We start from the raw sequence: 72,089 nt of genomic DNA on the forward strand, positions 1-72,089 counted from the left end.
CCGTAAAAGTCAATCATTGTATATTTACAATTCAGTGTTTTTAAATAAATTTAAAAATTATGCAATTATAACCACAATCCAGTTTTATAAAATGCTCATCAGCCAAAAGAGATCTCTTATGCTTTATCTAAGCATATCTGGTTCCCATTCCCAGCTCCTGACAAACAATAATCTACTTTTGTCTCTATAGATTTGTATATTCTGGACATTTTATATAAATGATTCATAAAATATATGTTCTTTTGCATTAAGCTTTTTTCACTTAGCATAGCATATTTGAGGTTCATTCATGTGCTAGCTTTTTTTTTTTATTTCTGAATAAAATTCCCTTGTAAAAACATATGACGTTTTGTTTAATCACTTGTCAGTTGATGGATATTTGGGTTGTTTCCACTTTTGGTAACATGAATAATACTGTTACAAACATCACGTACCAGTTTCTGTATGGACATGTGTTTTCAATTATGGTAGCCAGATTTCTACAATCAGAATGGCAGAGTTGTATAACAAAATATTGCTTAACATTTTTAAAATCCCTCAAACTATTTTCCAGTGTGACTGAACCATTTTAGATTCCCACCAGAAATATATGAGTTGTCCAATTTCTCCACACCCTCTCCAATACTTGTTATTATCTATGTCATAGCCATTCTAGTGGATGTATAGTGATATTTCATTATAGTTTTAATTTTGATTTCCCAAATTCATTATAATGTTGAATGTTTTTTATTGTTTCTTAAATTATTCATCTATCTCCTTCAGGAAAATTTCTGTTCAAATCATTTACCACTTTAAAAAATCAAGTATTTACATTTTTATTACTGAGCTGCAAGTGTTCTTTACCTTTCGAATTCTGGTTACAAATCATTTTTCAGAAACATTTTTTTACTGTTAAAGACATTTTTTATTATGGAAATGTTTACACACACACAAAGTAGAGTGAATGGTGTATACCTACCACCCAGCTTCAACAATTATCAACATTTGGCCAGTATCTGTTCATCTCTTCCTCCCTCATGATCCACCCACACACACATACACCTTCCACAGATGAGTTATTTTAAATCAGATCCAGGAGTCAGAACAACTTATTCATAAACATGAAACATTTATATCTTTAAGAGATATCTCCAAGAGATAAGGTCTTTTTTTAACGTAACTGCCATTATCACACCAAAAATAATAATAATAACAATTCCTTATGATCATCAAAAACATAGTCAATGTTCAAGTTTCCCTAGTTATCTCTCTCTTTTTTAATGGTTTTTCTATTACAGTTGTCCCATTTTTCCCCTATTGCTCCCCTCTATCCCTCCCACCTCCTCTCCCATATTGAATCCCCATGTCCATGGGTTATTTATACTAATTTCTGGACTAGACCATTCCCCTCTTTTCCTCCATTTCCCCCCCTGGTCACTGTCAGTCTGTTCCTTTTTAACTTGCCTCTGGTTCTATTTTACTTGCTTGTTTGCGTTGTTCATTAGTTTCCTGTATGACAGGTAATCCAATTAAAAAATGGGCAAAGGATCTGAATAAACACTTCTCCAAGGAGGGCATACAGAGGGTCCATAAACATATGAAAGAATGCTCAACATCACTAGCCTCAGAGAGATGCAAATAAAAACCACAATGAGATACCACTTTGCACTGATCAAAATAGCCATCATCAACAAATCAACAAACAACAAGTGCTGGCGAGGATGTGGGGAAAAGGAAAACCTAGTGCACTGTTGGTGGGAATGCAGACTGGTGCAGCCACTATGAAAAAGAGTATGGAATTTCCTCAAAAAACTAAAAAAGGAACTGCCTTTTGATCCAGGGATTCCATTGATAGGATTATACCCTAAGAATCTTTAAACACCAATTCAAAAGAACCTATGCACCCCTATGTTCATAGCAGCACTATTTACAATAGCCAAGTACTGGAAATAGCCTGAATGCCCATAAGTGGATGAGTGGATCAAAAAACTGTGGTACATTTACACAGTGGAATATTACACAGCAGAAAGAAAGAAGGAACTCCTGCCTTTTGCGACAACATGGATGGAACTGGAGAGTATCATGCTTAGTGAAATAAGCCAGGCAGCAAAAGATAAATACTATATGATATCAGATATATATTTTGCAAGTATGTTCTGTGTGTAGTGTGGCTTGTCTTTTCATTTTCTTAGTTGTGACTTTTGAAATACAAAGTACTTAATTTTGAGGATGTCCAACTTGCTAATTTTTCTTATGAATCTTGTTTTTTTTTTATTATACTTAATCAAAGGTATGAATATTGTCTCTTATGTTGTCTACCAAAAGTTTACAATCTTAGCTAAGTATTTTTCAATTTAGGTCTGTATTCTATTTTGAGTTAATATGTGTATATGGTGTGAGGTAAGGATCTAAGTTCATCATTTTAAGTGTGGATATCCAATTGTCTCAGCACAATAAATTGAAAAGGTTATACATCCCTCATAGAATTATTTTGATACCTTCATCAAAAATCAATTGATCATAAATGTGTTATTTTTATACTCTCAAGTCTGTTCCATTAGTCTTTCTTATGTCAATAACACATTGTCTTGGTTAATGTAGCAAATATAACATACTTTTAAGTTGGAAAATATTAGTCCTCCAAATATGATTTTTTCAAAATGCTTTGGCCATTTTGACCCTTTGCATTTTCATATAAATTTTGATCAGCACAAGAACCTGCTGAGATTTTGGTAATTATTGCACTGAATCTGCTGATCAGTTTGGGAAGAATTGTTATCTTAATGCTATTGAGTCTTACAATTAATGAACATAGAAGACCATTTTATTTATTTAGATCCTCTTTGATTTCTCTCAGCTTTGTTTTATAGTTTTCAGTGTACAAGCCTTGATTTTTTATATCTTAAATTTAATCTCATGTATTTAATTTTTGCTGCTATTTCAAATTAATTTTATTATTGCTATTATAAATACAATATATATTTTTAATATTTAGCTCATATTCTGCATCCTTACTGAACTTGTTTTTTTCTTGAAAGAGAGATTCATTATAATTTTCTCAGTACAAGGTTATATCATCTGTGAAGACAGTTATATATATATATATATTTTTTTTCTTTCTTTCTTCTTTTTCTGATCTTGTTGCATTATATTGCCTGAGTGCATTGGCTGGATTGTCTAGGAAATTGAAGTCCTTGCCATGTTACTGATTTGGGGAAAATATTCAATTTTGACCATTAAATATAGTTTTAGCAGTAGAGTTTTGTGAATGTCTTTCTTATTAGGTTGATGTTTTTTTTTTTTCTATTCCTAGTTTGTTGAGAATTTTTATTATTGATTGTTAAATTTTTTCAAATTCTTTTTCCACATCTATTGAAATGATCATGTAGATCTTATGTTTTATTCTACTTCAATGTCATGAACATGGAGTGGGTATGGGAGAATTCCCAGGCTAAAATACAGCAGATCTCTTTTACTAAACTCCAAGAGTTTTCCTTAAATAAAGGCTTTCAGATTCACTGTTTGCCCTGTGTCAGTGTCCAGAGTCCAGAAGTTGTTGTTTTGACTATTACTTTTTCAGGTTTATCATTGCATTTTAGAGAAAAGATTTGCTATGTTCATCATCCAGCAATTTCAGAAATCATTCTCTACCATCTGTAGGTATGATTCTTGATTCAATTATTTAATTTTAGCCTTAACATTTTCTCTTCTGTAAAATAGGATTACTAACTCTCCATTGGGCTTTTGGGAAGATTAAATATGCAATATATCCAAAAGTGCTCATTGAAGCATGTTATACATAGTATATTCAATAAATATTAATTGCATTTGAAGTTCAGGTGGATATAATAGGATCATTAAGAGGTAATTGGAAAGTGTTTGTGGGATTTCAGTATAACTTGGAAAGCTTTATGGACTCAGTTATACGAAGTGAGTAAAGATTCAAATCAATATCTGCTATTGCATCTTATATCTTTATTCTCTTAGAAACTTTTAAATCCTCTTACTTTCTACTTCCTTATTAAATTAGGACTACATTGTAACAATCTGCCTTTCTTCTCTTAGGACATTTTACTTCCAGCTGCTTCTTAGTAAATAAGTATAGGGATAATTTTAGTATTTATCTGTTTTATTGAGGCCCCTTGGAAAGGCCATTGGCAATATCCTAGGTACCAACTTACCATGATAACACAAATCCATATAATAAAAAAATGTTATTGTTTATGGGAAGATTCTGTATATCACAAATGTATAATATCAATAAGCAGGAGCTAAAGATGCTGATAAGTTCAGATAAAATAAAACTTCCTGTCTTCAAGTTTGTTATTGCCTCTTTCCCTTAAGATTTTGGTTGCTTGCTGTAGGATATGTGTTATGGTATAGTGTATTGGAATACTGTTAAACTTGTAGGAAATTAGATACCAAGGAAGGAAATAAACCTCTATATGAAATTTTTATATGAATCAATGTAGGATTCGGCCCTATCTAGCGAGATTCTACAATTTTTACTGACCCTTGGGGATCAACACAATATTTGGGAATTCTTTAAAATAGTAGACCGTTCTCTGCCTTTGTCACTTAAATTATTCACTAGTAAAATTCATTACCCATTAGAAATGACTTCTAGTGGGAAAGAGGTTATCCTGGTAATGATACTACATTTTTTTTAGTATCTTCCCTTGCACTCATTTCTCTCTTTCTTTTCCACAAAATGCCTCATTTACACTTGTTTCTCTTTGTCTTTTCTATATCATTCCAAATATGTCTAAGCATAAGTTGGAAGCAGTTTACATTCCCAAAATAATCCACTTGAGGAAACCGTTAATGTTATCTTTCTAATAAACAATTCCAATCGCCATAGCCATAAATATCTCAAAGATGATTCTCTTTGCATTTTCATTAAAGCCAGGGCTTTGTTTGGTGTTTTGGTTTTAAACAAACACTTGTCCCAGCAGTGCAGCTCACCAATATAGAACAAAATTACAATGTACTTCCAGCCAAATTCAGTTTATTGTCAATTTCAGTAGTGTTTCTTATGGTAGCAATTATTCTCTGTAAGCCTGCAAGCAAGCAGCAGAAAACTGAAATCATCAAAGAGTTTTTATCTGCAGCAATTCCAGAAATGGCAGGTAGCTGATAGTTTAAACTTTAGTTCTCTGCAGTGGAATAGTGCAAATAAGAGCATGCCATCTGCCCGCTCCTGGAGGCTTTCTGAATAATATACCCAAGTTAATAAAGTTTTGGGGTGATAGTCAGTGACTTTGGTTACTATTGCACTGAATGCTGTGGCATATCTATGACCCTTTGCTGCTGTCTTAGATATTCCTGAGACTGTAGTGGCATTGCTTTTTAAAAGATATGAGTTAGGTACTTGGATATTTATCTTAATTTTTTAATTACCTGAAGTGACATGTTCTATATGTAATTTTCTTTATTTAACCTGGAAAATTGGATTATTGCTGAGAGACACATGAGCAGGAGCAAATATATAAATGAGCAACAGACTTTGGATTTATTCTTAAGAGAATTCTTAGAAGATTAAATCAAGGAATGATTGTAAAATTGAACCCAGTCACTTCTTCCTGTTGATGATGATTTCTTTACTGTATACTACACGGCAAGGTAGACTGACAGTTTCTATACATGTCTAAAAGAAGATTTTTTTTCTTATTTCTTTCATCATTAACTCAACAAATATATATAAAATCTTATTTGCCATACTTTGGGAACACAGGGGTAGGAAAAGTCCTGAGGTAAAAACAGTGAACAAGATAGAAATGCTCTCTTGTAGCTTTTATTCTAGTATAGAAGAGTATTAATAGCACAATTGCTTAAATAAAATTGCAATAAATAGACAAAGGAGTTAAGCAGAGAGTGCTATGAGAACATAAAACAAGGTAATATGGCCTGAATATTTGTGTTCCCTTCAAAATTCATATGTTGGAATCCTAATGAGCAAAGCGATGGTTTTAGGAGATGGAGACTTTGTCAGATACTAGGTCACAAAGGCAGAGCCCTCATAAGTGAGAGTAGCACCTTTATAAAGGAGGCCCATGGGGAATCTTTGCCCTTCCATCATGTGAGGGCACATGTAAGCATTTCCCAGAACCTCACCATGCTGGCACCCTCGTCTGTGACTTCCAACCTCCAGAACTGTGAAAAATCAACAGTTGTTGTTTATAAGCTACACAGTCTGTAGTATTTTGTTACCACAGCTGAAGTGGACTAATACACCCAGGAATCTGCTCTTGTCTTTAGAAGCTTCCTTAAGGAATTTGGTGAATCATAAAAGATGATGTAGGATTAATTCAGTAAACCAGAGGACTGTGGAAGATCAGTAGTACAGGCAGAGTGGACAGAGTAAGCCAAGGTCCGAAAGTGGAAAAGAACGCAGTACTTGAAGACCAGGAAGAAAGCTAAGTAGTTAGAGCACAGAGAGTAATAGAAGAGCTGTGCAAGATGGGGTTGGTGAGATCAGCAGGCTTAGACTGTGCAGAGATTTGTAAGTCAGGTCAAATATTTGGATCTGTATTTTAAGAACAATGAACATTTACTTTAGGGTTTTAATCAGGGTGTGGTTATGTTTCGCTTTTTCAAAATAGCTCAATCTGCAATGTAGAGGGTCAATCTTTGAGGCCAAGGGTGGGTGTGAGGAGTCCAGGGTTAACCCAAAGTGGCAGTAGAGAGGAGAAGATGTGGGCATTTTTGAGAGTATTTTAGGTGGCAAAGTGAATGAACTAGTGAGTAGAAAAGGCCAAGACTGATTCCCATAAATCTGACATATCATTAGACATAGCCAGGTTCAGAATTAGTAGAGATATTAAAGAAACATCTGCAATATGTAAATTTCAAATGGTAAAGTTTCCTAGGCTGATGCAAATATTGAAGATGATTGGAACATGTGTGGCTATTGAGGCTACTGTTGAAATCACCTAAGGAGAGAATATGAAGTACAAAGATGGGACCTAGGTTCTAGTCTATTAAGACTCCAATATTTAAAGTTTGGTTAGAGAATGATGAACAGCAAAGGCTATATTGTCAGAGATATATAGAGGAAGGAAAGGAAAACTTGATTGCCAGGAAATCAAGAAACACACTGATCTGTGAACAAGGAGAGGATTCATATGCTACCAAGAAGTTAAATCACTTTCCTGTGTGAAGTGTATTTGATTCTAATCAATCTCTTTTCATTACCCAAGCCTGGAAATAAAGGGGATGTAGAAACATCTCACTTTCATTATTAGCTATGGGCATCTTATCTCCTTTACATTATAAATGGAATCAGAGTACTGTCTGACTATGAGGAAAACCCCTCCTTTATACAAAATAGAATCTTTAAGTTTAAAATATAGTGTTCAGGTGGGTAGGAGCAGTGTGGCTGGACCCAGATCCTCAACTCTGCCTGTCTTTTATTACATATCACTTATAATTTTTTCCTTGTAAATATGCAAAAAATAAAGATCACATTAATCAGCATGGATCTTATTGGCAATGTTCCTATAAAATAATTCTTAGAGTTCTTAGGGATCAACACTTTGTCTTAATAAGAAATTTTTAGTAAGGTAAATAGGATTATTATAATGTGTTATTATTAATGAAATATGTGTGGTATAGCCTAGCACTGACAGTGCTTATACCAGTACTATTTTCTCTTGGAGGAATATGTTAATCTGAAATGCTTACCCTCATTACATAATTTTGATTGCAGTGGTGTTTACCTTGATTATATATGTAACTTCTGATCTGCAAGAATTCTTTTGGGTTAAAATGATTTCATGTTGATAAAATTGTATTTATTATAATAATGAAAATAATTGTAGTAATTTGATTCTTGTAGATTTTATTAAATAACTTAATGTGTGTTTACCATATACACAATGACAAAGAGAAAAATATATAATTTATATATTTTTATATTATATGAATTATATATTACAATTTAAAAACTATATGAATTAAATATTCAGTGAGGTCTGTCCAGAAAAAGTCCAACCATTGTTAATATAATGAGAATGGTTTGCATGATATTGATGTAACCAGGCAGCCAAGGAAAATGGACTGCAGTGCATATGTGTGAAAAATGACAACTTCACTGTGCTAGTCAGTGGGGGTTTTAGATGCCATTGAGTGAGCATTTGTACTGTGTGGACATCACATTCAAAATGACTGAGTGAGTGGAGCAATGAATCTGCATCAAATTTTGCATTAAGCTTGAACATTCATACACGGAAAATATTTGGATGATTCAGAAGGCTGTAGCTATGGGCAACTGATGATTGGCAGCTTCATCACTACAACTCATCTACTCATGCATCATGGGCCCCCATAACTTCTGGCTTTTCCCAAACTAAAATCACCTTTGAAAGGTAAGAGGTTTCAGACTGTCATTGAGATTCAGTAAAATACGATGGGGCAGAGAACTGTGTGAAGTCCCAAGGTGCCCACTTTGAAGGGGACTGAGGTGTCATTGTTCTACATAAAATGTTTCTTGAGTCTTCTATCTTCTTCAATAAACGTCTTTATTTTTTTATATTTCATGGCTGGATAACTTCTGGAAAGACTTCAATTATTAATATATAAATAAAATGTTTAATTGATACAACATAAAATTTACCATTTAAAAACATACATTAAAATGTTTTTATGAAGAGATTTTAACTAATAAATAATAAATGTCAAATCTTTCACTAGAGATTCAATAAAATACTTTTATAAATGTAACTAACAGAAATGTTTGTATCTTGGTCTCAAAATCATTTGTTGCCCTGTTTCTAATCTTCTTTACTCTCTTTTATGGTTAACATCCTTAACATGTCTAAATGGTTTTAAGAAATGCTTATACAGATTCTCAGTTCTCTCTTTGTGATTACTGAAAATTCATGCTTCACATTTTCATCACTTTTCCCACAAGCACTATCTATAGCTGCACCAATATAGTATGAGGCATCTAGTCATTTGTATAATCTGAGGGAGTTAATTCTCTGTAAAGTTGTGATAACAATTGTGATCAGATATTGAAATTATCTTCCTGATCTATGTGGAAAGAAAAGCCTTTCATATTTTCTAACAATAATACAATTGGGAAGAAGAAAAAGCGATCTATGTCTGTGCAGAAGACATTCTGTGTCACTCTATCAAACTTTTACATGTTACTAAAGATACTGGGGATGTTTACTATATAAATTTTCTTATCTATCATATGTAAACTTATGAGTGTTTGAGTTTATATTCCCTGCTTTAGACTAGATAGACATTAATAGAAAGTAAACAATGGCTATCTTTAATAAAAGTGTAACAGAATTTCCCATTCTACTAATTATTATATTTCAGAATATAGAAACTTTACAACATAATTAGAATTTTAAACCTTAGAAACATCTTTGCTATGACAGTATTGGTTGATTTTTTTTAAATGTGTTTTATTGATTATAATATTACATTTGTGCCAATTTCCCTTCCCTCTGGTCCCCTCCACCCGGTGGCCCCCCTCCCTCCAGTTGTCCCCCCCTTTTAGATCATGTCCATTAGTTGTGCATACAGTTCTTCTCAACCTCTCTCTGTCTATTCCATTCCCTCCTACCATGATCCTTAATTCCTATGTCATCTCCCTCCCTCTCCCCATTCCCCCTCCCTGTTGACCTCCCCCCAATATGTTCCCTGTACCTAAAGTTCTTTTTCCACTCTCGTTGCCTGTTTAGTTTGCCTTTGTTTCAATTCCCTAGCTTCTGTTGTTTCTTGTGATGCAGTTTTCATTTTAGATTTCATTGTCTTGATCCTCCTTTTTCTAAACCAGTCCCTTTAACATCTCATATAACAGTGGTTTGGATCTAATGAACTCTTTCAGTTTTATTTTGTCCTGGAAACACTTTCTCTGTCCTTCTATTCTGAATGACAATTTCGCTGGATAGAGTATTCGTGGTTATAGGTTTTGGATTTTCATTACTTTGAATATTTGTTGACAGTCCCTTCTTGCCTGCAGGGTCTCCCTTGAGAAGTCAGCTGATAGTCTAATTGGGACCCCTTTGTACATAATTCTTTTCTTCTCTCTTGCTGCTTTTAAGATTCTCTCTTTATCTTTAATTTTTGACATTTTGATTATAATGTGTCGTGGAGTGGTTCTCCCTGGGTCCAGTTTTTTTGGAACTCTCTGTGCTTCCTGGACCTGTAAGTCTATTTCCTTCCCCAAGTCTGGGAAGTTCTCCTTTATTATATTTTCACTCAATTTTTCAAGTTCTAGTTCATCTTCCTCGCTCTCTGGCAAACCAATGATTCTTATGTTGGGCCTTTTATAGCTGTCCCAGAGGTTTCTGATCCTCTCATCGTTGCTTCCCATTTCCTCTTGCTGCATTGGTTGACTGCTTGTTCCTTCTCCATATTCCGGTTTGTTGAAATGAACTCTGGATTTTATTTCCTCACCATCTGTCTCATATGTGGTTTTGTTCCTTTCGTTATGAGTGTTTTTCGCTTCTTTCTCATCTTTTTCCAGATCTTTTGTGAATTCTGTAAGCCACCTGATAACAATGGCCCAGAACTGAGCCTCTGACAGGTTTCTTATCTCTTCATCTGTCAGGTTCTCCATCTGTTGCCTGGTGAGCTGCGCCACCGGGATTTCTATAGTTGTCTGCCTCATTTTGACAGATGCGTTTTGTTTTCTTGGGCCGGCTGTAGGGGGCAGTGCCTGTGTACTCGTCACAACCCAGCGACCGGCGCCCTTTGGCAGCCTTTCTTGCTGTGCCGTGGTGCTTTGTCGTCACAAGCCAGCGACCGGTGCCTGTCCGCGACCTATTTCGCAACCCTGTGGTGCTTTCTGTGGGGGCGGGGGTCCAAGATGGATTCACACAGTTATTCCGCTAGGAGACCGGGATCCGTCCTCCCGCCCCCCTGCACCTCACTGTTCAAGGTGATGTAGTGGCTGCTTTCCCCAGCGTTGGGGTCGCGAGCTGCCGGGAGTTCGACTGCAGCCGGGGTTGTTCTCCCCGCCGCTGTCCCAGGTGCGACCGCAAACAGCACCGCCCCCTTTTGCTTTTACCTGCCCAAAGAGCGCCGCTGGTTTATAACTTCATATGTTGGGCTTCCGTGTAGTTTTATTTTCTGGAATTTCTAGTTATCCTTTGTTTTGAAGTAGTTGTATTCCTCCCTAGTTGTAGAGGGAGACCTAGCGCGTCCGTCTAAGCCTCCATCTTGGCCGGAAGTCTCTTGGTTGATTTTTTTGACAGGTGATTTATGGGTACACTTTCATGAAGGATGCAAAAGTAGATTCATTTATGCTCATAAATTTCTCCTTGATCTTCAGGATCTTTTAAGGCATGAAAGTATATCTAAGTCCATTTTGAATGGACTTCTACTAAACAATTTCTCATTAGTCACTGAAAAACATATCCTGCTTTCTGTTGCACATTCCACCATGTATGATGATTTGAAAGAGACTCATGTAATGTGGCTTCTTCTACAGAAATGACAAATGACATTTTATATTCAATTCTTTAAAATTTTATGGTGTTTAGTTTCAAATATTTTAAAAGCTATTTGGCTATGAATGAAATAGTCACTTCTGATAGTTTCTAGCTTTTTTCCCACTGATAATTTTCAATGTATCTTTTCAGGTTTTTTTTTTTTTATTCCCCTTTAATAATGTTTCCTTTTTCTTTTTGTCACTACTACCATGAGTGCCTCTATTCTTAATCTCTCACCTATTTATAGCACTTTATAATTACAATTTTTTTATAATAAGTGTGGCTTTTGATTCTCACTGAAGTCCTGTGAAATACCCAAAGTGTCTTCGATTCCAATTTAATTAACAGATAAGGCGACTGAGATGCAAAAAAAGTGAGGCAGAGTTCTGAAGCTGTCTTTGAGCTGTTATCAGAACCTGGAGCCCAAAGTTTTTGGATCTCCAACCTCTGATCATTGCATGTTTCTCCTCTCTGGCATCATAAACCTCATTCCCAGGACTAATCTGTTGGGATGTTTGAGCAGATACTGTATGTTTAGTGTTGGTCTGAGAAAGGTTGGTACAGAGAACACAGGCTTCAACTGAACAAATGTATAAACTAAGTAGGAGCCATACAATCTCTATAAAACATCTAGAGCAAATTACATAGAATGTTCTTTGGGAGGCTTACTGGAAATGGTGATTCTTATTTAGGTTTATTGGAAATAAGGAATGTGGATTTGCAAGTGACACTATTGAAACATATCACATGGGAAATGGCTTCATATAGACTTTTAGGTCAATGAACAAAACCTTTGATTTTCAGTCTTCTTGTTCAACTCAGTGTCTCTGTATTCCTTATCGAGCAATTCTTCCAGTCCTATGGAAACATTGAGGAAGACCTGTGGAAATAGAAAGTTCTGTGGAATCATAAAGGAAGAATAAACATAAATTTTACATTTAAAGAGTGCATATATATATATATATATATATATATATATATATATATATATTTCAGTATGTCTATATTTTATAGCTACAAAAACCCAATAATAAGTCTTTTTCTCTGTCCTAGCTAAATTAATGTTTGAGACTTGATGCAATCATAGTCCAAAGGTAATGTGTTTTTATAATAACAGGGCTGATTGGCTTTCCTCCCAACCCAGAATGATTCTCTTTTTCATTTACTAACAATCTGGGTAAGTGTTGAGACCAAATGTGCCACCCGCCTAATAGTAACAAGACAATAAAACCCCATTTATAATATTGTTGTTTTCCTTCCACACTGCTGGCAGCCAAAGTGAAGAGAGAGATCCGGTCCAAACCGGTTTTCTGTACATTATGACTTTGAAACATCTTTCTTGTATAATAAGTAACAGTGGCTTGCAAACCGTTCTTCTCCTGAAAATAAGGGGTGATCTGCTCTGCTACAGTAAGGATGAAGAGAGAGATCACTCAGCTGTTTTAGCCACGAAGTGCCCACAAAAGAAAGCTACAAAGTTGGATTTGTGAATATCTTGATGCAGTTAAAACAATTTAAATTCAAATTTATCTCTGCTCTCCAATTTTTTCTCCCTTTTCCTCTTCTTTCCTCTTCTCTTTTCTCCTCACCTTTCTGTGTCTTTTTTCTATTAACACAGTTCTGGTTATGGAATAGGCATTATACTATGGTTAAGAGAGGTATAATTAATTGTCCCTATCCTTAAATTAAAATTACTGGGATTAGGGTGGAGCTATGAAGAGGGAGACCAGATTTGCAGAATTGAAGAATGGAAAACAGAAAAAGTTTAACCAATTAATAAAAATGAGTTCTGATTTTGCAGATTTTTGAATATATATGACTTTTTTCACTTATCTCTCATGTCTTGATAAAACTTATTTCTAGGCTGTAAGAGATTTGCAGATATCCCCCAGTGAATTCACCAGGACTTGTTACCTCTCAATAATAATCATTTTCTGTCTTTGTCTCCAAGATTTTATTTTCCAGTGATTCTGAAATACAGTTAAAAACATAGCTTTAAAGACATTTTTCCCAGAATTGTTTGTGTTTGTTTGAGAAAGTTTTCTAGCATATCTATTTTACCACATTGTTAACTAAACCTGATGCAATTTTTGGACTATTAAATCAAATGACGCATATAAATTGCTTAGACCAACATTATCTAATTGATAATCATTAATACCAGCATTAATTTCAAACTAGTGCATTGGATAATGTGAGAATAAAATTTATCAATCCATAGTTTAGTGGTGTGGTAGCCACAACCAGTTATTAACAAAATTTTAGGTCTCTTCTTCCAAGTATATCTCTCCTTGACTTCAGTAATGGCGATATGACTTACTTTGGTAAATAAATATGAGCATAAGTGACATCTGTTATTTCTGGGGAAAAGCATTTCAGAGGCAGTGTGCCGTTATCTATATTTTTCTCCCCTTAATCTGGAAAGATGTGTTAATGTGAAGATACCAGAGGATTGAAACAACATAGCATGTGCATGCATCACAAGAAGTTCATCTGCCTTTGGGAACTGCCTAGTCCCTCAGTGAATATTGGCAGAGTAAGAATTCAACTTCTATAATTATAAACCACTGATATAGAGATGATATATAGTATCAGTATTTATAGATCTATATGGACCTCTCTATATGTACAACAGTATATATACAACTATATAGAGATCTACATAGATATAGATCACTACATAACATAGCTTAGGCTGACACGGGTATATTATTTGCTCTGCTTTATGCTCGTGATATGCTTGTTTGTACCTCTTTAATATTTATTGCATTATTTCTACTACTTCATATGTCCTACTTATTTCTCTCTAATTAGAAACATCTCTTCTTGGATTCTAGGGTATTTTTAACCCTTTTCTTCTTCACTTAACTATATGAAGTAACTTATCTTTTCTCACCATATAATTTGTGCATTCTTGGGGATATTGATGATGTATTAAAATACTTTTATTTCATTAAGTCACCCAGTCCAGTCTGGTACCTACATTCTATTTTCAATTTATGTCTAAAGTAAAATGTGTTTTAAATTAAAAGAATAAATTTAGAACTTTCTTTATACCATGTTCAAAAACAGGCCAATCAGTGAAATACTAGAAATATTATAATATAATGCATACATTTTTCTATTCCATAGAATAATATAGAAATATGTTAAACAGCAGCAGTGGTAATATATTTTTTAAATGTGCAGTTTACAGGAAAAATAAATTATTTGGATTGAATGGTCCTTTAAAATAATAATAATAAAAAAACAGGTTGTGCTCATTTATTTGGCCATTTGTTCTCTGACTTCAAAAAAAAAAAAAAATACTGACTGGTTTCAGTCCATACCCCAAAGCTATAGCACATGTTTTATAACAGATGTTTTATTGCCTGGTACTTCGCAAAACTCATCCATCCAAAATACTATAATATGCCCCCAACCCCAACCACTACTGAAAATAAAACAGCAAGAATTGTGAAGCAGCCCCAAAACAAACCCCAAAAAGTCACTCTAGAGCTTAGGAACTCTTTTGTTCTTAAGTTTCTCCACATGATGTGCTTTTTCTTTCTTAATTAAACTTTGTTCTTAAAAAACTGAGTATTGTGAGGTTTTCTTCTTCTGCTTTTCCTTTGCACCAGTGCATCCTGCTCATAGGAAATCATGACTATGGGTAATGTTCCTAAAACAGTATCACTTCTTTGACCTTTATAAAGAGTTCGATTAAGACTTATCCAAAAATCTCTCCTATAAGTCTTAACGTAGTTGCTGAAAGTGGACACCAGGGATCAAAATCTATTCTACTTTATTATACAGTTTTGTTACGATTAATTCTGACTCCACATCTGCCTGCCTGCTAGTGTTAGCCCATGTTTTCTAAGTATAAAAGCTTTAAGTGTCCAGACAAACAAGGTAGCCAGTCTATGTAAAGTGGAATGCTGCTTAGGAATGCAGTAACAATAGAGTGGATTACAAGTAAAAACATTCAAATAACACTCTGCTTGAAGAAAATTCAGGCTTTGGCTTACCAGTTTGCATCCTCTGTTTACCTAGTTCAAAAAAGATTTTGCTTGTATCTAATTTATAGAAAGATTCATACTGGGAAGAATAGTTTTCCCTAATAGCTTTTGGTTTGTGGTACTTCTGTAAACTTAGAAGAATGTACTGAAATGTACCAATACTTAATTCCAAAGCCTCTATCCTTGCATCTGTTCATTCATGTCCCTTGCTTCAACCACATGTGATATCTAATGAACCCACAAACAGTAGCTTTTTCCTTTTCTCAATTTCTGTCACTACTACCTCTCTATATTAGTCTCTATTCCAAAATTTTGCACATGGAAGGAAACTCTAAGTTTCTGTGATCCTCCTTCTACATCCTGTGGAGATTATTGTCATCTAAAAACAATTGGAAGATACACTATGAGCAATAATTCATTGCATATTTTCTTTTAAGAAAGATTAAGACAGAAAATCAAATTTATTATCTTGGAGAAGGTCAAATGAGGCCAATCTATTTTTAAAAATAGTGACTGTATTTTTTCTTGATATTTGCCCCACTTTTCAAAGCAAGAGATTAGAAATGAAGAGAGAAAGCAGCATAGTAGCCCACTGTTTTGTTTTCAAATAGTAGGCAGGGCAGGGAGAAATAATAGTTTTATGTTTAAGTTCCAAGAGTCTTAATCTCTATTCTAAAGTTGTGGATATTATATTCTAGGATCAAATGGTCTCACAAGAAATGTACAAATAGTGCCCATTGGTCTGAAGATTGTTCCCATAAATTAGAAATGTTTAGAGTATTTGAAGTTGTCCTTGTCTAAATGTGTGCTTTATGTTCACCTATAACCCCCAGTGGAAACTTCTGATATGATGCATTATCTCCAATCAATAACAGTGTCCTCAGGGTTAACCTACATGAGGAAACCTGATAATTCTTTGTTTACTCCGGAGTTATTAAACAGAGTACTTACTTAATCATATCAGATCATTGAGATGGAACCCCCTCGTTTTGAAATATATGAGAGTTGCTAAACTTGAGTCGATGGTAGAAGCCCTTTGGAAATTAGTTTCTTGTGAATATCTGGAGGTATAAGAGTAGCTACAGTGGGTGGGTAGGCAGGGGAATGCTGATAATAAAGTACCTAATTTCCTTTGAAGAAGACATTAAACATTAGAATTGGGGTCCTCACACTATATATAATGAATGATCATCCACAAAGCACTCCTGTAAAAGATTTGGAGTAGAAAAGAGATCTTATAATTCCTTCTTTGGGACCTTTTGTGAGTCTGGAAATTTCCCACTATGGTCCAACTCTACCAGATCATAAAATTTCCCCAATTTGCATGTGATTTTATGGATGAGTTAAAATTTGAGAAGTACCCATAGGAAATATGAGACTATGAGAAATCCATCATTAATCATATTTGCTTAATTTTAAGTTCAGATATAACAGAGTAATGAGGCCCTCTAAAAGTGAGAGTCTTCCTCATTTCTCCTGCCTTAGTCTTCCTCAGCTCCCCTAAACTGAGACTATTCACATTCTCCACATTAGAGTACAATCATGTTAGATGCACCCTAACTATACCCTGAGTTCATGAAATCACAAATGCTAGCACCCCTGAAATTCCCTCTACCTTAATTAATTCTCCAATAATCTTACTGGATCTAGTTAGTTCTAAGAGAGAGGATAGTTTTCTGGAGGACTCTAAGATTCCAGTTTATTTATCTTCCCCCACTGACAAAGAGACCAAAATAATGATGCAGTTGTAAAAGCTATTCTGTGGTATTGCCTAATGAGAAGCCAGAAAAACAATGCTAGTTTTAGGAGGTGTTGTTAATATAAAGACATGAAAATGGCGTATGGGGCTGGGCCAGGGCTGAATCACTGAGACACACTCAGAAAATGGCTTTGTTTGTAAAGCTTACTAATTATGGGGTGGCACGGTTGTACCAAATACAAGGTTAAGTGAGAATCTAGATGGAGGGTGGGGGTGAGGGCAGGGTTGGTGGAATATACAGGCACTCCTAATTGTTCAAAGAATCCATATTTGTGTATTCTGAGTTGATAAATTTGCCTACTCACTAAAATACATTTGCTACCCCCAAATCAATACATGCTGCACTTTGTTGCCATTTGTGGACATGTTCGGAGTGGCAAAAAATTTGGGTCACTCTATCAGCACATTCCCAGGGAAGGTGGAACAGGGAAAGGCTCTGCTTTTTTCTTTCAGCTCATATGCTTTAAACAAATGTCCTTTTCATGGTGTAATTAGTAATACATTTTTTTTTTTTTGCATTTTTGTATCTTTTGTGCGTGATTTCTATGTTTAAAAGGGCCCTGAAGTGTAGTGCTGAAGTGCTGTTCAGAGCTCTAAAGTGCAAGAAGGCTATGACATGCCTGACAAAGAAAATACATGTGTCAGATCACCCTCACTCAGGTGAGTTCTAGTGCAGGTGGTGCTGAATTCAGTGGTAATTATATATATATATATATATATATATATATATATATATATATATATATATAATAAAGACAATTTCTTTAACATACATTTTGTGTTTCTCTGTAAATATAAATTTATTTAATATATAATATTGATGATAAAGACACTTTTATATAAGAAACTGTCTTTACCCAGAAACACACAGAAGACACAGAAGACAAAGTTATATATGGATTGATTGATGAGAAAAATGTTGGGACCAAAGGCTCACAGGATCCTTACCATGGATGGTTCCATATTCAGTGTTTGAGGAAAGTTTATGGAACACAAGTCTCACTAATAATGGGGATGAGCTCTAAATGTTGTCTAACATCGGCATTCAGCTTGTGTATGTGTGTGTGTGCTCAGCATAGAATTTTCTACAAGCAGATATCAGGGCTCTGCGCCTGCTCTAAATGCCTCACCCATAAGAATACCCAGCCCCACCTGCGAACCAAGTGTCGCTGGTTCAATTCCCAATCAGGGCAAATGACTAGGTTGCACATCAGGACCCCAGCTGGGTGCGCAAGTGAGAGGCAACCACACAGTGATGTTTCGCTCCCTTTCTTTCTCCTTTCCTCTCTCTCTAAAAATAAATAAACAAACAAACAGATAAATAAATAATTATTTTTTAAAATACCCAGCCCCTTGATTGTGATGTGTGTCCAGCCACTCCCTACCTCTTTGCAGAACACGACTTTGGGTTTTGCACAGAGGAAAATGTGCAGTGTAGTACCTGCCACTTTTTACCTCGGTGGTGAGAAACTCTGTGGCCCACCAGCTTTAGAGATATACTTAAACACTGCAGGCATGAAGCCAGCGCAAAAAGCAAGGAAATTCTTACTCTTTTCTTTTTTTAAGTTTCTTTTCTTTTCTGTCCTTTAAGGAAGAGTTAAGATACTCTCAAGGTGAGGTTCTTCCTGTGTTTAACAAACCTGAGCTACAGGGTAACCACGACAGTCACAGGTATCTGCACGTCATCACTTCCCTTTTTTTTCTGGAAGTTGTAAGACTTTTTGTGAAAAGAACCAACAACTCACCATAGTTTTTGCTTACTTCAAACTTGGTCTGATTTCAGCAGAGAGAGAAATGTGGAGTTAGTACAAAGCTTAATAAGAATAGGTTTGAAAATCCATCTATGTACGTAATCACCAGTCCTTCCAGAGGCCCTGGCTAGCCAGAGTTCTGACACAAAGCCTTGTAATAAAGCTGCAGAATATCCACTTGGAATCTTGGAGTTACTGATTCATTGTTATAACATGGCTCCCATAAAATTATGTAAAAACCTCATTTTACGGTTGTCAGGGGAAATAACTACCCAGATAAATAGGCATGAAAGTACCATAACTACAGCACAGAGAGCCAATTTGAAATTGGGCCCCATCCCCAATCTCCTAATTGGCCTATTTTAGTGTCTCAGGAATGAAAAGTTCTGTTAGCGATAGTTTTAGGTCTAGTCCATTGTTCTGTAAAAGAGTGCCCTATATGCATTATTGCTTAGAAATTTTCCTGTGCTCTGCTATTTTTGGCATTGATTCCTATGTGAGTTTGAAGTTTTTAGGCAAAATGGCAAGAATTTCTGTGGTCTAATCTAATAAGTAGTACTAGCACGTATTTTCTATAATAAACACATTTCATTAATTAAGCAAGTATCACGCTTTAGAATATTTTTAAATGTAAGTTTTTGCTTTGCCAGGGCTTCTTGCATTTGATACTATATTCTCAAATAAATTATTCTAAAGAGAAAAAAAGATAGCAGAACTGGGTTCTCAGAGTCTGAAAAGTATCTGAGTGCATGTGAGCAATTACCTTTAGGATATAAATTATTGTATTAAATATTATATGCTTTAATAAACATCTCCATGTATCTATAAGACTATATACACATAAATGACAAAAAAGAAATATAATGTTGAAGTTAGAATGAAGACAAATTATTATGTATATTGGTGTGCATATATGAGGGAGGACCCCCTGAAACAAAAGGGAATTATTTTTGAAGTGTGGGTCTCTTGCAGAACAGGCTTCACATGCTAGGTGAGTGTTCTAGGACCCCATCTGTATCAGCGTACCAGCTGGTGCTGTGAGAGGCTGTGTTCGGCTTCAGTAAAGTGGTTTACAAGTGCACCTGCCCACACTGCGCTGAGTGTTCAGCAGTTTTTGACCAAAAACATCATGGCCCCTGTACCTATTTACCCTATCTTGCCTTGAACAACTTTTTTGTTTGTTTGTTTCACTGGATGAAAAAGTCCTCAAAGGGAAATGTCTTGCCAACATGGAAGAGGTGAAACAAAAAAATGGCAAAAACACTAAAAGCATCAAAATTGACGAGTTCAAAAACTGTTTTGAGCAGCAGGAAATATGTCTCAGTATGTGTATTGCGTCAAATGGAGAGCCCTTTGAAGTTGACTGAAGTTTAAACATGTAAGAATAAATACACAGTTCTTTATAAATGAAGTCCAGTTTTGGAGGGGATCCCCCCTCATATACGTACACCAATTAACACAAACAATGGAGCCTTAAGTATGATGTCATAAATCAGCATTTTCTCAGGGAATTACCCTCACATCTTCTTTCTCTGGGACATAAGGGTATATTTCCTGTTTCCGTGGAATTCTAAGACCTAGAGAGAATGTTCTGGCTTCTTTTCTCCTCAAGAATATTCATATGACAAATCTTTAAATAAAAGATTTATTGGTTTAAGGCAGTGATTTTTAATGTTTTTTTTTTTTTTTTTTTTTTTTTTTTTTTTTTTATCATGGCACAAATAAACTAATTGCTAAAATTCTGCAGAACACCAAAAAATATTTTGTTTTTTCTCTATCTGGCAAAAAAAAAAAAAAAAAAAAAAAAGGAAAGGTATAATTTTGATTCATTAACTCTGGATGGCTGTTGTCTTTTTTTTTTTTTTTTTTTTGAGAATCTAAAGGAACAAAGTTCTGTGCCCTGGAGTAAATAGTCAGGTGTTGCATGTAAAATTTCTTGTGGCACACCCATTGAAAATCATTGGCCTAAGGAGATGTTGATGAAGATTTAAAATAAGGCAGAAAAAAATATAAATTTCTGTGTCTATTTATTTGCCTGATCCACAATAAAGAGGTGGGACTCACCGGTAACTGGTGGGATTGGAAATCTGTGTTTTAAATTATGTAGATGTGAAAGAATATTCCTAAACCAAAAAAAAAAAAAAAAAGGCATGATGATTGTGGAATGACTTTATGTTGATGCCTGTACGATGCTAAATCTCTTTGTCATTCAGCTGATCTTGTTTATGTCTAATGTGGAAAATGAGGAAAAAATTATAACACATCATTAATATTTTCAAGTATTTAATATCATAGTGAATTCCCAGCATGGACTCAGCAGTGTAGGTAACACATTCTGTGCTCTCTTTCCTCAGAAGAAATTTGAGGTGCATGAATAAGGAGAGAATGGGGACTGGGAGCTGATGGAACCACAGCTCAGTCAGGACAGCTCATCTGAGGACAATAGATTCAGCCAGAGCCTTTATTTATTTATTTTAATTACTTTTCTCTTCCTCCTGTTAAATGTCTTCTCCTTTGTTCTTAATTTGAAAGCTTCCTGTCCCCATTTAATTACTGTGCTTTTGATTGACAAGAGCGGAGGACTGGAAAAAAAGAAAGCTGTCTCCTTCAGGTCCTATTTGACACAATATAATGAATGTGTGATGGCTAGTTTATTTTTTTCTTCACAAGTTAAATATTTGAAGATGAAATGTGGAATTTAAAAGCATAATGCCAGAGAGCAGAGGGAGAGAAGAAGAAAAAGGAAAAAAAAAAAAAAAAGGGGGAATTTAATTGGACCGGGAACATAATACAATACTCATTTGTGCCTTTGCCTAATAGTTTAATAACTGCCAATTTGGTGCAGGAATCCTGTGCAACTGTAATAAGAATTTCATCTTCAGCTATTCCCAGGCAAAGAAGCGTCAGTAAATAGACTGTGTCCACTGGATGCCCTGGTTCTGTGTTTTATTATGTTTACTTTATAATCCCATCATCCCCACGCCACCAGCATGCTTGAGGGGTAGTGAAGGCAGCAGCGGCTGCTCCCTCTCGGCCCCCTGTCTTTCAGAGTTACCCTAAGGTACTTAAGAATGACAGTATAAAGAATATCTGTGCAGATGAGCCTGTAGATTTGGGGAATTGGCTGCTTATGGACAGGGATTCTTTTGGTAGACTTAATTCCTTTAGCAAGGGTGAAGTACCATCTGTGGGGATTCCTGTCATGTATAAAGAAGTTAGTCATGCTCTCTATGGAGTTGAGTTTCTTGAATTTTAATGAAACCCATGTCAATCTGTCTCCTCTATACCCTAGTGTTAAAATCAGTGGTCAGCTACTCAACAATCACAACAGTGAATCACAGTAGATAAACCAACCAGGACAGCTCTGAAGAATTTAAGTTCGTGTACCCACCTTACCACCTCCCCCCACTTTACAACTAGGACACTAAGCGAATACATAATACACTGGTGGGATTTCTGTTTTAAAGGGACAGCCTTGCATTCAAACCAGAAATATAGATTTTTTTTAAATGTCCTTCTTTCTTCATCAGGAAGTTTTCCTTCTTTGTTACTGTTTGTATTTATTTTAATAGATCAGTCATGGATTCTGGGGCTTTTGTATAGGTTATATATGGTAAAGCTGTACTTCTACAAAATACTCAGAGAGAAATGCTGATTCTAACCAAAGAAAATGAGCTGTTATGCAGAAATTAAGAGAAAATGATGTGTGTGCCACCTGAATATAAATTAACTGTGAATGATGTCACTTAGGGAAGCAGGTGGAAGTTCTATATGAGATATTTACAATTAGCTATATGTATCACTCTGAGAGCACAGCATAGGACATAGCTCACCCAGATTGGATTGGCTCCCCACTGGTTATAATAGCATTACAGACCGCAGTGTAACTTGCTAATTCTTCTACCATCTCAAAGACAAGGTCACTGGAACATAACTTTCATAGTCACTTGGTTTGCATGTGTAAGCCAAAAATGTTTCTATGGGGAGGACTGACAGAGCAAGTTGGAACTGAAAGTTCTTTTTGGCAGTATTGTTCTGGCACAAAATGGAACTCTAACTGGTTTCTTAATGGTAAAAACTACAACCTCCATTTATCTTCTTATTTGAGCTAGTGGTTGGAGTTACTGGCTGGCTATATTCACTGATTTATTTGTCTCTATCCAGTGTCATATTTCTCTTTGTTTTGTTATTCTTCTTGTTGGTGAGAGTATGTGCCATTATAGCAGGCTGGCAGCTTTTATATTGTGGATCAAAATGGACATTCACTCTGCCATTTAAATTAATGCTTATTTCCTTCTTAACTACTTATTTGATTTAAAGGCATTAATATGTCAATGCACGTGTTACCCCATATGATATTTCCATTTAAAATATCACCTACCTTATTTTTAAATTAACATATGGGTGTGTGTGAAGTTTTCTTCGTCATTTTTCATGGTTTTGTCCATTAACTACCATTTGACATTTAAATGTGTCGCCAATTACATTGATGCAAAGTCATTACATATAGAAAAAAAACAATATTGAGAGAAATATTTTATTCTCAAGAAATAAAAAGAGACATCTCTGAGTTTTTTTAAGGAAAAAAATCATCTCCTATTTAGCCCTTAGTATTTGTTGCTTGACCGTGTCTTACACCATTTTAATTTACTAATTGGAGGGCATATAGTGGTACTCAACAAAGGTATTGGACTAATAATTAGATAATATGTTAGCTAGTGTACAAAAATCTAATCCTTTATTTTTATTTCTTTGCAAACTTAGTTCTATGGAACTCCTTTAGTTTCTGCCCTGGAACATGGAAGCCAGCAGTTCACAAATACTATACATTCATTAGCCATTTGTTTCTTGATTAATTTAGTCATTTATTTTAATAAATACTTAGTGAAAGTCCACTGTGTGCCATTTATGGATCTAAGTCCTGGCAGGATGTTGGAGAACAAAAGAGATATGTCTTTCCTCTCTTGAGGAGTTAGCGTCTAGGAAGTGTGAGTGTTTCATTCCATTGAGTTGGCTCCGACTTCTGGCTACCTTCTGAATGAGTGACGTCCACATTGTCCTTTCCGCAACAGCCCTGCTTAGCTCTTATAAACTCATACCTGTGGCTTCTTTCATGGAACTTATCCAGCTCATATTTGTTCTTCTCCTTTTTATGATGCCTTCTATTTTTCCTAGCATTGTTGTCTTTTCCAAAGAACCCTGCCTTCTCATGGTGTGCCCAAATTAGGACAGTTTCAGCTTTGTTATTTTTGCTTCCAGAGATGTTTCAGGCTTAATTTGCTCTGGGACCCACTTGTCCATCTTTCTAGCACTCCAGGATATTTATAGAGCTCTCCTCCTATACTATATTTCAACTGAATCAATTTTTCTTTCCTATCAGCTTTCCTCACTGTCCAACTTTCTCATCCATACATAGTAATTGGGAATCTGAGAAAAATACCATCTATAAATAATCTAAATGGTTCAGTGCCCTTCATGTAGATGTCAATAATCCATCCAACTTTTATCCATATCTCCCCTTTGACATTTATCCCTCCAGGTATCAGAAATGTTAGCAATGATTATTCGAATTTGTATTCTTTCCTGAAATCATCCACCATTAAAGTGAGCTTCCTTCATTTTCACATTTCTTCCTTGAGACATTCATTATCCATTGAATGGTGGGATTCAAAGACCAGGAATTTTTTCCCCAGTGGGATACTTCTTAAGGGCCAACCATTTCCAGGGCTCCCATGAGATTAGCTGAGGACTTTGTTGCTACAGGCATCACAGCTCAATTTGTCTCTCTGCCTAGTCCTACTTCCTTTACTCCAGTAAAAGAGAAATTCTCATACAGTACTCCCCCAACAAACCTTGTGGATGTAAATTTACTTCTCAAATTGTGTTTCTTGTGGAATCCAAGCTAAGTTAAGGCCTTGGCAGCTACCAATGATAAGGTGTGGTAAATGAGTTCCTAAGAGTAATGTAATTTTGATTGGCAGTTTGAAGGTTGAATTTAAACAAGTGGCATTTGAAATGTGAAAAGAGGTATGAAAAGTCCTAAATTTGGTCCCCTCTTATTCTCAAATCAGAGGAAATGCACCTCAGTTTTCTCCTTTAAAAATATTTTCTTTTAAAATGCCCACACTAAGGATTAACGTGGATTTTAAACTGAATTTGCAAAGAATGTTCTCTCCTTAACTTCTATTGCTTATTCAAATATTTCCTAATCCTTAGTAATTTAAACTATTTTTAAAATCATGAAACATAATATCTGGCGATTAGTCTTTGATTTTATATTCTATTGTATGGTGTTCCTATTTTACATGCAGATGCTTATCTTGTTTTCCAATTCAGATTTTTTGCAACCTCTGTGAGAAAGATGCTATATTTCAACTTCCATATCTCTCTTCACTACCCACTACTTCCAGCTGTGAAGTGTTGGAAACCGCAAAAACAGTACCAGGTGTTAGAGGGGTAGAGTCAGACTGGACCTTGGTTCAGCAACTTTGGTACTTGAGTTCTGGCTAAGAAAGAATTCAGAGTTAAGACTCAAGCTATAAGAGAAAGTTTATTTAGAAAGTCTCAGAGGTAGAAGAAATAAGTGGTAGAAGAAATGGGCTCAGGAAACAAATTACAGGCAAAAGAAGGGGCTCTTGGAAATTAGAAGGGAGAAAAGTAAAGGTAATTGTGTCTGGGGGCAAGAGGAAGGAGCTAGTAAAGATGCAGGCATGCTCCCAAAAAGGACAGCACACTGGGTCTTCCATCTTAAGGGATTTTAAGGGTGTGGATTTTAGGAGAGGTCTCAGGAGAGGATCTCAGGAGAGGATCTCAATAGTATATTCATCAGCTTTCAGGTGTGTCCTTTCAAGGTCATGGTCTCCATTGATTGGTGGGTACCAGGAAGGGGTCCTTAGTTATCGCAGGTGGTCCTGATGTCAGCCATGATGTCCCTTGTCTGCTTTTGCTGCTCTTCTGGGCCTGGAGCTGAAACACAACTGAGGTCTAGATGTCATCCCTAGCGGTTAATGCGTAAGGGAGTGGTTGTGCAAGGGCCCACATGGGAGTATCATGAGAGGTCTCTCTTTGGTCCCTTGTTCCTCCTCTAAGGGGGTCTACCACATGATCAGTGACATTCCAGGGGAGGAAAGTCAGGGGAGGGTCTGAACCACATGACCAGTGATCTGAAAGGTCAGGAGGTTTAAACCACATGTCCAGCAAAATGCTAAGGGAGTGAAAGTTAACTCTGGGAGCGAGGTCCTTGTTTTCCCAGCTTTGCCTATTGCTAAACACCCATGGCTTTCCACCCTGATGACCTTCTGTACCTGGCCTATCAGCCTTGTTCTGGCTCATGTCTGTCTAGTCTGTCTAACTGCCTACCACTATAGCATACAGGACTGTCTTAACACTTGAAGGTATTAAAGGAGAGAAACAAATGTAATTCATTCCCTTTTAGAAGATTGAAAATTACTTGGAAAATTGAAAACAACAAGTCTATTAAAGATTGAACACGATCTGTTCCTCTATTCCTGCTTTACATTTGGCTGTATATACTTTCATAATGCAGCCTTGCAATTATGAGTTATGAATCTGAGTTCTAATACTATCTATTAATAACTATTGAAATATTAAAAATAAAAATATAAAATCAAAGATGAATCAAAGCCATAGAAGAGCATGGTACCTAGTTTATTAGTGTAGTATAATAGAGAGTACAATTGCTTATAAAACAAAAATAATCCAAACATTTCATTGCCTTTATAAAACAGGACAAATACTATCTACTTGAAGTTGATAATAACATCTAAAGCAATATTTCTTATGGATATTCTTCTCATTGCAGCTTCTGGTTTTTCAAAATGTAGGTTTCTGTGCCTTGTCTTCTCCATCCATACTGCCTTTGTCATTACTGTTGTTGTTTTGTCTGTTGCTGTGGTATTCTTTATTTATTATTATTACTATTATGGTTTTATTGTTTTTACCAGTAGTGTAAGGAGGCTAGACCTATGCAATTTGAGATGCTTAAATTGTCCTTACTTTCAGAATATAAAATCATTTTATATGAAAAACCCATTTCTGGAGTTGGCTGGCATGTCATTTGATCAGTTGGATGCAGTCAAATATTATCAAGATCTCTTTTTCCTCTCTGACATAATGAATGGGGTGATTTTTTCCCCCATTTTATATTGGAAATCTCAGTAAAAATTAATCAAGCATGCTTTACTAAACCCCAGTTGTTAAGCCTCACAATTGATATTTTCATTGCCTCTGCTTAGAAGGATGGCTAGGGATAGTATTCATTCCTTCTCATGAACACACATAAATAGATTGTAAGAATTTCAATTATGATATTTGCATCCATGTCTTCATTTTTCAGATCAAATTTGGTGTCCATTGAGTGCTTATTAATTACTTATCAGGTATATGTTTGATTTTAGACATTAATGGTCTTCTCAGCAGCAAAGATATCACATCCAAACCACTTTATCTTTTATTACTGACATCCTTGAGAGAATACTTTAGGATGTTTTAGGTTTTAAAAAATTTTTAAAAACCATAGTGTCGAGCCAAAAGAATAAAAATATTATTTTACTAAAAATATGGGAAAAATCAATGTTACTTCATTGATTAGAATATTTGCATATGAAATATTACAAAGAAAAGGAATATAACACAGCTAAAAAGAACCTGGCGATATATATTAAAATACATTGGTGTAATTCACAAAGTCAACATATATATGCACACATATACATATATTTTCTATATATATGTATATATACTAAACATTACATATATATTCTCTGTTTTAAATAATAGCTTTATTATTTTTCCACCAAGATCCAGTTAAAATCTTACTGTTTTTTATGGTTCTAGTTCAAATTAATAACCATTATTCTTTCCTCAGGGTAGACAATTAAACTCAATTTTCTATTTTTTTTACATCTTCAGGATCTACTTACTATAGTACTGAAGCTTCAGGAAGCACTCTATAAATCACAATTATTAATAAGCAAGTGATGCAAATTTTTTTAAATTTTATTTTTTGTTATTCAATTACAGTTGTCCCATTTTTCCCCCATTGCTCCCCCCTCCCAGCCCATCCCTTCTCCCACAGTTATATCCCTCCCCGTTGTCCATGTCCATGAGTCATTCATATACGTTCCTTGACTAAACCCTTCCCTTACTTATCCCCCTTCTCTCCCTCCCCCCTCCCCCCTACTGACTACTATTCTAGTCTTTGCCTATTTAGTTTGTTTGTTTGTGTTGCTCTTTAGTTTCCTGTATTAGGTGATATCATATGGTATTTTGCTTTCTTTGCCTGGCTTATTTCACTAAGCACAATTCTCTCTAGTTCCATCCATGTTGTTGCAAATGGCAGGAGTTCCTTCTTTCTTTCTGCTACATAGTACTCCACTGTGTAAATGTACCACAGTTTTTTGATCCACTCATCCACAGACAGGCACCTAGGCTGTTTCCAGCACTTAGCTATTGTAAACAGGGCTGCTATGAACATAGGGGTGCATAAGTTCTCTTGAATTAGGGTTTCAGGATTTTTCGGGTATAATCCTAGCAGTGGAATCATTGGTTCAAAAGGCAGTTCCATTTTTAGCTTTTTGAGGGAATTCCATACTGTTCTCCATAGTGGCTGCACCAGTCTGCATTCCCACCAACAGTGCAGTAGGGTTCCCGTTTCTCCACATCCTCGCCAGCACTTGTTGCTTGTTGATTTGTTGATGATGGCCATTCTGACAGGTGTAAGGTGGTATCTCATTGTGGTTTTTACTTGCATCTCTCTGATGGCCAATGATGTTGAGCATTTTTTCATGTGTCTATGGACCTTCTGTATGTCCTCTTTGGAGAAGTATTTGTTCAGGTCCTTTGCCCATTTTTTAATTGGGTTGTTTGTTTTCTTGATGTTGAGTCGTATAAGCTCTTTATATATTTTGGAAATCAGTCCCCTGTCTGTGATGTCATTGGCAAATATGTTTTCCCATATGGTTGGTTTCCTTTTCATCTTGCTGATGTTTTCTTTTGCTGAGCAGAAACTTTTTAGTTTGATGTAGTCCCATTTGTTTATTTTTTCCTTTATTTCTCTTGCCTTGGGAGATGTATCCGTGAAGATATTGTTACGTGTGATATCTGAAATTTTCCTGCCTATGTTTTCCTCTAGGACTTCTATGGTGTCACGGCTTACATTTAAGTCTTTGATCCATCTTGAGTTTATTCTCGTGTGTGGTGTAAGTTGGTGGTCTAGTTTCATTTTTTTGCACGTCCCTGTCCAGTTCTCCCAGCACCATTTGTTAAAGAGGCTCTTCTCACTCCATTTTATGTTCCTTCCTCCTTTATCAAATATTAGTTGACCATAGAGGTCTGGGTTTATTTCTGGACTCTCTAGTCTGTTCCACCGATCTATATGTCTGTTCTTATGCCAGTACCAGACTGTTCTGATCACAGTGGCTTTGTAGTATTGTTTGATGTCTGGTGAGTGATGCAAATATTAAATGGTATTATGATATAATAAAAATGGAAAGAATATAGATTAACTTTTTTACAACGTTCTCTTGTTTTCCTCCAAGTTTCTCCCTTTCTTCTTTGCAGTTCCAGTTTTCTATTCAATCCTGAATAAGAAATATGAACCAATATGTTCAGATGATCCAGTGATGTCAATTGAGAATCATGTGGAAAGAAAAGTATAATAACAATATGTATAAACTTCTCACTCAACCAAAACCAAATGCAGAATAAGACACAATGACTACTGCTGTGGGACAACATAGAAATGAGAAGTCAGGCTTCCTGATTCCAAAGGTTTTTCATCTCAACGGGAGATAGCCTTCTAATTCTAATATGTGCTAAGATGCAGATGTCAGGTTTTGTATGCTATTGCCTAATAAAGGAGTGTTTAAATTTCATTTTAAAGGAGTAGCGATTATTTTAGAATTTATAATCCAGGATAGAAGATTGCTTCCATAAAATATCCTACAAATCTGTCATATGCTGTCTAATGTAAACTGAAAGTTTTCTGCCTTAATTATTTTCCTCACCAAATGAGCAGTATAAGGTCAACAGTTCACTGAGTACTTCTTCCTGATGAGACCGTGGAGATATAAACTTACTTTTTTGCACTAAAAAAAAATGTTCAAGTCAACAACCCATATTAAACAAATGAACAGTTTGCCATATCCTTCACTATATCTCAGAAAGAAAATAGAAACTTAAGTACCATCAGACATGTTAACATTCTTCTAACACTTCTGTACAAAATAGGTTATTGACAGTGCTTTGTGAAGTCTTACCTTAATCACAACAGTGTTTCAGCCTCAAAGCTCTGTTTTTGATTACAATGTAATAAATAAGGAAGTCAGCTTTCACTTCAAGAGGTTATGCTAGGGGAAACAATATCACCTGCGCTAAATTGGAGTAATTTCTCTTCAAGTTTTTTTCTCTTTTAAAAGTTCTCTTTATTAACTTCTCAACAAATCAAAAAAATACATATCCTTCTTAAAGCCTCAGGGTAGATTATCACACTCAGTTCTCTATTCTGTTTAGATCTGCTTCAAGATCTACAGTGCTAGGCTCATAGAGGACAATCTGTGAATCTTAGTTAGATGTAATTGGGTTAATAATCACTCAGTAGTTATCTGAAACACAAATGGGGAGGTGAAAGACAGAGAGGTAAACATCTTAATGAAGATTTTGTGTCATTACATTCAATCACCAAGGCCAGAATGGCTGAAATTTAACAACTCTCATTACCAACATTGACTTTGTTTCCTTTTTACTGAAGAGGTTAATGACCTTGTTTTGCCTTCATCAAAACCTCCCTGAACTTCTGATTTTCTTAATTTTAATTTCAAGAAAAAGAAGCTCACAAAATAAAACTTCTCCTTGGCTATCAGACCAAGTTAAACACAAGCCAAATAAAACTACCAAAAACAAAACAAAGCCATAAAGTGCCAAAGAGCAATGTTTATAAGTTTTCAAACAGAAGCTGAAAAATGCCAATAAAGTTTGGATTTAGCTCAATTGTACCATCAACCTCCGGCAGCTCGCTCCCGCTTCTCCTCTCTTTTAATGGTCCATTTGTCTAGTCCCCCTGGAAGATCTATAGAGAAAATTACCAGGGCAGAATGTAGATCCAATTGCACATCCTGCTACAGGAGAAACGATTCCTGTTCTCATCATTGGGATCAATAATTTGCTAACACAGTATTAGCAAGAGCAACAACTCCACCAGGTTAAAGGAGTTTTACACTGAATAATGACAGCCTAGGAAAGGGAAAAGCTGAGCGAGTAAATTCCAGCAGCCTTTTACTATTGAGAGAGCACATGCCAGTGAATCAATAGTAGCTCTGGTGAGTCTCGGCTGTAAAGATGCTTTATTGTTCTGTCTAAGTACATTGGCACAGAGGCTCCTCTTAATATCTGTACACAGGAGCCACTGGGGTCCAGGACTGCCCTATTAATGAAAGTGTTTCCTCTTAGAAGAATGGAATTTCCTTCCAGGAACCGAGAACATGGCTGCATCTTACCTCTAGAGAAAATTCAAGGGAAAGAAAGGGTTGGGGGATGATAAGGGAAGCCCTAAGACAGGGTGGAAAGGGACCTGGAGCTAGAAGATGCAACTTCACCTCAAAAGATTTCAAAAACCAGTCAAGTCCATTTCTCCTATATATCTTTCTCGGTATTTTTAGAAGCACAGACTATTAAAATAAATGAGTTTCTTGGTTTTCCTCTGGGACACATAAGTGATCTCTTGATAAGAAAACAAAAATTTGGAACGGTGACTTGATTTGACCCAAAGTCATCAAAGATGGAAGACTTGAGACACGACGGAATACTGTACCAATCAATCACAAGGCTGGAGTGGTCTTCCCACTACCTCTAGTGGTAATCTAGAATTTATGTCCCATGGGATACTCTTAATAGTCTTCTCTTGCCAAACATTTAAGGAAGAAAATCTATTCAACAAATATTTCTGGCTTTCTACTTTTTCAGGTACATGGGGAAATTATACTTTCTGTCCCCATTGTGTCTGGACAGGCCAGGGGACAGTTTCTGCTAATGAAGTGTGAGCAGGTATCCTTCCTATACTGGGGGACTTTCTTGTCCATTAACTATTTGAAGTAAACAACATGGCTAAGGGAAAGGAGACATGGAAGCCAGACAGGTTTAGCATATCCCACATAAAAATACTGTTAGAAGGGATTATTATTTTACCTACTTATTCCTTCAGAAGTATTATAGATATTTTCAACCAACCACCAAAATGGTTTCTATAACATGCATTGGGCTGTAAAGAGCACTAACTACTAGCTATAAATATTCCCATATAGCTCATCATATCCTTTGAATGATATTCTTAAGAAGTATTTCCTCAGATTGCCTTCTCTAATTTTAGATGCACGTTTATAAACTGGTATCCAGACCTCGGGCACTTGAAATGCTTCAAGGCATGTGTATTTGATTCTTTCCTCAATGCAGGGATCAGATTTACAGGGTCTTTATTTTACATAGATATTTAGACTTTATTTCATGACTAAAGGACTATGTTTGGAGATCTACCACCAGCATTGAATACTAAGGGCTAGTGCTTTCTGGAAAAAGGAACTACAGTTATAAAGGTAATGACCCTTCATATAGGTAGCCAGATAAGAATTATGTAAAGTCCTTCTCCTATCTGTTCTAGTATGCCTGTATTATGCCATTACCTGAGAAAAGTGGTTATTTGGAACCGTATTTTCCAAAGTAATCTAGTTTCATCAGAACACACCACCTGCACCATTCAGAAACATTAAGAGGAACATTAACTATATTCAATAGTACATAGCTCTTTAGAGTCCAGCCAAATGAAGTAAGTGTCTGGCAAAAATAGCTCTGTTCTCCAATGAAACTCAGGGCAGCATTCAACACTCAGGTTAATTATTACTGAAGAAAACTTCATGGGGAAGGGGCTGATTTCTCTTATCAATTCTTTGTTCCTTATCTACGGGAATAACATTATAAGTGAAGTTGCAAAATGCTACAAACTGTTCCTGAAATCCCCCTAAACAAGCAGAACCTCATCGTTATCATCGTGTCAACAAATAAAACAGAGTTAATTTCCCAAGCAAAGGTATATCCAGCTTGATGGAATGAGAGAATAGAGAACATTCCAAGTACCATTCCATCATTTTAGAGCAGAGGAAACTGAGATCCAATTACGCAAAGTACTTCTCAATTCACAGAGATAGTTAGCAGAAGAGGCACAGTTGGTACCAATGCATATTGACTCCCTCTCTAATATGTCACTCATCAAAAAGGCCAGACCACTGACATTCCATGTCTAAAGCACTCATTAAACATCATACAATTTTTATGACTTGGCTCAACAAATCTCTCTATTAGAAGTATGCAAAATGCTAAAATAAATAAATCCAATTCATAATTATGTCATTGCCTTAGCTCAATGGTTTTCCATATGACTCTTTAAACTCCAAGATTAAGATATCTCATAGGGATGATGGCCATATAATTTATTGTCCAAAATAGGTCACTGTTGAGTGAAATAAGTCACAATCGATATATTTATGATGGCCGCAAGTATACAAACCAGAACCAGAGTGGGAAATTGGTTTTCCCACTTTCACTTGACTCATTGTCTGTCAGAGCAAAGGAGACCGACCCTGAGCACAGGGTTGGCAGCAGAGGGACTGTGTGTCTCTCTCCTCAAAGAGGGATCTGCTTTTCCAGCTTATAGAGCTGCAGTGCATGATTTCATTTGAAAAAAGACTCCATAATTACAACAAAAAGATTTAACAATCACTGCTTTGAATGAAGCATAATCATTTGCATACCCCAAACAGCTATAAAATTAATGAACACACATCTTATGAATTTCTAATAAACGATGTTTTTTTTTTTTTGTATGAAATAGCAAATTAAAAATTAATAATTTCCTGGCATCTATCCACTCACCTCAGGACTTAAACTCTGCATGTCCTTTTCATGCTCCAAGATTGACACTACCCCAGACCTACATAGTTAGTCTTATAAGGGATGCAAAGTGAGAGATCAGGACAGGGAAAGGTCAACCTCCTCCTCATTTCCTCCATAGTCACATTTAAACTGGCATAACCAAAAATATGAGCAAAATCAAAGAATAGGAGACAGAAATTGGAATTGACCTAAAAGTAACAGGTTTCCTATTTTTAATCATGTAAACAATACTTCTTTTAAATGCCAAAAAGTACATGTTATTGTTTGTGCCCAAAATGACTACCTCAAAGGTCCTACTTTCTTTGTGAACTCAGAGGAGGCTGCATTTTCCTGAAGGGCTAAAAGAAGAGAAGAGGAGATATACTGTTATGTTTTACTTTTCAATCTCCCGAGTGAAGGTCAAGACCAACAAAGGACATAATAAAGATCAGGGTAGAAATAAATGAGATAGAATCTAAAAACAACAAAACAAACAAACAAACAAACAAAAAATCAATATGAAAGATCAATGGAACCAAGAGTTGGCTCTTTGAAAAAGATAAACAAGATTGACAAACCTTTAACCAGACTCATCAAGAAAAAAAGAGAGAGGAACTAAATAAATCACATGAGAAATGAAAGAGGAAAAGTAACAACTGACTCCACAGAAATACAATGGATTTTAAGAAAATATTATGAACAAATATATGCCAACAAATTGGACAATATGGACAAAATGGGTGAATTCCTAGAAATATACAACCTTCTAAAATTAAATATGGAAGATTCAGAAAATCTCAACAGACCCATTACATCTAATGAAATTAAAGCAGTAATCAAAAACCTACAGAGAAACAAAAGTCCTAGATTGGAGGCCTCACAAGTGAATTTTACCAAACATTCAAAGAAGAACTAACACCTATCCTTCTTAAACTATTCCAAAAATTCCAAGGGAAGACTCTCAAAGTTCATTTTATGGGGCCGGCACTATGCTAATCCCAAAACCAGATTAAGACATTACAAGGAAATAAAATTATAGGACAATATCCCTGATGAAAAGAAATATTAAAGTCTTCAACAAAATATTAGTAAAACAGATCCAGAGATACATTTAAAAGATTATACACCACAATCAAATGGGCTTCATTCCTAGGATACGAAGTTGGTATATAGAATATTTGCAAACAATAAACATGATACACCATATAAACAAAATAAAGGATAAAAAAATTACATAATCATATCAATGGATGCAGAACAAACATTTTATAAAATCCAGTACTCATTCTATGAATCTAGAATCTATGGTGAGTGCACCCATAATGTTACATTTCACCTAATTTATCTTAGAGTTTCATCATCCTTGGTCATATACCTTCAGGATCAATTCCCACATATATCTGTCAAGGTTCTACCAATATAAATACAAATAAATCTTTTAGTTCTTTTCACATGGGACATGCTTCTTTGTGGGTCAAACCTTGTATGTATTTTAATACCTAAAGATTTACACACCCATTGAAAGAGCTGAGGGATTGAACATCAAGTAAGGTGCTCAAATTATACAAGTTTTCAACACCAGAGTTATTACAACTTTGTCCCGAAGCCAAAGGCCTATGTAGCTGATTCTCCTAGGAACTGAGTCAAGTTAGCAGTATGATAGAAATAAGATCAGAAGGGCCTTGAGAGGAATTGACACATCATTGGAAGGCAGTTTTTTCAGCTCTGGGTAATAAATAGCTTCAGGCAAAGGATTACCTCAAACAGGGAAGGAGAGGCTGAGTTGCTGGCAAAATATGCAGCCCCATGCAATTTGGGGTTTTTAAGTACATGAACTCAGTGGAATCTCTCCAAATTCCGTATTTCAATTCTCAGTATCCTACAACTTCTTTATTAGTGACGTACTTTTAACAAGATATGTTATAGCTTTAACTTCAACATATGCTGTAAATAAGAAAAAACATTGAGAATGATGTTCAGAAACATTACCCTTGAAATTTCAAGAAATAGGGGATCTTTTCAGATTAGAGAAAAAAATCTCTTCACCCTTTGACCAGGCTTCGGCCTGATCATTTCAATACCACTACTATCACATTTTTTCTGCAACCTTCCCAATGCAGTCTGTTCCACAGTCCTTGTACTCACAGCCATATTTCCACTCCATTGTTCTATTTCAATAGGCATTGTTACCCAGTCTCTATTGCTATTTAATTCCAGATACCTGTAAACAATCACAGAAATTGACTCCTCATTGTCTTTAGTTGTCCACAGTGTCACCTTTTACACAGGCCAATTGGCACCTCTGATTTCAAATCTAGTCTAATCAGTGCATTTATCCATGATTTTCATATTCTAGATTCTTTTTCACAGAAAAGGTTCGCATTTGACATACTGTGTCCAAAGGTATTCAATTTTTGCAGTTATTTTTTTGATGCAGATCATTAGAGTTTGTAAACACTCTTTTTAATGAGTTAGGGGATATAAGGAAAGTTGTTACCAATAATATAAATCTGCAGCATCCAGAAAACATCCCCAAAGGTTCGGTGGGAAGCCATAGGTAAATATAAAAACTCTAGGAAGCCTCTGCCTAGTTACATATAGGGGGTCAGATTATGTTCATTTGAAATTATATTAGATGCTACCAATTTTCACTTCACAAATGATTTTCCAATATATATCCTCCCAATATCCATGTGAGTTTCCATTTTCCTACAGTTTTCTCAAAAATATTAACCTTTTCAATATGTGCCAATATTATAGGAGAAAAATAGTGTCTCAATATTAAAACCCACTCTCCAACAATTTGAATAAATTGCTGTTTTCTAACCAAGAAAAATCTGCAATGCTAGTTGCATTTTTCTATCAATTTAGACACTTTCAGAATCCTTCATATCAGCCTTTGCGGTGGATAACTTTCTCCTGGGTTTAGGATCTAATCTCAGACAGCCTCTGAGAAAGCAGATAGAAAATGGAGAGAGACATATGCATTTTCGTTTGTGATGATTGATTTGGTGCCAACTCCATGAGTTGAACATCATCCACCACCACCGTTGCCAGTTACATACATAAAATATCATGCAGGCAATGGATCTGAAAGAATCTGCCAAGTACGGTGTTGAAAACCCTAGAGATATTGATTTTACAGTTTCTCCAGTGATTCTACATCATGCTCCTTTACTTTCTGGCAATCTTTATAACTTTTACACTGACATAAATTGCCATAAAATAAGCATCCAGTACACCCCTCCCCTTCCTCCTCTATAAATGGTTAAGGATGCTCCGTTATTCTATTAACATGTTTAACCATTAATTTAGCTGATCTCCCTGGGAATGACGAGGTAACTTTAAACTCAGAGGGCAATTTGTATTGCCCAGCAGATTTATTATTATCCTCTTTAGTGAAAAGCAGATGAATTCATCTAAACATTTATTTTCTTCAGTGTGTGCACTGTTATTTTTCTCTTTATGTTTTTTAAAGTAGATTTAGTGGCAGGATGTTAGCAGCTGTTGATTCCAGAGTTGTTGTCTGTGTAGCAAGGCAGGCAGTTCAGTCCTCTGAACATGGCCTCAGACACCAAGACTTTCTCTTAGCTGTAGTGAGGCAAAGTCATGTGGAAAACAGGGAGGGCAGGGCAGTGTTCCTTATTTGGTTGGAAATCAGTGAGTCTTTACCTAAACTAAAGAGTTCTAAGTCATAAAGACAACCACACAGAGAAGACACCTACTCAGCCTAAAATACTGCTATATTAGTTTTCTAATCTTTCAATTAAAAATTACCACAAACTTCATATATTAAAACAGCACAAGTTTATCTGTAAGTGAAAAGTTTCCACACAGGTCTCAGTTAAAATCAAAGTGTTAACAGAGCTGTGATTCATTCTCGAAATTCTAAAGGAAAATCCACTTCCTTTCCTTTCCCAGCTTCTAGAGCCATTATAGTCCTTGGCTTGTGGCCCCTTCCTCCATCTTCAGTGATGATGGTGGCTTGAGTCCTTCTCACATTGCATTTCTTTGATCCTCTTTTCTGCCTCCTCTTCTACTTTGAAGCCTCATGTGGTTAGATTGAGCCTGCTTGTTTAATCCAGGATAATTTCTCCATTTTAGGGTCAGCTGATTAGCAACCTTAACTGAACCTACAATTTGAATTCTCTTTTGCCATGTAAAATAGAATATTCACAGTTTCTGGGGGTTAGGATATGGACATTTTTGGCAGGGGGATCACTATTCTGTCTACCATATCTGATATGATGCTGGTTTTCAACTGATTGTAAATATATATAAACTGAGTACTTTACACTTAAAAGGATACATATAAGTCACCCTAGCCTTCACAAATCTAAAGGAAATAGAACAGCATCCTGAGAATGCTTCATTAGGATATTTTTTTAAATACTAGGATATGGGCAAAATTGATCAAATTATTTTTACAAGTATGACAAAAAGAATTAGTAGGTTTAAGAATAATCTTTCCAGAAAATTATTCTTTAACTTGATATCCACATGCAAAAGAAGTTGAACTCCTTCCTTAGATCACAGACACACACACACACACATGTACACTTATGCACACACAATGAATCATAGACCTCAATGTAAGAGTTAAAACTATAAAGGTTATTAGAAGACAACAAAAGGATATTCATGAGTTAAGTAATGTCTTCTTAGAATACTAAAAATACACAAAATAACAGGAAAAATATGTTAATTATACTATATGAAAAAGTACATAAATTGTACTATACCAAAATTATGATATTTTGTGCTGGAAATAATACCATCAATAAAGAGCAAGACAACCAATAGAATTGAAGAAAATATTTGCAAATATATTTGCTAAGGGACTTATATCAAGAATATATTTAAAAAACTCATACCACTCAATTATAAACATATAAAAATGCAATTAAAAAATGGGCCAAGGACCTGAATATCTGAATAGACATTACTCTAAAAAAGATAGCCTGATGAGCACACAAAAAATGTTCAACATCAGTCATCATGAGAAAAATACAAATCACAACCACAGTAAGTTATGACATTACACTCACTAGAGTAACTATAAACTTTTTAATGGACAATAAAAAGTGTTAGTAAGAATGTAGAGGTATTGGAGTCCTCGTGTATTGCTGATGGTATTGTAAAGTAGTGCATCTATTTACAAAACATGTTTGCAGTTCCTCAAAAGTTTAAACATAGAATTACCATATGACCAAGAAATTCCACTTCTACCTATATAGCTGAGACAAATGAAAATATATGTCCCCACAAAAATTTGTACATGGATGCTCATAGCATTTTTTCATGACAGCCAAAAATTAGAAACAGCTTTAATGTTCACGAAATGCTAAATATAAAATCCAGTAAAGCCATACAATGAAATATTATTTGCCTATAAAACAGAATGAAGTTTTGATACACATTACTACACCAATTAACCTTGAAACCATTATGCTAAGTGGAAGAAGTCAACCACAAAGAAAATATATAATTATGTTTACATAAAATGTGTGATTGTATGATTCATATGAAAGGCCCAGAATACGCAAAGGTAGATTAGATTAAAGAATAGCAGCAAGAGGAATTGAAAGAAATGGCTAATGGATTTGGAATTTGGGGAGGGGGAGTGATAAAAACATGGAATTAGATTGGGTTGACAGTTATACAACTCTGTGAATGTACTAAAATTAATTGAACTCTGCATTATATATGGATAGTGTTTATGGTATTTGAATTATATTTCTATAAAGCTGCTAAAAACCAAAAATATAAGTGACATGGCTAATTGTGGAATTGTGGTATGTAGATATCTAAGAGGTCATTGTAGCTGTGCTGTGATGACCAATTAAAGGTGATTCCTGACAGTCACATAAGAAGCAGAAATTATTTCAGAATACATCAAGTCATCTAATATTTTTTAAAATCATTTTTAATTTTTCTATAATAATTTACATAGAATATTTTATTAGTTCCAGGTGTACTCTCCAGTAATTAGACATTATATAACTTACTGAGTGATTATCCTGATAAATTTTGTAGCCATCTGACACCATACATAGTTATTAGAATATTATTGACTGGGCTGGTTTAGCTCAGTGGATTGAGCGTCGGCCTGCGAGCTAAGTGTCGCTGGTTCGATCTTCCAGTCAGGGTACATCAGAGAAGGAAAACTCTGACTCCAAAAAACCTCCGCTGCCTTGCGGCATACCTCTTCAGGGGAAAGGCTAAGGGAGTAAACCCCGACAGAAAATCCGGAGCCGGAGTCCCTAAGGCGGTTTGACGTTGTAGTCAACACCGGCAACTCCTGCGGCGCACCTGAACCCAAGCTGTATCGACTCCGTCTTTCCCTTGGACCCTTCAGCTGCGAAGAGAGGGGGGGTCTGCTGCATGGGCAACAGCAGACCCTCCATATTACCCTGCCCAGGCTCTGTAGCTTCAGCGTCATCGCATGATGTCGATTCAACACGGGAGGAGACAGACACCATGTCACTCCCGAGTCGGACTGCACAGCCATTCTCGGCGGTGCAGATAGACTCTTAAGAAGCTACACCATCGTCTCTCGAGACGGACGGCTGCCGACGACGACGACGACGATTCCCTATGTTGTACTTTATAGCCCCACAGCTATTCTGTAACTACTAATTTATACTTCTTAACCCCTTCACCCTTTTCAACCAACCCTCCAACACTCCTCCCAAATGACAACTGTCAAAATGTTCTCTGAATCTATGAGTCTATTTTTGTTCTTGTTCACTTATTTTGTTTCTTAAATATAATTTTTGGTAGATATATATTTATTGCCATTTTATTTATATGTTTATCTTTTCTTATTTTTCTTAAAAAAGGTGCTTTAACACTTCATGTAATACTGATTTGGCAGTAGGAAAAGCTCTTTAAATGTCCTTTGATTCTAAATGAAAGCTTTGCTGGATAAAGTAGTTTTGGTTGTAGGTCCTTGCTTTTCATCACTTTTAATATTTCTCACCAAACTCTTCTTTTGAGAAATCAGCTAACAGTCTTATGGGAGCTCCCTTGTAGGTAACTAATTGCTTTTCTCTTCCTGCTCATCTACTAACGTTAATGCTCATCATGAAACATAACCTTCACTCTCACATATATTTGATTACAATGAGAAGAATCTGGCTTTAATATCATTTTGACACATCAGACTGCCTGTGATAAGCTATGAACAACAGGACTGGTCACTTTTAAAAATTACATGTGCATTTTCTCATATTTAAATTGAGTATGATGACATTTTTTAAGGTTTTAGGTTGAGGGAAATTGCATTTAAGTGCTTCGCACAGTGCCTGGCACCTGATGGTTGCTCTGTAACCCAGAAGGTACCATAAAAGCAGAGGTTAGGTCTTGAACCTGCTGCTGCCTGCTGTCTCTTACTTTATTTGTTTCTGGGACATTTCATCTGGTTATCCTGAATGCATTTCAAACTCAGTGTGTCCCAAACATACCTCCTTTTTCCCAAGATCATTCCTCAGTTATCCCAGGTCTCTCCCCATTTCCCCTACTCCCACCCCACCCCAGCCTTGACTAAACTAGCCACTGGGTTTTAGTGATTCTGCTTCCTAAGTGACTCTTGATTCTTTGGTTAGGCTCTTATCATTGCTCACCTACATTAAATTCTATACATCTCTGACTGATCTTGCTTTTTAAATCTTTTGTGTAGTCCACATCCCAACACACTCTAAGCAATGCTTGTTCATGGTTCAAAAAATATATGTTATAAAACAGTATATCTGGAACTTTCATTTCTACTACCCTTTCATTTCTCCTGCCGAGTTATTAGATTGAACATTTCCACAAACAGGAAGACATCATTATTACTTTGTGTGGATATCCTCTTAGAAAATACATATGTAAACACAACAGTAATACAAATATATCTATATGTAGATATATATGCATATATGTAATTATATATATACATATACATAAATATGTCCACACATATGTTTGTATAATATCTATATGTGCATACATATTTTTAAATTTGTATACAAATGATAACACATCTTACACATTGGTCAGCACTTTCTTATTTTCCATTAATCTATCCTTGATATATTTTCCTACTAGAACTTCTTTATTTTTTTCCATTAAAAAAAAATAACTCCATGTTGTTTCATTTTAGGGATGGGACATTGTTTATTTCACCAGTCTAATACTGATGGTCATTTAGGTTTTTACAAGTCTTTTGGCAGGATTTCTTATCAAGAGTACAGAGAAAAATTGGGAGGAAACCACAAACTTCCTGAAATATTGCAAAACCTATGTTTATGGATACATTTCTTTTCTGCAGCACAATTCTGTAGTTTTCATGACATTCTCAATGATATCTCTTAATTTAAAAAAAAAAGTGTAAAAACCTTGCATTTTTTACAGTAATTATCATAATTAACTGGGAAGCTTTTTGCAAAATGGTTAAGGTACAATTTATGAACAATAAAAGGTACGCACAGTTCAATGACTCTTGATGGAAAAAACTTTTATATGTGTGTATATATATATATATATATATATATATATATATATATATATTCAACACCTAAATCAAAATATAAAACAATTCCATCAGTCAGAGAAGCCCTTTTAAAAGTAAAGCCTCCCATGTCCCACCTTTGGAAATCCAAATTCATTAAAATTTAGGCTTGGGATTGTGGAGACAGATTTTGAAATCTGAAGTGGAAAATGATTTACAGTAACCCATGCATATGAGGATGCAAAACTGGATTGGTGTCCATGGGAATCTCAAAAAAAAAAAAAAAAAAAAAATAGAGTAGATAAATAAAATAAGAAAACTGGTGGGATTTTGTGAATTGAAGATAAATAAACAGATGAGAGAAGGGAAGTCCATGGGAAACCGATGGACGCATTTCCTGAAGTAAATGATTTTTAAGGACAGCCTCTAAATTTCCTCTGTGTATTTCCAGAGCCTAGCATAGTACATGAGTTCTGCCAAAATAGCTAATTTCCAAAATGGTTGAGACTTGAGTGAATGAATGATTGAAAATCAGGGTGTATAAGGTTTTATTAGTTTTAATGCTTTGATTATCACTTAATCTAGTACTCAGATCCAAAATCATATCACCAATGTGACCAGGAAGATGAATTAAACCTCCAGAGTTATAGGAGTGTGATTTTAAAACAGGGACAAAGGAGTTCAAATGATTTAGCAACGTCTCTGACTCTATCCTACACTGACCTTGAGAGGGAAAAGTGTTCCTCTGGAGGCTTCACAATGAATGGTCAGACAATTGATATCAATGTGATGGAGAAAGAAAATAACAGAGCTTCCCATGCTTGAACAAAATCCATAGCCCCTGTAATGAAAGGCAGGCTTGGCGAGGACACCCCTGGCAAAACGAGATCCCTCCTCTGAGATAAATGAAAGAGTGCAACTGAGAGAATTGTGGAGCTGGGCGCAAAGCACTTGCCTAGCATCTGGTACTAAAGTGACTGTATTTAGGAATAAGGCAACCTTGAACATTATATCAGAAGGAGAACTTTCCCAGGGTTGTGTCCACTGAGAATGAATGTGCAGCTAGGAGAAATGGGACTGCTGAGAAGACCCCAGCGTAAGAAAGCACACCAGCAGTTTAAAAGCATGTGGGAATTTTGAGACGCTGTGAAAGTTGAGACCAGATCCTGGTTCTGGTCTGGTCTCTGCCATTATTTAGTTTTATTACCATAAATGAATCATTTAAATAATAAGAACCTCAGTTTTCTTGTCTGCAAAATATGCTTATGGCTGATGATATCTTTTGAGATTCCTTCATATTTTAGAATTCTATGAATCAAGTAGAAAATCAATAAGCATCTTATTCATGTGGCTGCATTTAATATTGTATTTATCTATGACTCTAAATGAAGAAGGGCTAAAATTATCCTTAAACCAATGACTCAAACAAGGGAAACACCAAATCCAAAGGTCTATACTAAAGATTAGTATTAGTCATACACACACACACAAAAAAAAAAAACTAATTAAAAAAAATATATACTACCTAACTTGAAATTTTTACACATTTTTAAATGAGACAGGAAAAAGAACTATTTCCTGATCAATTTTCTTCTCAAGCATTCATGTAACTTAGTAAGGGATTGTTACCTGATCTGAATAATTTCGTTCTAAAGAAAAATAAATATTTCCCATATCTTGTTTTATGTGTAACTATTCTTATTACATATTTACTCAAACTGTATTTAAAACTGTTGTATTATACAAATTTATAAGAATTTTTATGATCCTGTATTTCTTTTTTTTTGCATTTGTTTACCAGTGTTTAAAATATTTAGAAATAAAAACTACCTCTTGAGTACAAGAACTACCTCTACATTACCCCATATAATGAAACTGCATGATTCGGATTAGGAGGTAATTCTATGGGGAGCATGTGTTCAACAAAAATAATGTCAGATAAAAAGAAATCATGAATCTATTTGAGAAAAGAAGTCTTGTAAATTGTATTTTCCCCAGCTTTTAAAAGATATTAAATCTTGGAATAGAAAAACTATAGGCTCAGCCTCTACCCAATTCTTCATTCATTTTTCAGTTAATCAAGCAACAAACATTGACTATTTTGTGGAAGTGATTGCCATGTTCATCATTGTTTCTCAGCTGTAGTTCCTTCCATAGGATAAGTACTTTGGTATGAATCAGGACTTGTTTCTCAGTGGTGACATACGAGGTCTGTCCTGAAAAAGTCCTGCCATTGTTAATATAACAAGAACAGTTTGTGGACATCGATGTAACTTGACAGCCAAGGAGAGTGGACTAGAATGCACATATGTGAACAATGATTTTACTGTACTCATCAGTGAAGGCAGTAGATGCTGTTAAGTGAGCATGTGTGCTGTGTGGCCATTGCATTCAAAACAGTTAAGCCAGTAGAGCAATGAATCTGCATCAAATTTTGTGTTAAGCTTGAACATTCCTCTGCAGAAACTATTCAGATGATTCAGAAGGCTGCAGCTATGGGCAGTTGGTGATTGGTATCTTCATCGTGATGAGGCACCCACTCTTGCATCACATTTAGTGTAGAGTTTTCTTGCAAAACATCCAGTCACCCAGGTGACATGCCCCCCTACAGCCCAGATTTGGCGCCCTGTGACTTCTGGCTTTTCCCCAAACTAAAATCACCTTCGAAAGGGAAGAGATTTCAGGTCTCCAATGAGATTCAGGAAAATACAATGGAGCAGCTGATGGCAATTGGGAGAGCTGTGTGAGGTCCCAAGGTGCCTACTGTGAAGGGAACTGAGGCGTCATTGTCCTATGTACAAGGTTTCTTGTATCTTCTTCATTAAATGTCTCTATTTTTCATATCATATGGCTGGATCCTTTCTGGACACATCTTGTATGATCTGTTTATAAAAGATTTAGCAAGAGTTTGTAAAGTGGAGAGAAAGGGGTCAAAATATTCTAGGCAGGAGGAATCACAAGGGAAATGGTATTCAATAGTAATAGGGTGTAGACATCTGAAAAATGCCTGCAGTTTTGTATGACTTCAGTTAGACTGAGTGGTAGAATGCTCCGTGGGAGAGGTATGCTGGGACAGTGTGAGAGTACACACCTGTGTCCTACACTAACAGGTGGTATTGTCTTACCTTCCAGGGTTTCAGTTCTCACGGATCTTATCTGCCAATAGCCAGCCTGTCCCCACCTTGTGTGGAGGGAAACTTAACATGCCAAGTTGTGTATGCACTTGTCATTCTTTTTATTATAAGGACATTTAGTACCAACAATGCTTTCATTCTCACACACCTTCTTCTAAGTCCCTCCATCATTATTGTATTCTTCCTCTATTACTGCACTAACACCTGAAGCCACACACACTCTTAGGGTTAGTTAGTTTCAGCAGTTGACAGGAATTGATATGCTAAACTTCTCACCCCCAGAATGGATTCTTATAAAGGTACAAATGAGTCACACAGCTCCAAATCATCTGATGGCAGGAGGAATCTCTGACAGCTTCCTTTGAAGTTCCAAAGTTCCTGCTTGATGGCTTGCTTAATGTTTGGTAAAAGATAGGCTTTTTAAACTAGAGAAATCTTGTGGTGGAATATATTGTCTCATGGTGAGTGGCAAGCTTTTCCAAAGACACTTTCAAAAAAAGAAAAATGTACTCAATTTTGTAAACTTGTGAAAAACAAAGTAGCTTTTCCTTTTCTATCTTTGTGTGTATGTGTGTGTGTCTGTGTAACTTTTAACATACTGTGAAGTACTGTACAACACAAGTATTTTCCTCCACTTGGTCCATTAGTTCAGGTCTTCTTCCCGCTGTACTTTTAAAATTGTCTCTGTATAGGTAAAACGAAGATCAGCCAAGATTAGACAAATACTCATATATTGGAAGAACATAGAAAGTAAACCAGGATAACCCTCCAATTTACATGGAGAGATGGAATAATTGAAATGGACAGTCCACAATGGTTTCTAAATGGCGAGTTAAGGTCTGCTGGGTAAGGCACACAAGGAGTTCTGAGACTTACAATCAGAATGGTTTTAGCCCCATTTTTCATGAACCTTATTTTCCTTTTCACTGTTTTTCTCACTTATCTGAGTTAACACTCTAAGTCTTCCACTCAAGATTGGTGAGTCCATGGGCAAGTCGATTGCTCACTCTGAGTCTTTGTTTTTTCATTTAGAGAGTTACAAAATTGCTTTCTAGTCCTGAGGTACTTAGACATGCTTGGCAGTAGGTGAAATCTGTTGTTTTACAGATGAGGAATTTGACATTTAAAAAAAATGTACAACATAGTCCTAGAATAATGGTTCTCAGCTACAGACAATTTTACCTGCTAAGGGACATCTGGAAATATCTGGAGACATGTTGGTTGTCACAACAAGGTGACAGGAAGAAAGGCTGGTACTGGCATCCCATGGGTGGAGGCCAAGTGGGCTATTAAACATACTGCAATGCACAGGGCAGCCCAATAAAACACATGCAACCCAAAATATCAATAGTACTGGGACAGAGAAGCCCTGTTCTAAGAGCCAAAAGATTCAAGTCTAGAAATCAAGTCTATTCAATTTTAGAATCTGAACTCAAGCATTGTACAAATTTGCTTATTAATAATAATAATTAAATCATGATTCCTCCAGGAAGCTTAAGATTGAAATGTACCATGGGCAGGCAGATATGATGAGATAGATATTAATCGTCTCCCATGTGCTTGAAAGCACATTTCAGTTTTTCCTGGTAAACTGTGAAGAACTTCCCCTATTTGCAATGGCAGTTTTGTAATTAGCAATTTGTCTCCTGCTTTGATGATAAAAGTTCATTTTTAGGTTTGCCAGAGAATCTATGTCTATCTTTAAAGATTGTTTTCAAATCACTCCACATTTTTCTTCCTTTTTATCTATATGTGTCCCCTATCTCTTACCTTGATTGATACTTGTCAGCTTGTACTATCTAATGTTGTAATTTCCCAGAAATCTGCAAATGAATTTAATTTAAGCGGAGCAACAAGAAGGCAAAATGTCTGAAAAAAGTAGTCTTATCACCCAATTGATCTCATTGATATTGGCCAAAACCTGAAGTCTAGACTCCCGAGCGTCAGTAATGTAAATGGGCCCCAAACAAGCCAAACTGTCAGTGAGAAGTGCCTGTGTGTATTTGTTATCCAGGGTTTGTAATTGTGGAACAAGTTAATAGAATTGTCAGACCATTGATAAAAGTGGGTCCTGAAGAACAAGAGGCAGATTTAATGAGCAGCTCACTTCTGCCTTCACAATGCAATATGCTTGCTATCCCAGTCTTGACACTGCTTTGTTCCAACCTTCTCTAACATGTCTGACTTACCAAAGAGAAAGTGGTCAGTTTTCCCTATAATTGCTTTCAAACTTATGTCTCTGATAAGTGCTTTCATTTAGCTTGTTCTACAAACCGCCCCTTTAAGGCTCCTAAATATGCTCTTGGAATATGTACAATGATTAGATTGAATGTGCTGCTTGAGGTGAGGTCTAACAAAATACACTGCATTTTTTCCCCAATAATAATAGAGCTGAATAATCTTTAATATGGGTTTTTATTAAAGTAACTCATATCTCTCTCCAGGTCAATATGCTGTAGTACCTTCCCATTAAGGAGATATTATGTTCTTTTATTACATTCTACCAGACTCATTATTCTGCATTTATCTGCATTGAATTTTCTATCTATTAGCCCAAGTATTTAAGTGAGCTAATTCTTTTTCTATCTAAGGATTGTTTTTCAGTGATGACCTTTCCTCCCAATTTAGCATCTTCTGCAAACCAGAACACTGTAGTGTAAGTAATGTGCTTGGAGTCAGTTATTTAAGATCCTTAATAGTAGGATATCTGATATCATTTTTGGAGCAAAGTAGCTTTTCCTTGTGTAGCTTAACTGTGATTATATTCTTTATCTTCTATTTTATAACATAGAAGTCTTGATTGGAATAAAAGCAAGAAAAAATATCTTGATTAAAACACAATCTCATTTTAAGTGGAAGTTTCTTCTGCTTGATTTCTTTGTAATGCAATGTCCTCCAAGATTAATCTACAGAGTACCTTTCATGTCCTGGCAGGTAACTATTCACTTTATAGCCATGGGTCAACCAGATAGACATCACTTAGACCCAGAAAATTGATGCAATTAATTCTAGGTTTCTATAATACTTCAGGAGTCCCTGAACTGGTAACTGTGGGTCAGTGACTCAAGGAGAGAGGTGGGAGGAAAAGAAATCAAAGCTCAGTTACTTACCTGCAATGATTTCCTCCTTTAAAACAGGAAAATGTGTCAAAATGCATACACCATGTACAGAGAAACCATGCACTATGAAATCTTTTCACCTTCAATCATGCATTTAATGTCATCTGAATAATGTGGTGGTGACAACATGAATTTTTGGAGTGAATCTTTCCTGCTCTGAAAACAATCTTTGAACCACACATTCCTGACAGAGAAGCCCAAGCCAGTGCTTAAGTGATCTTGAAACATTACAAGTTTAGAGTAATAAAATTTATCAAACATAGAAGTAAATAAATGCGAATTGTCCATGTCAACTGTATGCATAAATGTAATGGTTGCACCCTATTTTATTAGAAGACTAAATTAGTTATCTACTGCTCCACTAACAAATTACCAGAAATTTAGGGGCTTAAAACAATGGAAGTTTATTATCTTGCAATTCTGTAGGTCATAAGTAGAGAACAGATCTTATCTGGCTAAAATCAAGGTGATGGCATGGCTGTGTTCCTTTCTGAAATCTCTTCAGGCAAATCCACTTTCTGCTCATTCAGGTTGTTGATAGAATTCAGTTCCTTGCAAATGTAAGACTGAGATCCCATGTCCTTACTGGGTGCCAGTTTACTGACATTCCCAGCTTTTAGACATCTCCACAGTCTCTGCCTTGTGCCCTCTTCATCCATCTTCAATGTCAACAATAGTGTGTCAAGTTCTTCCTACTTGAAATTTCTCCTGCCCCTTACTTCACCACATCTCTCTGACTTCAGCGAGGAAAAGTTCTCTGCTTTTAAGATCTTAGGTCATTGGATTGAGCCTGTTGCTTCCTCCAGGATAATCTCTACATTTTAAGATTCATAAACTTAATTACATCTGCAAAGTCCCTCTCTCAGAGAAATGTAGTGTATTCACAGGTCTTAGGAATTAGGGCATAGACTTCTTTGAGGGCCATTATTCAGCCTACCTAAGGGCCTTTGTGTATTTGACAAGGATTGGGCTTACAATTTACAGAGCTTTAATTTTATTGTCTCATGAGTTAGCCTTAGCTGATTAGTTTATTTTTTGTGACCATGTTTGAACTCGGCATGCTAGATTTCTAATTGTAGTCATAGATAGCCAGTATGGGATTTGTTGCTATGTTAGTAACATCACACACACACACACACACACACACACACACACACACACACACACACACACATATATATGGGATGATGCACCTTGTGCATTCATTAATTTATACACATCCACTGATTTCTTTCTACATCATAGGTACCATTTTTAGCATCACTGCCAACCCATCTACCTTGAATCACCTTAAATAGAATAGTCCAAACTTACTGTTAGGTTTTAGTATATTTTAGATATGTGCCTTTTTATCTGTACAGTCCTGGGACAGAGAACTGAAAACCCATTTACAGTGGTTAATTTATATATCATGAGTTAGGGTGACAGGGTCAGGAGTCAAAAATTTTGAGCTTTCAAGGAGCAATGTTTTAGGACACCTCTGGGTGAGAATAATTCTCTCTTATCATTGCTTCCCTGCCAAATCCTCACAGTTTGCACTGATTATAGGTTCTCCAGGGATACTGATAGACAGGCTGTCTGGACAGTAGGGAGGGAACTGAGGGTGTGGCATGCAGCCAGACAATACCTTCACAGACTGCCCTGGGGCTATGACAGGGACATTGAGTGTTACAGCACTCTTGTGGGTGGGACCATGTTGCCCAGGTAACCGAGCACAGACTTCTCTGCCTCTGGGCAAGATGGCAGCAGGAGGAAGTTCTTAGACTGAGCAAATGGAGGGCTAGCAAGATAATTGGAAAAGAGGGAAAAAGCCCTCATACCTGCTTTTGGAACTAGGGGGAAGGCAGGCACCTGTGCAATAGTAGTTAAAATAATGGCATGGGAGGTGCTGGATCAAAGAGGCCTGTCATCCTAGCGGGGGGGGGGGGGGGGGGGGGCAGATGGGGGGAGGAGAGAAGGGATTAATTGGGAGGTGGACCCACCCAATGCCCTTGAAGGTTTAGGAAGTTAACTGGTCATTCTGAGAAAGTATCCCATCCATCCCACACCCATAACTAAAATAAACCCAGGGGAACAAAGGACTCTCTCACTTGTGGCTAATGCTCAGGACCTACCCTCAGTCCCTGCACTACAGCCGCATGGCCCAAGGCCTCAAGGAGGGAGTCTGTCTCTTGCTCACCTAGTGGAGCATTCACTGGTATATGCATGCACTCTCTGGCCTGGGAGCATGGCCCTAAAAGCTGAAGGGCTAGTCAAGGGGCCAGCTCCACGTGCAGCCTCCAGGGGTGAGCCTGAAGCCAGACATCAGCTGAGAACAAGCTAAGCTACCTGGATGAGAGCTTAGCAGCCACCTCAGGTTCAAAAGGATGGTACTTTAATGATGGAGCAGGAAATCTGGGCACTGCCTTTAGTTTAGGTCTTGCTGAAGACAGCTGGGATTTGTCTGGATTTTGTAGAGATGAGCAGCGAGACAGCGAGTCTATCATTCTTCTAGATTGATCAGCATTCAAATAAAAACCTTTTTCCTCTAGAGTTTGCCTTTTGGTGGTGGCAGGCAGCTGAACCCCACTTCATTTTGGTAACATCAATGTCATTAAGTGTAATCATCCCAGTCATTCGCAGGTTTCTGTGACACCCAGGACATGACTGTGATAATCCTGCTCAGATCATTTGTATCAGCTTCTAGTTTCCTCTCTGAGTTGTCTATGAAGAGACTAGATTTTTTTTTTTCCCCTTGTCTGAATGCTTTGGGTATAGGCTATGTGAAAGACAGAAATAATCATCTTCTCTAAAAATAGCTGCATCCTAAGTGCCATTACCTATTAATATGTTATGTTATAGCAAAAGAAAATTAAGGTTGCAGATGAAAATGAATTTGCCAATCAGTTGACCTTGAGATTGGGAGATAATCCTGAATTACCCAAGTGGGTCCAATGTTATCATAAAGTTTGTCATAAGTCAAGTAGGGAGGCAGGGGCATCTGTCACAGTGATGAAATGTGAGTAAGGTTCAAGGAGCCCTTCCTGGCTTTGAACATTGAAGGGGCTTCCTAACCAGGGTGCAGTCAGTCTCTAGAATCTGGGTTTATTGCTTCATGTGGGAAAATCTTTCTTTGCTCCCAACTTGATGTGTACTCCTTTTTCTTAAGCACGTATGTCGATGGCCCTTAGGCACCACCCCCTACAACTTATTGTATTTCAGATCCCAAGATGGGGAGAGGAGTGATTCCTCTGTCGCAACGGAAGTGGGACATATGCAGCTATATTTCTTTTGTTTCATCCATGGGTGGCACTTATCCACCTTTTGCCTTGGCTGCACAGCCTGGCTGGCCACCCAGTGAAAAGAGAGAGAAGTGAATTAACAATACAAGAAATACTTCCTAATATATAATCCAGATTGTGATGATGAATATAATTTTTCTAATGCCTTGGGGAAAAAACAAGTCGGCATTGCATTTGCTGTTATATTATTCTGTGTGCCTTAGTTTCTTTATTTATAAAGTTGGGAGGATCAGATTATAGGCTCTCTTGAATTTCATTGAACTATTAATCAAGAGTCTATTGTTCTGGATGATGCGGGCTTGCAAACGTGTAGCTCTTATTTCTCCAACACTCCCCAGATATATTGCATATTGTCTCTAATGCTATTTCCAGTATAATATTCTCAAACTTTAGTGTTATTATATTCATTTTAGTGATCAGTTTAACACAAGTTAAAATATGCCATGTTCTAAGAGTAGTTCTTATATCTTCCAGACTCAGATAAATGCCTGTAGCTGAGGTGAACTACATACATCTTTTTGCCTCTGCATTCTTTGCAATTAGGTGGTACTTACAGCCTAGAGCGGTGATTTTCCTTTTTAATCTCATGGTACACATAAACTAATTACTAAAATTCTGCAGCGCACCAAAAATATATTTTTGGCTGATCTGACAAAAAAAAAAAAAAAAAAAAAAAGGTGTAATTTTGATTCATTAACTCCAGGTGGCTGTTGTGTTGGCTATTGTCATTTTTTAAAAATTTGACAATCTAAGACAGAAGAGGTCAGTGCCCCAACTGAATAGTCAGGTATTGCACGTTTTAAAAATTCCTGCGGCACATCAGTTGAAAGTTGCTGACCTAGAGAAGGGGCAACAGACTCTGAAGTCAGGCTGCCTACACTGAAGTCCTTTTTCAGTAACTCACCATCAAATAGTTAATCTAGTGGACAAATATGCTCACTTGCATGCTTGCTGTATAGACTAAATAGAATAAATCAAGCATAACATTTAGAGTAATTTTTGTCACATCGTAAGTACACAATCAGTGTTTGCATCTAAAATTTTTTAGTCTTTCTGGTTAGTGCATGTTTTAGTAACACATGTAGCATTTGGTCACTATTACTCTTACCATATACAGAGATGTTTAAGGAGGATGAAATTATTTTAAAGTACCCAGTTAATACATGGGCTGCTAGTGCATCTTTGCCTTGATAACCTTGTTGCATGTTGGGGGATATTCTACAACCTGAAAGCTAAAACTAATTTATTTATCTTATGACTGTATCTTTACTTATTTTCAATAACATGAAGCTCATATAGCTGTTGGATTCTTAACTCTCCATTTTCAATAGAACACAAAACATACTTTCATAATAATAGCTATTGTTATAATTCCTAGTTGGCCAGAGATCTCTTTTAATAAGTGTTGCCATATTCTTTAGTCTTTCTGGGCACCCGGCCTCAAGAGTAAGAATATTATCCTTCTCTCAAGACACTGATAGTAGTAACAAGTAAGGTCACTAGTTGATCTTTGTTCCGTGCCTGGGAAGCAGTATGAAAATAGAATACAAATGCCTACAATTTAACTTAATCCTCCCAGCAACCCTACAGTAAGCAACCAATTTACTCTACTTTATAGATGAGAAGACCAGGACCCAAGTGACATTAAATAACCTAACAAGGTCATTCAGCTAGAAGTTAGAACAGTTAAGATTAAGATTTAGCTCTCCTTTCTCCGAAGCCAAACATCTTCCAAAAAGACATCCAGCCTCTCTGGTATAGTATACATGTTGTAGAACTTAAAATGGGTGACTCAATTTTTTCAGGCCCAATTCTGTATCTTAGAACACCACATCAAATCTTAAGCTAGCGTATTATTTTATGTGATATTTTTATCAAGTCATTTAAATACAATGAGTCTCCATTTCCCCTCCTAAAATAATGTAAATACTTTTTATTAAAATAATGGAGCATGACTAGCACTTAAATATCACATGAAAATTTGTGAATTTGTTTTTTTAAGACTCTAATTTATGTAGTTTACCTAGCACCCTGAACTTTATAAAGACCACCGTGCTTTATTAACTTCCTTTTGGAGTATGGATTATTTCTCTACTTTGATAGAGGTCTCTGGGACAACTGCTTTTGTAGAGTCTGCAGCTCTCTAAGAGAATGCCACTTTGTTGATGATCGTAGTACCTCTAACACCGTTGAACCCTTGAGTTAGTCTTGAGGAGTCAAGGAGATGTGTGCAATGTAAGATTAGCTTTTGCTCAGCATTTACCATGACTCACTCTGAGTTTCTTCAACCTAAGGAGCACATGCCTTAAACCCATTATCATTAAACAAGAACTACATGCAGCTATCTCATTAGTGGAAAGAGCCAATGTCATTACCTCCATGTCAGCATGAGGGAATGGGTCAGCCATTTTGTTCATACCAATGAGCACCTACTAAAACCTGCTACATAAGCATCAATCCCTCCACAGCAAAAAGCTAAAACCCAGTTTCTTTGGGGACACGCAGCCTGTTGTACTGACTTCATCATCATGTGTTCTTGTTGTCAATATGGTTCAGTAGCTGAGAAAATGTTATGCTTCACTCTGCTCTTTGAGGAAGGGGCCTCTCTTGTCTTCTATTCTGAGTTTTAGGAGGATGGGGGATGATACTCGAAACTTCCTTCTGTTTCGGTGTTTACATGATGGCTCTTTGTCTCTGTAAAAAAACCAACCCATTTTGAAGATTAGGAACTGGTTTTCCTACCCTCTACTAAAACCATGTTGTTAAGCTTTACAAAGATTAATACAGCCCCATGGGGGCTAGATGGCTTCAGTCTGTCCTGTGTCAGAGACAGGTGGCCACTCTCAGACACGAGAAATTGCAAAGCTAGAATATGCTGTACTGCACATAAAAACAAGCCCTTGTTTCCCACTGGTGCTAGATTAGAATTCTCTCTGCTTATGAACTTTATTTGGGGTGTTCTTTGTGCTTTCTCACACTTCAAATTTAAAAAATTCTGTCTACTATAGTCCCTCTCTTTTTAGAGAATTGTCAAAATTCAGAATTTGTAAACATTGGGGCTGTTCTTTTTGACTTTCCTTGAAACATTTTCTTTAATGCTCAACCCCCCAAAACTATATTCATCTTTAATAATGTCCCATAAAGAAAAGAAAAATAAAATAAAATAAAAAAGACACAACCCAATAATATTTGCTATTGCAAAATTGAAGTAAATTTAAGACATAAAGATTGTTGACAATTTGCTTGACTTTGTGATAGCTACTTATAATATGTCATCATGACATTTATAACTAAACAAAATGCAGCAAATGAGTAGGAAAAAAAACAATACCACAATGCAGAATAACCTTAGTTATCTAAACTAGCATTAAAGTTTGAAAGTAAGATTTAAAGGTAGGGAAAAAACAATAAGAGAAATAAGTAAATAAAATCATTTTCAGACAGTTTTCCTCTAAAAACAAAAGATGGGTAAAACCTCTTTCTAGGGTCCTAAGTAATTTAAATTATATCAAACAGATATTTCCCCCAGTAACAGTTTTACACAATTTTTGCAACACCATAAGTTGTTACTTTCTTTGGCTTTTGCTTTTCCACACTCCCTGAGGGTATTCTCTGATGATTATTTCTTTCTGTCTTTATTTTGTTTCTTCCTATTTTTTCCCAACCCCCTCTGGTTCTCTGAGGAAGTATGCGGCCATAATGCTGAAGTTCCGCTAAACTCAATAAGGCAAAAATCATCAAGGCTTGATGGCACTGGAGTGCCAGTGCTTTGGATAAGGAATTATCCCACTAACACAGCATGAACCAGCTGAGAGGAAGGAGAAGGAAACAACCCACAATCTCCTGGTGGCATATATCTTTTTATGATCCTCAAAACCTTTATTTAAAAAAATCTAAAATGGGAATCATTGGATGAATATATTTGAATATGGGAATCTCACTGGTTTTGTTCTTGGCATCGGGTTTTCTGAGCTGGGAGGGAAATAGACAATGTCCATCAATTTCAACCTGAAATGTGAGGTCCCCTCTTGATTTCTTTTTTGTAACAAAAGGTACAATTTAAAATTTAGATTTCTCTAATTGGAAATGTAAAAGAAACGAAATGAGTTGAATGAATTATGGGTTTTAAGTATAAAGCAGAAAAAATAATGTTTTCTCTTGAATCTCAATAACTGATGTTATTACAAATATTAAGTTAAATATATTCTATATATATAAACATAAAAACCTATGCCTTTTCTTAGTAAGTGTTATCCATTGTTTCCTTTGTTACTGTACTTATATCACTTTTACTCTCCACAAAGTACAAACATTCATCCTGGGACCTTGAAATTCTGTCTGTCTGTCTGTCTGTCTCTCTCTCTGCTCAAATTTAGATGTCTGACTTTATCATCATGGACTAATGCATTCACTCTCATGAAATGCATAAATATACCAGGGAAATCCAGATTAACTTAGTTTGGGCATGGTTAAGATTTCCCTTGCTTTCATCATAAAGTTATTCTGAATCCAAATGCAAACATTGCTTGTTCAGGTTTTAGATGGCTAACTATTTTTTGAAATTGTTGGATTGTTTGTGTGTATAGATGAAGACATTCATTTATTCTGAGGTTGCTTTCACTCTGTTTTCCTACTTAATATATTTCTTAAATTTACTGAAATGGCCAGCAAGCAGAATGTCTATTATGTAGGCATCTGGAGGGCACCATTGTCAGTGTAGACATTTTTGCAGCAAGATTTGAGATTGCAAACCCAATTCCTAGTGCCACATTTCACCAACAAATTGCAGAGAATTCTGCACATATAAAAAGGCACTTTTTTGTTATTTTACTTCTGAATGTTGTGTTTATCTACTAATAGGATTTTAATGATGATACTACTAACTATGATAGGCAACAGGGCCTGCAAAGTAGCCCCCTTAAAGATTTTACTTCCTATGTTTTATTTTACTGCTCTCCAGATTGCTTCTTTCCAGATTTCTAATGTTATTTTTCTTTTTATTTTCTTCTTTTTAAAATCCCGCTTAAGTATGGTGCTGTTTGCAAGAGGGAGTCGCTGAAGAAAAATTAGTAACTTAAACAAAATTTTCTTAAGGGATTTTTAAAATGTAGTGTTCTGTAGTCAGAATTCTAAAGCTAAGTAAGTAGAGGCATTAGAAGGCCTTTATTTTGTGTAATGTTTTCCCATGATGATATCTCAAGTTAATAGGAGGAAAAGACTAGAAATCATTTACTGTGCTTGTCTTTAGACACTCATTTTCTAAGCAACAAATTCCCAAGCAATGATTTTGGGGGAACATTTTTTATCAGTAGTTTTGTGACCTATCATATGGCACAACAATGATGTTTTGCCAGAGCTTCATCTGTTCCTTTTAACAGACACCATTTTGGTCTTTGCCCCATAGGAGAGACACCACCTCAGCTCTGAGATTATGTGAATTGGGAGAAAAGAGGCATTTTGGAAGGGGAATGTGTAAGATATACAAGTATCTGTGTGAATGTGTGAGTGTGTATATGTGTTGTGATGGACTTAAATTGACATTAGATGCATTAGTAAGGTAAATTGCTATAACAAACAACAATGAAACTCACTTGTTTTAAGAATATATTGCTCTTTATCTTCTTGATAAACACTTGATTAGTGTGGAGAAAAGCTAATAAAACAAAATTAAAATAAATAATCATATTTGGTAGGGTTAAAGTGATACATCCTATAAGAGACAAAAAGGCAGATTGTTGTGGGAAGTTTGAGGCACAGAAATCATTTTTCATTGTGAGGATCAATTGGACCACCTTAAAAATGAGGGACACCTTGGGCTTCTCTCTTTTACAACTTACTCATCATTTCCTTTTGTTACCTCATCTCTTAACGTGGCTTCTATTACCATATACAGGTGCCAGTTAGTACTGAATGGACAACTCTCTCTTTGAATTCTCTCTATATCTAATTCAAATGCTTAATGAAAGACTTAAATTTTATAAGGCCCAGACTGAGCTCTTCAAGCCTTCCTTTTCTGCATTCATGCATTCACTCATTTCTACACTCCTCTTTCCCACAATCATGTCTATCCCTCTTCTATTGTCTCTCTCTCTCTCAACACTTTACACAATTCACCACTAAGTTTTGACCAGATTATCCTGTAGATATTGCTCCACTCCTTTTTATCCCACTTATATGAGTTGAGGACCATCCATCTCTAACACAGGTTAATAAGTAAATCCTCTGCCCGTGGCCTTTCCTTATCACATCATTCTCATCACAGTCAACATTTTCCCCCTTTCTTGGAAATGAACATCTAATCATTTGGCTCCATTTTGCAAGGACTTTAATGACTCCCCCTTTTCAAGTGAGAACAGACTCTTCAGCGTGGCTTAGAATGTCCCAAACCATATCAATTCTCTGACAGTTTAGCTTTTGCTTTTGCTACTTACTCTATAGCAGCCATAGTAAACATCTGTCCACTTTCCACTTATGCATAATGGACCCTGTCATCTCTGGAACATAGCACATGCTATTCCATCTGTGTGACATAGTTTTTCAACCTACCCACCTGTGATACTGTGATTTATGGTAAGAAATGTATATTTGGCCTTTGTCCCCAGTTTGTGGCTCACAGCTCCCCAAACCCTTGGAATTTCTTGAGTGATTAGAACAATGGGAATATCTTTTGTCATAATATTTGGTCTCTTGTCCTTAGTTCCTGAAAATCACTCCAGAGCCATAAAGATAAAATGGGTGTCTTGACATTCATAAAAGACCCCTTTATACTCCAGCTGGGTTTATGGTAATGAGGTGACTTTTGGAAATCACCTAAGAATGGGGGCTCATTGCCAGAAGAACAAATTATGAGATCAGAGATTTAGACTGTTCAGTTCCATCATCAACACCCTGGAGATTAAGTTCAATCATCAATGGCCAACAATTTAATCAATCATGCTTATATAATGAAACTTGTATAAAAAACCCAAAAGGACAAGGTTCAGAGAACTTCCAGGTTGATGAACACATAGAGATTTAGGGAGAATGGTATGTCCAGAGTACATGGAAGGACTCTGCCCTTTTCTTATACCTTGCACTTTGCATCTCTCCCATCTGGCTGTTACTGAGTTATGTCCTTTTTATAATAAATGAGTAATCTAGTGAGTGAATGGTTTTCATTGAGTTCTGTGAGCCACTCTAAAAACATTAATAGAACCCAAGAAGGGGGTTGTTGGAGCCTCCAATCTATAGCTGGTTGGTTAGAAGGACAGGTGACAACCTGAGTTTGTAATAGGTATCTGAAGTGGAGATCAGTCACGCATGACTGAATCTTTAACCTGTGGAACCTAATGCTATCTCCAGGTAGATAGTGTCAGAACTGAGTTGGATTATAAGACATCTAGCCAGTTTCAGAGAATTGCTTGAAAAATAAATTCAGCTAACTCTTACCTATTCTTCAGAATTATCTCCTGTAGCATTTCTTTCAGGAATCACCACGATCCACTACCTGTCCCTCAGTCTTGTATAAGTACCGAAGTGCTCCATCTATACCCTTATGTGACCGTTGATCAAATAAACTATGGTTGTTTTACTTTTCAAAGTATATGGTTGTCTGCCCCCACTTGATGGTAAGAGCCACAAGAGTAGGATTAAGTATAATATGTTTCATCTTTGTTTCCTCAGAAACTATCTTGTGAAATAAGACATCAATCATGTTTATATAACCATGGATAGCTTCAAGATTTGTCATTGGAACTGAGCCTTGAAAGATGGAAGATTATAAAAACTAAAGCTAAAGGATAATGAAAGACTTTTTCCTGTGAGAAAGACACAGGCAAAGTCAGGCAGGTAGAAACATGAACACTCAGTTGTGTAGACCACAACGGAGTCCAGTGTGGCCATCTGTAGCCCCTGACAAAGATCTTAAAGGGAGGAAATCACAGCTGCCTTCTTACTGTCACATGTGTATCATCTTGTAGAAAACAGTCTCGTTTTAGGAGTAATTGTTCAGGTGTACTGGTTGGGATGTGTCCTAAGGAAGAGGCCCAATAGCAGTTGGATGGCACTGGGATCTCCGTAATAGGTACCCTCTCCTTCTCCTTAACCCACTACCCACATGCACAGGTTGCTTCCTCCTCTCCAACTCTGGTGGCTCTGCAGCCACTCCAGCCTCTCTGCACGTGGGCTGTCTTGAGCTACAGTGGAGAGCAAGGGCCTGGCAGCTGCTACTTCACAGCTCTCAACTTCCCCGAGCAGCTGAGTGTGATCAGCCTTGCAATAACATATGGAGGTGTTTCCTCGGGATATTCTTTTGTGGCAACAGCTGGGAATTTATCAGTTTGGAGAAATTAGTATTGAAAGGAGGGGACTGATCAACACAGCTCAGGGGCCAGATATGTTCTTTGTTTTCCCCTCCTCCTTTCTGCAGTGCAAAAGCTCAAAGGAAATGCATTTTACATGACTTATTATTGTAGAGAAAGTATCTTCTGGTTCCAAACCAGTAATGTTAGTGATTCCTTAAACAAATGATCTATGCCACATCCTTTTCTTTAAATGTACAGTATGTTCATTTCCAGGGCTCAACAACATCATAGATTCCCCTGGTATCAAAGGAGCGTGTAGTAGAACATGTGTGATAGAACTTCCTTTGGGTGAGACTTAGTTACTGAGGCAGAGTGATGGTTTCATCATCTAGTAATTACAGAGTTCTGTCTGTGATGAAGACACCAGGGAACATTTTTTTTATTGAGAAACCTGAGGATGCATTTTGTGCTGTAAACAATGAAATTGGAATTTCTTTCATGATATAAAACACCAAATGTTCTCCAACTTCTTGTATTTCCTCTTAAGAATTTTGCATTCATATATTATTCTTGATAGTATTTACATTTTATATTATTCCACATCGTAAGGTTTTAATTTATTCTGTGAATTTCCAGAATTAAGTAAAAAATCTGTATTTCTTCATCTTCATGATCACCTTACTATGAATTGTATTTCCTTTAAGAATTCACAAAACCAGGAGCTCTCCAGTGGTGTAATTTATCTTTAACATGCAATACTTGAACGGTAAGTATATATGTGGATGATAGCTAGGCTGATGCTGGGTGAGTTTAGGTTAGGGCAGAACCTCAATGTCTCTCCATAATTGTGTGTTCTGGATTGTATTCCGAAATAAATGCTTAAAAAAATTTCATGTAACCCTTGTAGATCATCCCACTCACTGAGTTTATTCTCATACAACTTTCCCCATACTTTTACCATTTGATTGGTTTTCTCTGACAGAAGTAGAGAACTGAGAAATATTATAAGGCCAGAACCTTTTTCCTCTAACTTCTTGAAGAGAAGAAAATAAAAGCTATTGAATGCTTCATAGAACTCTGCCATCATTTATGAATTGAGATATGCTTTAATTTAAAAGTAAAATACAATTATATTTGTGTATTCATAGTGTGAAAAATCATTTGAATTTACATAGAAAAGATAAATTGAAAGCACTTTTTGATCATTTTGACAATTTACTTTATAATGACACTTTAATAAAGCCATAATATAACATACTAGTCTCATTTCCATCTTAACTGGCATCTCAAAACATTCCATGCATGTTGGGGCTCTGTTCTCTCATTCTACAGTAATCCAGTTAGGGGTTAGAGCAACAGGAATCAAATGCAAGTTTCCAAATTCTAAGACACCACAGTTTTTCTCCAAAGTAACAAAATGGAAGGACTAATCTGGTAGCAGTCCCATCTTAAACTCCAGTGATACAATGTTTTTAAAGTTTCTTCCATTAAGAACCCTTTTGAATATCTGATAAAAGTTTAAGCTCTTCCCTCTTTCCAGAAAAGTTAAAGCAAGGTTTTAGAATGATTCACGGATAAGCCCACTTACAGCCTCACTGGCAAAGAAGCAGCACACAGCTTCCAGGAGGTGCTATATGTAGAGATGCAATGTGAAGGGCACCCCCTGGAGGTGTGCAGTGAAGGAGCCCACTCTCAGATTATCCAAGGCTCACCTTTAGACCCCCTAGGGATCCTCAGTAAAAATTCCTGAATAATGACTTTCTGTCTTAGTCACAGATCCCTGGGCTGGGGCAGAGCCAGGGAAAAAAGAGAACCACTTTTCTCAGTAGGCCACCTGGCCTCTTCACAATACTTTCCATCACTAGAGGATAGGTAGAACCTAAACTAAGTACTAGGCACCTAAGGATTTGGTCCTTATCACTTTCTAGCCTCCTATCCCTGCCTATTCTCATCCTCTGATTTTGCCCACTCTTACTCACAAAACTCTGTTTCAGTAGTACCTAACCTCTGATCATTTTTCAAATACGTCATATTGTTTCAAGTCTCTGAGTTGCTATTTGTGTCATATATACTATTTAACTTATAAATACTGTCTTCAACTTGAAGCCCAGGTATACCCTCTACTTGAAAATCTTATTTTCTGAGGGTACAGCTTGGAGAATTTTTTTCTACTTTTTAGGTTTTCTTTTCTTTCTTCTCCTTTTTTTTTTTTTTGTGCACATATCTCATTTTGATTACTTATATTCTACTGAAGTAAATTTTAAAGTATCTATCTCTATCTCTACTTCTATCTTTACCTCCATCTCTTCTGAGAGACTAAAATTTCACTGAAGTAAGAGCCAAATATATTTACCATTTTATTCCCAACGTTTAATACAGTGGGTCCACAAAAATATACTCTGAATCACCGTATGAAGAGATGCATTGGGAAATATGGGTGGGCAGTACATGCAAGTCATGTCTGAGAATACACTTTTGAGAAACTACACCACACAATGTAGAACATTTTATAGAGTTGCTAAATAGTCCAATTAATGTAAAGTAGAAGTTATGCAGGATTCTTTAAGACAAAACATCTCCGTTAGTAAGAAGTCTGGAATCCAAATCCTAAGATAAGGCACGCACATTCTATCTCTTTTGGGTCACTGAGGAAATATTAGGGAATTTCCTACATTTCTCTTAATTAACTAGATAATAGAAATAATATTTTGTGCAGGTCTTTTTTTTTTTTTTTTTTCCCATCTAGTGATTGCTACAATGCTGCTACATTGTGGGTTTCATATAATGGCCACAACTATGCATTTCACCTGTACAAGTCCTAATGAAAAGAATAAATGAGTGAACATTTGTGTGTGATTTTAAGGTACTCAGTGTCCAATTTAGTCTAAAGCATTGATGAGTCAATCAGCTAAGCCATAAGGCAGCTGCAAATCTGGATAAATGCACAAAATGCTCAATTTGTTGGCCATATGTGGATATAGACTCCGTGATGAATAAGCACGACTAACCAAGCCTCTTCTTATATGGAGAATGCACATGCATGTTGATGAGCCATAAGATCCTCTGCTGACTCAGGAAAGCAGGAAGGAAACACACACACAAAAAATCCATCTTTTAGGAAAAAAAAATACTAACTTTTACTAAGTTTCATTTGTCTAGAAGCTTAATTTATTCATACCTGTTAAGGACACAAAAGCCATTCAGTCTATTGACTTCTAGAATCAGTAAATTTATTACTAAAGATTTGTACATGGAAAATGTGGTCAATGGAGACAATTCACTACTGCAAAAGGTCAATTGGACACATTAATTGGACACATGGCTGATTCTCTAAAGCATGAAGGATCATTTTAGAGACAGCGTTACTACTTGTAGTTAAATAGACAGGCAAATGTTAAAAGGGCAAACAAATTTCATTCCCCCAGGCATTAGCTAATGGCCAGGAGATCAGGAAGTCAGCTCATATTTCCTACTCATCTGTCTCAAGCCCTTTGATTCCTGTTCTGTGGAAATAAAGTTGTTTCTTGGTGCCCTCTAGCAGTCTTTGGTATAGGTGGCCTTGGTCCTTGACTGGCCCAATGAATGCAGAGCATGCTGTGAGCAGTTGTACTCCAGCTGTATCATGGCCAGGAGGAGAGCCTCTTCTATAGATTCTAGGCCAAGTTTCAAAATGTGAAATATATGTCTTTAATGTCCTTTTAACCTTGATTCCACCTTCATCTTTCTCTGTTCCTGTCAGGTACTCTGGAATTTCATGGTGCTTCCCTCCCTCTTGATTCCGTCACTTCTCTACAGAATTTCATCTAAGACAATTCTCCCAAAGTAGTACCATAAGCATGTGACCCTTCTTCTGCATCTCCCCATCAAAACTGCCCTGTCCTTTGAGATATTGCCAATGGAATTTCCAATCAGTAAGAACTAATCTGACAAAATGTATCAGATAAGTGTGATTAGCAAGACCTCTGATTATTTTAATCTGAAAAAGAGATACTTAGAGAAATTATAGGTGGCATGGCAGGGTATGAATAAATATATTTGGCAAAGGAAACTTTTGGTGACTGCAAATCATACCACTTTGCTTTTTGGCTCTGAAATTTTCCATTATAACAAAACAATATACAGCTTAACACCATAGAGATTTCTGACATACCTCAATTATTACTTTCTCTGGAAAATGTTCTTTGAATGTCAATTCACAGTGCTTCTGATCTCGAGATTGAAAAGTTAAGTACATTGTAAATAACATATTCCTCATGTGAGAGAGCTCCTCATGTTTCATTGGACCTGAGGATTTATAGTGCATTTGCTCTTTCACAAACTTTTCTGCCCATGTTGGATACGCAGAATATCTTTCATACATAACTCATATAACTAGGAGCCATTTCTCTGCCCTGTGATCCTGCTTTCAATGAGGTCATTTGAAAAAAGTATAGAAACTGCATTCTAAGCTCCCAAATGCATCTTGGTTTGCAGAAGGCCGGAGACTGGCTTTAGGGCTTGCAAATATGATGGAGGGTGTTTCACCTCAGCATCTCTGAATCTTAGCCAACTTGGGTTAATAGTGCCCAAAAGTCATTTTCTGGTCTACTCACATGGTTGGAAGGGGATTGTGTGATGGCGGCAATTTCAGACATCCGCCTCCCAGATGAGCATGGCCATATGGACTCAGAGCTGGAAGGGAAAATGTGATGAGTTTGGAGGCAGCAAATATGAATGGGCAAGGAAGCAATTTGAGCCAAAATGCCAATAAGAGCAGGGCACAAGTGAGGAAAAATTGTTTAGCAAAAATAGCTTATGGCCAGGGATCAGGACACCTGAGTTTTTTTCTGGCTTTACCTCCACTTAGCTAAGCAACTTTGGAAAAGGTATTCTATCTAGAAATTTTTGAGTTCCGTGGGTGTTTATATGAAAGAAGATAAATTTGTTTATCCCTACTGTTTCTTAAAGCTCCACATTTTAAGGGAGGGATTCTTGAACAATATTTTGTTATCAAATTATTCTATTATACTTTATAAATCAGTAGACATACCTACACGTCAGTTTTGTTTGCTTATATGTGAAATAAAAAGTACCCGTAGCCACCTTACAGGTTCCCCAAGACAATCTAATTACTAATTCTATTATAGTTAGATATTTGAGCTTTACACATGCACTTTTATATATGTTCTCATTCGGCCTTATCAAGACTACTATGAAGTATTATTATTCCCTTCAATGGATAAGAAAACTAAAGGTCAGAGAATATGACATTTCCCAATGCCACACAGCAATGAGAATTCAAGATTTTCTGACATGAAGGCCAAGGTCTTTCACTGTAATACACTAATCCAAATGCAGGTCTAAATTCCTTAGTATACATACAAATGGCACAGGCTCTGCTGTTTATATGGCTTATGATTTATCTATGGAATTAACATACACGCAGCACATACTACATCAAGATGAAAGACATTAAGAAAAATATAAGTAATACAAAAAGGCTCAATAAGATATAATAATAGCAAAATCTATTAAACAACAAAATGTCATTGACAATCAAGATTTAGGGAGGTAAAATAAAAACACTTACTTTTTATTGAATACCTACCATATATATCTGTTTCTCTGATTAGTACAATGAATATGGCTTTCAGTTTAAACATGCATATGCTCACAAACACCAAACTATGTATTAAATAATGTCTTTTTCCACATGATAAATTAAGGTTCAGAAAAGTGAATTGACTTGCCTAGCACTCACAAAGTTGCAGAGCCAGGATTTAAATTATAATCAATAAACTACACAGTTTCTGATTTTTCTATCAAGGGGCAGCCCTATTTAAAAAGAACTCAGAGATCATGATGAAAGAGGAGCAGGAAGCTTTTCATGTTGAAGCTATTGTGTAAGGAAATGCACAAAAAATAGAATCTATCTCAGGGAGAAAATCTAGAATCATTGCCTATCAGAAGACTCGTGTGTAGGAAAAAATGAGCATCATAAAAATAAAAGGGTAATCTTTCCAAATAAAATGGAATTAGTTATAAACTTAAAAACATACAAAAATTATAAAATGCTGATGAAACAAATAAAATACCTAAGTAAATGGAGAGATATACTGAAATTATGGATCAAGAGACTCAACCTGGAAAAGATGTCAATTCTTCCCAAATTGATCTATGGGTTTAATGCACATTCTATCAAAATTCTTGCAAGATGTTTTTGTTAACATAGACAAACTGATTCTAAATTTATGTGGAATGCCATAGACCCTAGGGGAAAATTCTTCTTAATAAGATGGGAGGAATCACTCTTCTCAGTATTAAGGCTTACTTTAAGTTTATAACAATAAAGGCAGTGGTATTGATGGAGGGATAGACAAGACACATAGATCAATAGAACAGAATCAATAATCCAGAAAATGACTCCCACAAATATACCAAACTGATATTTGACAAAGATCCAAAAGTGAAGAAGAAGGGATAGCTTTTACAACAAACAATAAGATCAGTTGAAGATCAAAGGGAAAAAATTAAATACATACGTAATAGTACCTTGATTTAAGACTAACATCCTTTAAAAAAAATATTTCCAATCAATCACTGACTTAAATGTAAACATAAAACTATAAAACTTTTAGAACAAAATAAGAGATCTTGAAAATTCTGGGATAAAAAAAAAGAGTTCTTAGACTTAATATGTGTTTCTATTTATCTGGAATAAAATGATATAATTGATTAAAGGAAATATTGGTAAGTTAATCTCATCAAAATTAAAATCATTTGCTCTGTGAAGGATCCTGTCAAGGAGATGAATGATGGTTTTCATGTTGTAGAAGGGAAAAAGCCATTAGATATTAAATTCATGTAGAGGTTCTGTGGCAGCAGAACCTTGCCTCTGAGCCTCCGTAATTTCCACTCAAAGATGAGTTGTTTTGCTTTGTCCAATGGGTTGTTCTCTTTCCAAGACCCTTTGAGACCACAGGTACCAGACTCTCTGGACTGACCCCACTTGTCTTGCTGTAGAATAGACTGACACACTTCATTTTTGGCAATCCATTACATTTTCTAAACACCAGTCATATTAAGTATTCTGTCCTTTCTATCCCCAAGCAGGTGTGGGTGGAAGAGTTTGCCCCTGTGAAATAGAGCTTGTTTTCTCTCATTGCTAAGCAGCTCTTCTTCATGTTCCTGTATAGACCAACAGCAACACATTGCCTTCCCTCTCATGGCAAAAATATGGCTTGGGAGATTTGTACATACATCCCAAATGTTACATATTAGAATTAATTATACCAATACAACTATTAGGCTTTAAATGGCATAATGTTTTAAGCCTAGTCAACTAAAATACTATAGTTTATGCGAAATCAAACCTCTCTGAGGGTATTAGGTAGAAATTATTTTAATGTATTTATTCTGGAGTGTGGCACCAGAGTGCTACAAAGATGAAAACAAAGAAACAGCTGAGTGGGCAATTTTTTAAATCCATCAACAGATTGATTGGGGGGCTGGTGCATGGGGTGGCGGGATAAAAGGAATAATTCCACGCTTCAACAATATCATATACTTAAGAAATGCCACACCCTCCTATGAACAAGCTCCTAACTGACTCTTGCTGACATGTACTCAAGGCTTCAGAGAGCTTCTGTTTTTAACTCATGTGTTCTCCTTGCCTTTATCATGTCTGCTTTCAACAAGCAGCCTCCTAGTACAGTTCTATGTAACACTAGCATGGTTTTGCCTTATGACCTAAAATGATCTTGTTGTTTGGTTACTTTTATGAATCTGAATGCCTATTATCATTTTTGATTGGTTATAGAAAATTTTATAAAAGTATATTTTAGAAACTTTTGCATAATTGAACAGGGAACATTCTGATCTGTACATTTAATAACATCATTTTTTTTCCAGTTCCCCTGGCTAGAATGTGTGCTGGAGGTACAGATATGCCTTCTAAATTAATGTTCTTCTGGTCTCCTTCAATAATTAAGACAGTAAGTTTGAGAATAGGCAATCAGGTACGTAAAAACCTTGAAGGAGGATTTGACAGCGCATATGTTGTCTGCCAATCTTTCTTGAAAGCTACCTCTTAATTAGAGGGAAGATATAAAAATGCTCAAAAAAAATAAGACAAATGAGATCCCAAGTATGCACTAGTAAAATATCTGTAGAACTATTTAAATGGGATAATGTTATTTGTGATATAAGATTCTTCTAAGAAACATGGTGGAAGTATGAGAGCCTCAACACTTGTAGTGGATTTTTGCAAAGAAAGCTGACATTTGACTTAATATTTACTGTTTTCTATGCCTTTTTATTCCTTTTGAGCATTGATCTATATCCCACCATAGGCATCCTTCATGTCCATCAAGCTTGTATATAATGTTTTACTGGAATACAGTCACACTCATTTCTTTATGCATTTTCTGTAGCTGATTTTACATTGTATGGTCAGTGTTTACTAGTTGTGACAGAGATCATGTGGCCCACATTATTTGCTACCCCAAACTTCTGTAGGAAATGTTTGCCAATCCCTGTTATGGAGAGAGGTGACTCAAGCCTTCTCGCCATCACTGTCAGGTTGTATTCACTGAGCAGAGCCATTGCCAGTACAGCCCAATTATGCTGATATGAAAGAGAGATTTTTTTTTTTTTAGTTTAATTTAGCTTTAAAATTTAAGAACGACTTAAAATGGGAAAACTAGCATTTCACCTATTAAAAAGTCTGGAACTGGAGGTTATCAAAATTGATGAATTCCTGATTGAAATTCAACAATGTTATTACAACTGAACAATGTCATTACAGATCTTCTGTATTTCCTTGATCTCTCTGCTTCATCATATTAACCTTGGCGACTTAACCATGCTCACCACTCATGGTCCTAAGATAGCAGGCAAATTGGAAACAACACATTTTCACATAGAAAGAACCAGGATCATCATAAAGATGTATTTATCTTCATCTATTTTTTTTTTTTTTTAAATTAGGGGATATGTCTTTCTCCGAAACCCATTAGCAAACTTTCCCTTACATATCATTGGTTAGGTTTCAACTTCTCTCATTTTTCCTTGAAAATTAAAAATATATATGAAACAATTAAAAATTATGAAGAATTTACTTTGAAAGGAATAAAGAAATGAGAAGAATTAAAAGATAACAATGCCTCCAATGTTGTATATGTGTGTAGCATACATACTTTCAAACATGGAAGAATTATAAGGTGTGATATCATGGCTAGTTCTCTACATCCATGACTGAAATTATGGTAAAATTTAAAAATATTCTAAAAATGTACATATTTATTGCAACCCAAAATCTCGCTGCTAAAAAAACAAAAACAAAAAAGAAACAAACAAACAAATAAAAGACCAGCCTCAGATTGTCTCAGTGAAGGATATCTTGAAGGATAATGTTCCATTGTACCTGTGCAATTTTATAGATCCTCAGAAGGATTTACACTAAATGGGTTTTTCACTTTAATTTTTTTGTGATATTGAATAAATGTCTTCATCTAGCAGGTGTATTTTAACAATTAAATCTGTCCAGATAGCATGTGTAACTGCCACATTCATTCCAGGCTTGTTCTTCACTGGAACTTTGCTTGCCAAGAACAAGAGAAAATGTGTTTTTAATGGTTGTCAAATGGCAATAAATAAAGTAGGCCTTTCTTCAAATGGTCATTTATAAATTCTCTAGTACAACTGTATTTTTGAACTGTAATAATTATTTTAATAACATTATAATTTAAGAGAGAAGAATATTCAGAAGTCTCTGAACTAAATTTCCTTGAGACATGTAGAAAAGACCTCTAGGATGAATTTGTACAGATTTTAGTTTAGCTTACAATATTTTCATATTGAGCTTATGAATCAAAAATAATTAGAGCAAAGGAGTATGATCAATTTGATTTTGAAAGCCATTAAAAAGTTCAAATGATTAAAAATGTTGGTGGCTTTTGCTTTAAATATAGCTAAGGTAATCATTATAGGTAGTGATATGTAAATCATATAGAATGAGTTTTCTAAAATACATACATAAATGTGATTCTGTATTATGCATACACATGCTATGCACACATATACATGAAAACACTATTTTATGTAGATAGTATTTAAAATGTTATTCTGTTAACTTTGCAGGAAGGCAATTTTTATTTCAATAAGAAATGAGGGGAATTGACATGTGCAATTTTCTTTTTCTTTTTTCTTTTTTGGTTTTTTCAATTACAGTTGTCCCATTTTTCCCCCATTTCTCTCCCCCACCCAGCCCATCCTACATGTGCAATTTTCTTAAGTTTTTTTTTTATTTTCAGGTTTTGATAGAAGGATTAGATAGATGAAAATAAAATGAACTGAAAAAGATAATACTGTCCTTCAAATTCTTTTAAAGTAAGGCTTTTTATTATTTATCCCTTAAATGTTTGGTAGAATTCACCAATGAGATAATTTGGGCTGCTCTTTTCTTTGAGTGAGATTTTAAATTAAGTTCTTTAATAGATATCAAATTATTTTTATTTTCTATTTCTTCTACTGAATTTGGAAATTTGTGTATTCTGATAAATTTTCTATTCCACATAAGTTGTTAAATATGACCTAAAATTTGTACCTACCCCCCTTTGTTCTATTTTTAATGACTGTGTAACCTGCATCAATGTTCTTTATGTCCTGTCTGTGTTTGGCACTGTATCCTTTTTCTTTATCCATTTTTATGATCATAGTAGCTGGAGGTTTCTCAATTTTATTGTTTAAAAAATAACTTTGGCTTTATAATTCACTACTTGTTTGTTTTCTAGTTTATTCTTTTTCTTTATTTTATTATTTGTTTACTTCCTTTTGGATTTAAATTTTTTATAGTTTCTTGAAGTGGAAGCTGAGAACATTAATTTGATATATGTTTTTTTCTGACATATGCATATAAAACTGTAAGTTTCCCTCTAAGCACTGCTTTAACTCCATCCCACACATTTTGCTTACATCTTCATTAAAATATAATTAATATACCATAAATAACACACATATAAAGTGCACGATTTGAAAAGTTTCGACAGAATATACATGTGGGAAACCATCACCACAATCAAGATAATGAACATAACCATCACTCCCCAGTGATTCCCAGTGCTCCTTTGTATGAACCCTCTTACCTCTGGATGCTTTGTGTCACCAGGCAACCTCTGATCTATTTCTGTGGCTGTAGTTCAGTTTCCACATTCCAACCTTTCAAATACATGAAATCATACAATATATACTTTTGATTACTATGTTTCAATCAGCATACCTACCCTTGTATTTATCTTTAAAGTTATCCATGTCAGTATGTGTACCACTAGTTTATTCCTTTTTATTGCTGAGAAGCATTCCATCATATTGATATGCTATAAAGTACCTATTCATTCACCTATTGATGGACATCTGGGTGTTTCCGATTTGAGACTACTATAAACAAAATTGCAGGGTAGCTCTGGCTGGTGTGGTTCAGTGGATTGACTGCTGGCCTACAAACCAAGGTGTCTCCGGTACGATTCCCAGTCAGGGCACGTGCCTGGGTTGTGGGCCAGGTTCCCAGTTGGGGGCATGTGAGAGGCAAGCACACATTGATGTTTCTCTTCCTCTCTTTCTCCCTCCCTTCCCCTTTCTCTAAAGATAAATAAATAAAATCTTTAAAAGAACTGCTGTATAACTTAAGATACGGAGTTATTATATGGAAATATGTCCATAAATATTTATCTTGGGAAAATACCTGGGAGTGAAATGACTACTGCTCTGCTAAACTCACTTAATGTTTTTAGTAACTTTTCTGTATAATTAAATAATTGGTAAACTTTATGTTAAGGGGGAAGATAATAACTACCTTAGGTTTCGTAGGCAACATAACATCTTTGTCTCCTCCTCCTTCCCTTCATCCTCATTCTCCTCTTTT

The sequence above is a fragment of the Furipterus horrens genome, unplaced genomic scaffold, assembly GCF_987537825.1.
Source record: "Furipterus horrens unplaced genomic scaffold, mFurHor1.1.pri manual_scaffold_8, whole genome shotgun sequence".
In the NCBI taxonomy this organism is placed as follows: Eukaryota; Metazoa; Chordata; class Mammalia; order Chiroptera; family Furipteridae; genus Furipterus; species Furipterus horrens.